Below are 72,089 nucleotides of genomic sequence, written 5' to 3' on the forward strand. Positions count from 1 at the left end.
TTAGCATATTGTATAGATGAGGCCGTAGGAACAAAGAACATGCAGATAATCTATCAAATTTAGTCTGATTTTGAATTTTTATCTCATACTTTAGGGCTGAATTTCTTCTTGCAACTATGTTCAACTGCATTGTATTATTACTTCAGTCAGAAGCAACAAATGAAATTACATTTTATCTAAGCCAACAATCATATTTGGAAAGTAGATTCAGAGATGATTGAAATCACCACTGAATCACTAAAATGAATCTTTGTGCACAAAGGATATTGTGTGAATTCAGCAGCTGTTTTCATATCAAAGCCCCTTCATTGGTATATGAAATATATACATACAGTGTGTGTGTGTGTTTGTGTGTGTAGAGAGAGAGAGAGAATAGAGAGATAGAGAGAGAGAGAGGGAGCAATAGTATAGTGTGTGAGAGAGAGGGAGTCACTTTTAGTTTTCTTTCTTCAGACCTATATCATCCTCTGAAATGTTTAGTTAGAAAAATACTACTCCCCTACCTTTTCTTCTTCACACCTCTAAATGCCAGCTCATGTTCAAGTCTCACCTCAGATTTTTCTTTGATAAGAACTTATTGGCAACAATCTGAAAAATAGGACACAGAGGAACAACTATGGTCAATTTAGCTCATTACTGAATTAAAGTATTATTACAGAATCTCCATGCACAGAGATTGGATATATTCCAAGGCCCGGAGAAGTATTTAAGGCAAAGAATCACAATGCCACAAAGTGCAGTGGGTTCTTAGTACTGGATTCACACAGCAAGCATAACTGGTTACTTAATTAACTTGTTTTGGGGGTTCACAATACACTGAGTCATCAAGAAACAAACTGCCTGGGATCTGCACAATATCCAAAATATGAGGTGTATGGGGTATACATGTAATTGACCTGATTTAATTTGCTGTGCAAATTCAGCTAGTGTGTCTGAATTTGACACAACATAAATAAAATCAATTAATGATATCTTTGGCTAATTCTGTAATGGTTTCAGTTGCTAGTCATTGTAATAGAGTCTTGTACAGACTATGAGCTAATACAGGGGTAGGCAAAGTTGGCTCTTCTATGACATGTGGACTTCAACTCCCAGAATTCCTGAGCTAGCATGATTGGCTAAGGAATTCTGGGAGTTGAAGTCCACAAGTCATAGAAGAGCCTCTACCTGAGCTAATAGACCAAAAATTAGTGGAGTTTGGTCTATGAGAAGATTAAAAGAGAAACATCTTGTTTCAGAACCTTGGACAGTTCCAGCTAGGTAATTTGACTTGAGAAGGACTTCAGTTGTGTCCTTTAATTTATTTGTAAATTTCAATGACATTCATGCTACAATTGCAGTTAGATTATCCCTTTTGATCCAGAAAATAAAGTGGGTGGGTGTGTCCAAATGCATAGTTAAGCAGAAATGAAATGAAATATCCTCCAGGTGTTATTAAATCATCTCCCAACAGCAGCAGCCAATATAACCAATTTTGAAGAGTCTGAAAGATTTATTTCAAACACTCCAAGTGGATCATTGTGTCTCCATTTTTCTAATTCCACTTATTTGAACATAACTTTTTTGAGCCGCCCGGAGTCTGCGGGGCGGCATACAAATAATAATAATAATAATAATAATAATAATAATAATAATAACAACAACAACAACAACAACAACAACAACAACAACAACAACTTGGGGTTTCAGTGGAAAAAATGGCAATTCTATGTAGTTAAAGTTTATACACCTCAAATCCAAGGAATCCATTGACAGAAAATAAAATAAAACCCTCATTGAATCAGAATAGGAGATATATATTTTTTCCATTTCTTATATTAGATATTACCTAGTGAAAATAATAAGGATTTATGGTGAATTACTTGCTTGTAAAAAAATAAAATAGCTTGTGGAATTTATTGCTACAAAAATGGTGATACTTAACTAGTTCAACTGGTATTTAGAAAAGTTATAGATATTGACTTTTAAGACTTATTTTTCTGCGTGAAGATCAAGCTTACTTGCCCTCATATGAGCAAGGTGGAGACAGAATAGGCAGAAAACACTTCCAATAATCTCAGCAAGGCAGTAAGGTGACCTAAAACCACATTTTCTTGGTTTCCTTGATTCTCAGGGGACTAAAGGAACATTTTTCCTCAGAGTTCATCCAACTGCAATTTATTTTTATATGCTACTTAATTGCAAGTTTGTGGATATATATATATATATAGAGAGAAGCAAAATTATGAATAACCATAATCCCAGCAAGTCAATGTGTAGGGATTTTTGTGTTCTTTATTTCTAAATTTTGTGTAAGATTACAATTTCAACCAGACATTTTATTAAACTACAGCATATCTTATCATGCACAGTCCATTGTGTTGAATCCAATTTGAATAATATTAAGACCTATTCAAAATGTATGGATTAAGTCTATAGCCAGCCCATTTTCTGGATTTAAGAATTAGAAATTTAAAAATAAACTATAGCTTAGTCTTTTCCTTTGTCCTCCTAAAGACAGAATAGATTTTTTTTTAGTTTGTTTTCAGGATAAAAGATCTACCTGCCATAGATGTCTACAAATAAAGCAGATAAGTCCTGATTTTGTTTAATTTATAAAGCTGGGCTAAAATCTGTCTTACAGACTCTTGAGAAAATATTTATCTCCAATGTAGGAGCTTTTTAGGGCACTTAATTTTTGTTCAGATAAACAGTTAGGCTAGCAAAAGTTGCTTCTGGTGATTTTCTGTTCTACACCTATTCATTAGTCTGACATTTATCTGGATGCCAACACTTATCTACCTGAAGAAACCTAACAAACAATGTTGTCTCTAGGTAGATTTAATGGGAGTGTAAAAACAAAGGTGTCTCTAGACATGAAGACAGACAATTGTACAATGAAAGGTACAATATACCCTTGGCCACTTTGGGTAAAATAGAGGTACAATATACCCTTGGCCACTTTGTAAATAAATACCATAGCATCAATCACACATGAGAATTTCACCAAAATTCTTGTTTATATTGAAAGAAGTTTCAAAAAACAGTTTATCATAAAACAGAAAGATAACCTTCTAGCATGACACTAGAATTTATGCTTAAGAGTGCCATAGTCTTTGGTACATTTTGCTTGGCTATATTATAAGAAAGAGGAGCAGCTGCAGAAGCAGGAGGCATCATCTCAAGAAAAGGGTGAAGAATGTGTGGTTAACAACATGGACATCAATGAACCACAAAGCCTTTTAGCAGCCATTTGTCTGCAATGGATGCTGAGCCAACAAATATTATCATGTCAGACTTCCCCATTAAAATCCATTGGCTTCAGACCATTATCTCACAGACTTCGGTTTCTGAGGTATATCCACGCTTTCTAAACCTCCAAACCCATGTTGTCTTAACCCAAAAGCAAAAACGAAGGACAAGTGAAAACAACTGCTCTGAAGGCATGCTCAAGTTTGACTTTCTTCATCTGGAAGCAATATAGATGAGATCAATGTTGAGTGTCTGCAAAGTATTTTTTTTTAAAGATAATAGGTTTTCAAAGTGCATCTAAAGAAGATGGATAGATGGAGAAGGACTGGGGAGGTGGGGAGGTGATTAAAAAAAATGCCAGCAGCAGGCACCTCCCTCCGGCAAGATTGGCAAAGATGTTCCCAATGATGTCATTGAAATGCTGAAAGTGCAAGAAAGAGCTATGGACTTATTACCATCTTTGGTGGACATGCCCTAAAATCAAAACATTTTGGAATAAAATAAAATTGGTTGGAACAAATCATACAACAGGCAACTGAATTGAAGCCAGTTTGTTGGTTTTCTTTAGAGAAAAATTTAAAAAAGAGGACCGTTACTTAATACTTCATATAACTACTGCTGCTAGGATTGGTTACACCCAGAACTGGAAAAATGATACTGTCCCCATATCCTCAGTGGTCATTAGAAAAATCTTGGAATGCTTTGAGAAGTATAAATTAACAAAGGAGATAGTATATGAAAAGGAAGAGACAGAATTCTATGACGCTTGATATGTGGTTAAATCACAATAAAAACTCTTCAAATTTGGTTATAAAAGATGAACTGTAAAGAAACTGTAAATGTTCTTATTCTCATGTCCTATGTAAACAATTAGAGGTACATATAATTAAAATGGAAAAAAACATATATTCATTATATAGGAGACTCAACCCATTGAATATAGAACTGGATAAATAATAGTATGTTTAAGTTAAAATAATAATATTGTGAAGTGTAAATTTATTTGGAAATGAAATAGCTGCAAAAGTGATTAGCTTTTACTATGTTGTTTGTATTTTGTGTATATTGTATGTCTTGTTTATATGTTGTTTTTAACTAGAAAACTCAATAATGACTATTTTAAAAAAAAAAAATGCCAGCAGAGTTTGAAATACTTGGACTAATAATAGAATAGAATAGAATAGAATTTTTATTGGCCAAGTGTGATTGGACACACAAGAAATTTGTCTTGGTGCATATGCTCTCAACGTACATAAAATAAAATATACATTTGTCAAGAATCATGTGATACAACACTTAATGATTGTCATAGGGGTCAAATAAGCAATGAAGAAGCAATATTAATAAAAATCTTAGGATATACGCAACAAGTTACAGTCATACAGTCAACATGGGAGGAAATGGGTGATAGGAATGATGAGAAAAACTAGTAGAATAGAAGTGCAGATTTAGTAGAAAGTCTGACAGTTTTGAGGGAATTATTTGTTTAGTAGAGTGATGGCGTTCGGGAAAAAACTGTTCTTGTGTCTAGTTGTCTTGGTGTGCAGTACTCTGTAGCGACGTTTTGAGGGTAGGAGTTGAAACAATTTGTGTCCAGGATGCGAGGGGTCAGTAAATATTTTACCCGCCCTCTTTTTGACTTGTGCAGTATACAGGTCCTCAATGGAAGGCAGATTGGCAGCAATTGTTTTTTCTGCAATTCTGATTATCCTCTGAAGTCTGTGTCGGTCCTGTTGGGTTGCAGCACCAAACCAGACAATTGTTTCTTAGGGGACATCAAGGGCACAGACATGGAACAGATCTCTTGAAATAGCAGAAAATTGGCTCCATCATTGGAAGGAGAAATTCTTTGGGACCTTCCTGGATTTTATCTGTCTAAAACTAGAGCTTCATCATTGGTAGAAAACAAAAGTGAGAAGGATCCAGGGGTATTTTGTGGGTAAAATCTGGTTTGTGTGAATTCACAGAACCCAACACTGCCAATTTCAAAGTATTTTCTGCACAAGAGTACAGAGGGTAGAATTGCTTGGAATGATATAATTTCCATGCCTCTGGATCCAGTGGGAAGGAAATATTAATGAATTTTAAAAGCAAAAAAGGGGGAGATGTAAAATCATTGTCATTGTTCTTATCATCATCATCACCATCCAAAATTCTATATTGTGTCTCTCTTCCTTCCTTTACTGAACACTCAACTCCATCCGGCCTTTGCACAATGTTTGTTTGTTTCTCATTCTTTGAATCTTCCGATTTGACGGGGCTGATCTGTCTAATTTTGAAGGAGACATTTGGGAAAGATTTATTTTTAAATCAGATAAATGATATTCACATAGGGCATAATTGGGATTCATTGCTCAGTAATGAAGTATTACAGACACTGACTTATGTGACTTTTTAAGAAAGCAGACAGCTTCATGGAGGCTCAACTAGCAACTGCAATCAATCCAGATAGCTCAAAGCCTCAAAATTATATTTATGTGTACCCGATACTAATAATTCATTTAGAAATAGGTTCATTTGCTTCAATTTGCCCTTTGTTACTCTTTTTCTGTGCTTTTGCTCTGCTCTTTTTCCTCTATCACATTATATTAGAACATTATGGGGAAAACTGCAGAATGGCTGTATACACATTCTGTCACTCTGCCTATTGCCAATTGTGGGTCAGGAGTGTAGAAGTCACAATTCTTCAACTGGATGTGAAGTTGAATTGTTAATTATAGCAGATGTACAGTATAGGCCATGATGGCAAACCAATGGCACACTTGCCATAGGTGGCACGCAAAGCCATATCTGAGGGTATGGAAGGCATTGCTTTATGTCAGCTCCAGCATGCATGTATGTGCTGGCCAGCTGATTTTCAGCCTTCTGGAGGGTGGGGTGGAGGCCATTTTCACACACACAGAGATACACACACACCACAGGCTTTAGGAAAGCCTCCAGCACCTGTGGTTGGTTAAAAAGGGCAGAACGTGCCTACTGGAAGTTCAGAAATTAACTTCCAATAGGTTCGTTGGGTCATTTTTCACACTCCCCAGGCTTCAGGAAAGCTTCTTTTTTGGGGGAGGGGGGGTTTATAAATGTTTTATTGTTTTTCACACCTTACAAAGATTCCAATTTACATACTGTTGTGGTTAGCTCTGGCCCAGCTCCTGCCCCAAGGACTGTGGGTGTGGGGGAGACATCCACATGCTGCAGGCCTGTTTTGCCCCCGGTGGAATCTGATGATGAAGGCTCCTCTGACCAAGAAGACATGAGTGACAGGGAGGAGGAGAGTGTGGCAGACAGCTCAGAAGGAGATCAATTATCTAGCTCCTCCTTGGATTCAGAACAAGAGTTAATGATACAGCCACGCATGCGGAGAGCGATGCATAGGCAACAACAACTGAGAGATTATTATCAAAGAAAATGAGGCCACCTGTGGTTGGGTGGGGCTGTGGTAATTAGTGAGGCTGCTATAAATAGCAGCCTGTGGGTTTGACCATTGTGGAGGATTATCTGATCATTGTGTTTCGTGACTGTGTTACTGACTTTGCCTTTTTGTGTGCTGATTTTTCCCTGCTTTGAAACTAAACCAGGGCAAAGTGTGTTTCACTTTGTGAAAGAAGGACTTTGAATTGCCTCACAGCTGCAAGCTAAGTATCACAGGACTGATAAGGGACTTGTATAAATTACCAGTTTGTTTGGAGACTAGTGCTCTTTGCTATACCAAAAGAGGGTTTAGTTTAAGTGAATTTTCATTATAAAGAACATTGTTTTGAATTTTCAAACATATGTGTGTCTGAAATTTGTACCTGTGAATTTTTGGGAGGATTCTACCAGAGAGCCCGACAGAAAACATACCTCAAATTAAAATATAATACAATATAATATCAAATGCCAAATTCTTAGTCAAATTAATCAATTTTTTCTAATTATTTATCCAATTTATTCCGGTATATGTCATTCATCCTGTGCTACCTCCTTTCCAAACGCTATCATCTGGATTTTAGATATTGTTCTTCGCCTTCATTTGCATTTAAAGTGCTATAGCTACCTAGATTTCTCTTGGCTATTTGCTGTTTTTCATAACTATGCCACCGTGCTTCAGTCAATTTCTAGCATTCTTACTAAACTCATTCCTGCTTCCTGCCTCTTGAAGCCTGGAGAGGGTAAAAAACAGCCCAACAGACCTACCGAAAGTCCAGAGGTTTCAGTGAGTCCTGTATCTATGTGTGGGGGAGCAGCACCAGGCGTGCATGCGGGCACAGCACTATGGGTGTAGGCATGCGTGTACACGCTATTGCATGCACACGGATCCTTTTGGCACCCGAACAAAAAAAGGGGGGGGTTGCCATCACTGGTATAGGCTATGTACCTCGGATGATGCAGCTATTAAAAATTTCTAGATGGAACATTTTTCCTTTTTCACACGCGAGGCATAAAATTCCAAAGGCACCTTAGTTGCCCATTATTTCATAAAAACTTTGAAAAGCTAGACTAAATGATTTAAACCAATATCTAGCCAAAATGGGTAGCGAGTTCCATTTAGATGTTTGGCATTGCAGTGCTAAAAAAAAAAAAGTTAGATTTTAGCCAAGAAGCCTCCTTGCTTGTGAATTGTTGCCTGAGTACCTCTGCCCTGTTGTTCCCCGCCAGCTCTGCTTTATGCTGGCTTGTTTATTTCCAGCTTTAACAATGTGCTTTTTAAAATATTTTTATGGGTTGTATTGCATTTCTTGGTAAAGCACTTTAATCCATTTTAATGCCCCATCCTTCTCCTCAATGGCAATGCCGTGGTTAGTCTAATGCATCCCACTCACCTCAGGGTTACTAATGAGGTCACACAGCATATAATATCCAAACTGAATAATTCACTAATCAGATGCTGCCGACTCCAGTGGTAAAATTTATTTCTGACACCTAAACAGCAAATGGGTTTGTGGAAGCATATGCAAACATTCCAGGCCACTTTCCCCCCTTCAAATAGAGATCATTTGGGCAGAATTGATAGAACTCCATTTGGCTTAACAAAACTATTCTATCATCTTTACCGGAGCAAAGTTTTAGGCCAGAAATGTATTAAAAGGGTTGGGAAAGAAGCTAGAAACCTACGTAACCGTGGCTCCTTTATCTGTGTGACACATTTTTATCACTCCACACATATCTCTCTTCCTCCTCTTGCAGATCCTTGGTTGTGGAAGAGCAGATTTGAGAAAGAGGCCCAAGGCCTGAGGTAGAGGCCTGAGACCTGAGGCTTGAGGTAGAGGCCTGAGGCCTGAGGTAGAGGCCTGAGGCTTGAGGTAGAGGCCTGACACCTGAGGTAGAGGCCTGAGGCCTGAGGCTTGAGGTAGAGGCCTAGGGTAGAGGCCTGAGGCCTGAGGCTTGAGGTAGAGGCCTGAGGCCTGAGGTAGAGGTCTGAGGCCTATATTGCCTCTGATGCTACCAACATTTCTGCATTGGCTCATGAAGGCTAATTGTAAGGATAGGTACTAAAGCAGGGTGTCCAGGGGGAAAGCATTTTGATATTCCCTGACATTTCTCTGTAACTTGCAAGGTAGTTAAGACGTGGTCATAGATGATGTCATACCAAACGGCTAAGCCATGGAGAAATATCGGTAGCTGGAGAAGCTGACTCTGCTAGGCAGTGCGATACGGTTTTTAAATGATTTTATGATTTTATATGATTTTTTCCTGACTTTTAAACATTTTAATACAGTTTGTTTTTTTCATGAATTCACTGACAATTTCCTGATATTTCCCAAACTGCCGATTTCCCTGATAATTCTCTGATTTCCCTGTTTTCTAGGTTTGCTGGACACCCTGTAAAGAATCCATGTCTTTGGCCCAAGCAGAGGGATGAAAATTGGTGAAAATCTGCTTTTCTTACATCCATGGCTTTGGTTGAGGGTAGACCCAGTTTTTCAGTAGCGTGCTATGGCCTCAGTCTAAAGAGTAGGCAGAATCCAAGCAAAAATGAAAGCTTTTCGTATATATTTGATATATTTCTCTTCTATGACATTAAAAAGTATAATCAAATCTCACATTGAATGTTACACCTTTTTTAAGGATTCTGGGAGCATCTCTAAGTGTTTTGGTAGTCACATCCAGACTAAGGAATATAATGTTGAGCACCATCAACATTCTTCACTTAAAAACATCCTTATAGTCTAGACCCGGGGTAGGCAAAGTTGGCTCTTCTGTGACATGTGGACTTCAACTCCCAGAATTCCTGAGCTGGCATGATTAGCTCAGGAATTTGGGGAGTTGAAGTCCACAAGTCACAGAAGAGCCAACTTTGCCTACCCTGGGTCTAGGCCATAGTTGTCAAACTCAAGGCCCGTAGGGTGCTTAGATCTGGTGCATGGAGCTGCCATGGAAACACCAAAGGATCAGCCCGCAGTGCCTCTGCCAAAGAAATTGGAGCTTGGGAGGGCTGCAGGTGGCCTGAACTCTGTTTCTGCTAGCAGAGCGATGCAGGAAGCCATCAGAGCAGAAAAAGGAGCTTTACACTTGCAGAGTGCTTGGGTGACCACAGGTGCCCCAGCACAAGTGACATTGAGTTGGCCACACCCACCGTGACCACGGCCATCCCACTCCCTGAGGTCAAACACAACCCTGAACCACCCCTCAATAAATTTCCCTTGGTCTAGCTTCACCACATTCCATGCAGCTTGGAGAATGGCAGAAGTCCCGCCATTCTCTTAAATAACTATGGCAAGATCATTACCGGATCTGATGTTAGAAGTCACTGCTTATGCTTTTCCAAATCCTTTCGCTTCTAGTGAGGATGTAAGCCCATTAATTTAGGGAAGATTTGGTCCATTCATTTTTTCATTTAGTATACTGATGCCCTAATTAAACTGATGCCCTAATTAAAGCATGAGCCTTGAACCAAACTTCAAAAGAAATCCAGTATTTATTAGGAGCTTCATGTTGGTATGTTCCAAGTGACGCCAACTCTGACCCCTTGTAATTTACGTTCTAGCTCTCACCCTGTCCCCCCCCCAAGGTATGTTATTGTTAACATTCTCCAATGAAGCAGTTTTGCAAGTTCTAGATTTGTATAAGTTGTAACTCCCCTCCAGCCACTGTGGGTAACCCCAGAGATGGCCTTGAGAGAGATATTGTTGGAATGTGCTTTCATTTTGACTGACGTGATGCCTCGCCACAGCTGCAGAGTTCGTTTTCTCATCCCCCTCACCTATAGCAAATCGAGAGCAGGTCAGAGATACTTTGCGAGTTAACAATATGTCTACCAACTCACCAAGCCATACAATGCAATCCCTTTCCCAGATTTTGCATTGAGCAATGAATTAAATCTTGCAAAAGAAATCTTTTAATGATTATGCCAAGGGGATAACCATTGGATAGTACCAAGCACATGGAAAGGAACGTTGAGCTCAAGTATAAAGAGGGAAAAACATGTTTTGGTTTAGAGAGAGAAGGGGAGGAGGAGTAGCCATTTATGTTAAAGAAAGTCTAAAAACAATACTAATTCAAAATACATGTAAAGATCTGGAGACCCTCTGGATTTGCATGCAAAATAAAGACGGTTCTGTCATTAGAATTGGGGTGATCTATAGGCCTCCAGGGCAATCTGAGGAACATGACAACAAGATGGTGGATGAAATTACCCTAATGGCAGTAAAGGGAGATATTGTGGTTATGGGTGATTTCAACATGCCTGATGTTGACTGGAATATCCCCAGTGCCCTTACATGCAAAAGTAAGAATATAGTAGAGGCCTTTACAGGAACAGCTCTGGCACAGCTAGTTAAGACACCAACTAGAGGGGAGAATATTCTAGATTTAGTTTTTACAAATGGGAATTGGGTTTCAGAGGTCAAGGCGGGAGAAAATTTAGGTTGCAGTGACCATCTATGTTTGTGGTTTGATGTAAAAACTGATTGTAAGCAATCCTATACTGCAACCAAAATATTGGATTTCAGAAAAACAAATTTTAATGCAATGGGGGAATATTTAAATAATGAATTAAAGGGGAGAGATAAAATGGCAGGAGAGAGCACCCAGTGGACTGTATTTAAAAAGGCCATCTTAAAAGCCACAAGACTTTACGTAAAGCAAATAACTAAAGGTAAAAGGAAGAAGAAACCGCTATGGTTTAGCAATGATGTAAGGGCTATAGTCAATTAAAAAAAGGCTGCCTATAGGAGGTATAAAGAGTCTGGAAGTATAGCTGATAGAGAGGTGTATAAAATGAGTCAGAAGGAGGCGAAACAGATAATATATGCTGCTAAAGCCTCAAAAGAGGAAGAAATTGCAAAATCTGTAAAGAAGGGGGATAAAACCTTCTTCAGATATATTAGTGATAGGAAGAAGAAAAACTGCAGTACCGGGAATAATACATGCATTGATGGGAATAAGGAGATCACTGACCATTTCATTAGCTACTTCTGTTCAGTTTTCTCAAAAGACACCCTACAAAATAATACTATAGAGGGATACTATAGCATTGCTTCCAGCTGTATGGATTCAGCTCCAGTGATCTTAGAAGCCGATGTCTTAGAAGAACTTGAATGATTAAAGATAAATAAGGCAATAGGTCCAGATGGCATTCACCCCAGAGTTCTTAAAGAACTCAGATCTGTCATTGCTACCCCCCTGACTTATTTGTTTAACCAATCCCTGTTAACAGGAGATGTTCCTGAGGATTGGAGAATGGCCAGTGTTGTGCCTATCCACAAGAAGGGCAGTAGAGAAGAAGCTGGTAACTACAGGCCAGTTAGCTTGACATCAGTTGTAGTTAAAATGATGGAGACTCTACTCAAAAGAGGATAAATCAGCACCTAAAAAACAATAACTTATTGGACCCAAATCAGCATGGCTTTACTGAAGGCAAATCATGTCAGACTAATCTCATTGATTTCTTTGACTATGTCACAAAGGTGTTGGATCAAGGTGGTGCCGTGGATATTGCCTATCTGGACTTCAGCAAAGCCTTTGATACGGTTCCACATAAAGAGCTGATAGATAAATTAGTGAAGATTGGACTTAATCCCTGGATAGTTCAGTGGATTTCAAGCTGGCTGAAGCATAGACATCAGAGAGTTATTGTTAATGGCGAGTATTCTGAACAGAGACAGGTTACAAGCAGTATGCCACAAGGGTCTGTTCTGGGTCCTATTCTTTTTAATATGTTTGTGAGTGACATAGGGGAAGGTCTGGTAGGAAAGGTTTGCCTATTTGCCGATGACTCTAAAGTGTGCAATAGGGTTGATATTCCTGGAGGGGTCTGTAATATGGTAAATGATTTAGCTTTACTAGATAAATGGTCAAAGCAATGGAAACTGCAGTATAATGTTTCCAAATGTAAAATAATGCACTTGGGGAAAAGGAATCCTCAATCTGAGTATTGCATTTGCAGTTCTGTGTTAGCAAAAACTTCAGAAGAGAAGGATTTAGGGGTAGTGATTTCTGACAGTCTCAAAATGGGTGAGCAGTGTGGTCGGGCGGTAGGAAAAGCAAGTAGGATGCTTGGCTGCATAGCTAGAGGTATAGCAAGCAGGAAGAGGGAGATTGTGATCCCCTTATATAGAGCGCTGGTGAGACCACATTTGGAGTACTGTGTTCAGTTCTGGAGACCTCACCTACAAAAAGATATTGACAAAATTGAACGGGTCCAAAGACGGGCTACAAGAATGGTGGAAGGTCTTAAGTATAAAACGTATCAGGAAAGACTTAATGAACTCAATCTGTATAGTCTGGAAGACAGAAGGAAAAGGGGGGACATGATCGAAACATTTAAATATGTTAAAGGGTTAAATAGGGTTCAGGAGGGAAGTGTTTTTAATAGGAAAGTGAACACAAGAACAAGGGGACACAATCTGAAGTTAGTTGGGGGAAAGATCAAAGGCAACATGAGAAAATATTATTTTACTGAAAGAGTAGTAGATCCTTGGAACAAACTTCCAGCAGACGTGGTTGGTAAATCCACAGTAACTGAATTTAAACATGCCTGGGATAAACATATATCCATCCTAAGATAAAATACAGAAAATAGTATAAGGGCAGACTAGATGGACCATGAGGTCTTTTTCTGCCGTCAGTCTTCTATGTTTCTATGTTTCTAGATGGTCCCATCAACCGTTGCCTAACTAGAAAAGAGCATACTAAATTAAAATTGCCGCACCTCTGAGATTTTTAATAGCTGCTAATTTTCTGATCCTAAAGGCATCTCTTATGCCGACTCCTCTCCTCTCAACCTTCCATTCACAAGCCCTACTTTGTTTTGCTTTATTAGCTTCCATTCATACTTCTTTCTTTCCTCTTCCCATTCTAAGGCATTGTCAGAATACTTTAATGAGCACCCCAGAGGAAAGGGGAACAGTACACAGATCTAATTAATTAGCAATGTTACCATCACTCCAAAGCCCTTCTGTGACATTCCTAATAATAACAACAGCAATAACAACTCATGTCTTTGGTGGGGTGGGGAGGGGGAGGAAAGAAGAGCACAAATGTGGGCAGCTTTGGGAAAACACTACTATCTCAAACAGATGTCACTAATCCTGACAACAGGTGGTTGCTGCAGAAACTACGTCTGCTAAAGACTTTCCTACGCTGCGTACCTCACTAATGCCATGCACTTGGCTTGGATACTAAGATGGAAAATGCTTTGTTCCTTGGTGTCACTAGACTGATTCATTTCATAGTTTGCAGGATTGAACAATGGCTGGAGAAGTCTTCAATAACAGTTGGCAATATTAAAAGATCTGCCAACCTAGCAGTTCAAAAGTTTGCAAATGCAAGTAACAGAGTAACGGAGTTGGAAGGGACTTTGGAGGTCTTCTAATCCAACCCACTGCTCAATCAGGAGACCCTACCCCATTCCAGACAACTGATGGTCCAATTCTTCTTAAAACTTGCAGATGGAGTATCCACAACTTCTAAAGGCAAGCCTAAGAGGTCAGTAAGGGGCAAGTACAAGTGCACTAGAGTGCCTTCCGTTCCCTGTCCTATTGCTCTCCTATATCTCCTATACCTTTCTTCTATTCCTATATCTCTTCTTCTATTATTTCATTGATATGTTCTATTACTATATCTTCTTTTCTATTCCTTCATAGATTTATTTTACTATGAGTATCTCCTCTATAACCTTCATCATGTATTTTACTGTGTGTGTGTGTGTGTGTGTGTGTGTGTGTATATATTATATATATATATATATATATATATATATATATATATATATATATATATACCCACTAAATATATAATTATATATATATATATATATACCCACTAAAACTCTCAGTGTGTATTGGACAAAATAAATAAATAAATAAAATAAACATAAATAAAAGCTATTCCATCGATTAAACAAGTCCACTGATTAAAGTATATAAATAGTTCGACTACTGTAACGCTCTCTACATGGGTCTCTACATACTTTGAAGAGTGTTCGCAAACTTCAGATCATGCAGAATGCAGCTGCGAGAGCAATCATGGGCTTCCCCAGGTATGCCCATGTCACATCAACACTCCGCAGTCTGCATTGGTTGCCGATCAGTTTCCGGTCACAATTCAGAATGTTGGTTATGAAGCCCTTCATGGCATCGGACCAGAATACCTTCCGGACCGCCCTCTGCCGCACAAATCCCAGCGACTGATTAGGTCCCACAGAGTAGGCCTTCTCCGGGTCCCATCGACAAAACAATGCCATCTGGCGGGACCCAGGGGAAGAGCCTTCTCTGTGGCAGCCCTGACCCTCTGGAATCAACTCCCCCCGGAGATTAGAACAGCCCCCACTCTCTTTGCCTTTTGTAAACTCCTAAAAACCCACCTTTGCCGCCAGGCATGGGGAAATCGATTCCCTTCGGTGGCTCCATTTTATGTATGGTTTGGGGTTTGAGTGTTTTTAAATCAAGGGTTTTTTACTGTTTGCCTGTTTTAATCATTGGATTTGTATTTTGTATTCTTGTTGTGAGCTGCTCTGAGTCTTCGGAGAGGGGCGGCATACAAATCTAATAAACAAACAAATGCATAAATGCATAAATTTATTTTATTTATTTATTCAATTTTTATGCCGCCCTTCTCCTTAGACTCAGGGCGGCTTACAACATGTTAGCAACAGCACTTTTTAACAGAGCCAGTGTATTGCCCCCACAATCCGGGTCCTTATTTTACCCACCTTGGAAGGATGGAAGGCTGAGTCAACCTTGAGCCGGTGATGAGATTTGAACCGCTGACCTTCAGATCTACAGTCAGCTTCAGTGGCCTGCAGTACAGCACTCTACCTGCTGCGCCACCCCGACTCAGTAAATACATACCTACATACCTACATACATAGATACACAAACAAACAAACAAATAGGTACCACTTTGGTGGGAAGGTAACAATGTTCCATGTGCCTCGATGTGAAGCCATGTGGCCACATTACTACAGATGTGTCTTTGGGCAATGCTGATTCTCTTGGCTAAGAAGGAGAAATGATCACTGCCCCGTATAGTCCGACAACCCTATTTTTTATCTTTTTCAAGCTTAAAAATAAATAAATATGAGGTATTCTGGGAGCTGTCTGACCGAAGGAAGGAAGCTCCTGTTTAAGGACGGAAGCTATTAGACTAGGTCCAGATATCACAGGAAAACACAATATGGTTTGTTTGTTACATAAATCCAATTATTTGGCTTATTCACCAAGTTTTGATTTTCTTTTTTTTAAAATCCTGCTTTGGTATGATCTATTGTATCATTCTATCTATTTTTATTTATTCAATTTTCCTCTCATTACAGTTATGCAACTGTCAGTGATCCCTATTATATAACGCTCAATCTTATCCATTCCCAACCTCACGAACAGACAGGAGTGAGATTGCAACTCTCATAGTAATCAGACACGCTCACTCTCCCCATGTTCTCTGTTCAGTAGGAAGCAGTTTGTGAATTTCAATGTGTGCTCAATTGTGGAGATAAATTTGGGGGGTAGATCAGTAGTGAGTCTAAAACCTGTTGCTATCGGTTCGTGTACGTGCTGAAGCATCCTGAATGGGTGGGAGGAGCATCACAGGTGGATGAGCGGAGTCTCCCACCACCAGAACCGGGCCAAACCGGGAGCAACACACCGCTGGGGTAGATGATAAGAATCTTATATGGAAGTTGCAAGATTTTACAACCCTTAGAAATCTAGCTTCTGTCCAACAAAAAGAGATGGAGAATGGAGATAATTTTCTGGTTAATTCTTCAATGTGCTTGTTGCATTTTGGGTTTCATGTAGCCATTGTCCTGTTGATAATGGAAGGAATTTATAATGGAATAAATCCAGCATGGAAGGTCCAAAAGGACCTTTGATGGCAGATCTTTCAAAATGTATCTATCCCAAAAGAAAAGGCAAAGAAAATTCTCTATCCATGATTCAAGATGTACCCAACTCTGTTGACCTTTCTAAGTCTTGGGGCCCTGAGTGTATGTAAGGATCTCCTTCTTGGAATTTAGTCTTATGAAGGGAAGCTCTTCATTGGATCAAATGAGCTCCAAAGAAGATGTCCATACATGCAAGATGTGCCGCTTGTGTCTAGCTCAATGCCTAAGCCTGCCTACATCCAACTGCCAGGTGAGATTATGTGATAAATGATTGCATTATCTGAGACAGCTTTTCATTTTCATTCAATCTGGCCTGTCTGCCCTTTCAGCCTGGAACTGTTGATAGGATTTCTTCCTTCACCAACTTCACTCCTTCTACCCACTTGTCAAGCTGTCACTGTGAAGAAAAAGAGGAGCCATTTTCGAGGTGGCTACAGTTTCTATGTTGACTGAAAAATCTGAGTATACACAATATACATATCCCTGAACTCCACTCTCTGTTCCAAAAGGCTCACATGTCTAAATGGGTGATAATATTTCCAAACTGAACATCCCTTCCTTGACTCTCAAGGCTTGCTGGAGTCGGATTCAGATCTGACAGTTGTAGCTTCTTTTCTGAAAGTAATTTCCATGGCCTTTCTCCAGCAACAGGTTGAGTTAGAACCTTCTAGGAAAATAAATTAGAAGCAACTAATTTATTTTCTTCTGCAAATACTCTATTCATGGTTTCAAACAGCAAGAGGTAATCAAACAGTTCACGGTCAAAAATCAACGTCAAGTAGTTATTGCACAATTACAGTAAAATTCTAATTCAGGAGTTCCGAACATTTCAATGCCAACCATCAAAACATAGGAGATGGAACAAGAAAATACTGTCATGTCAAGGGGAAAATTTCGACTGGGAGTCACTGCTCACAGTCACTCATGCCCTTATCACCTCGAGGCTTGACTACTGTAATGCTTTCTACATGGGGCTACCTTTGAAAAGTGTTTGGAAACTTCAGATTGTGCAGAATGCAGCTGCGAGAGCAATCACGGGCTTTCCCAAATATGCCCATGTTACACCAACACTCCACAGTCTGCATTGGTTTCTGATCAGTTTCTGGTCACAATTCAAAATGTTGGTTATGACCTATAAAGCCCTTCATGGCTCTGGACCAGATTATCTCAGGGACCGCCTTCTGCTGCACGAATCCCAGCGACCAGTTAGGTCCCACAGAGTGGGTCTTCTGCGGGTCCCGTCAACTAAACAATGTCGTTTGGCGGGACCCAGGGGAAGAGCCTTCTCTGTGGCGGCCCCGGCCCTCTGGAACCAACTCCCCCCAGAGATTAGAATTGCCCCCACCCTCCTTGCCTTTCGTAAGCTGCCTAAAACCCACCTCTGCTGCCAGGCATGGGGGAATTGAGATACTCTTTCCCCCTAGGCCTTTACAATTTTATGCATGGTATGTCTGTACGTATGTTTGGTTTTTATAATAATGGGTTTTTAACTGTTTTTAGTATTGGATTATTATTATATGCTGCTTTATTATTGCTGTTAGCCGCCCCGGGTCTCCGGAGAGGGACGGCATACAAATCCAATAAATAATAATAATAATAATAATAATAATAATAATAATAATAATAATAAATGGAAATTTCAAGAAATCAAAAAAAGTGTAGAATCAAGGCACAAGTCTGGCTAGTATGGAACCTGTTCCAGGGTTGAACGGTTCACATGCAAGGACTTGTATATGGAAATTACAAGCCATGACCTGCTATCAGAATCATAAATTGCATCTTAGTAGAATAGAATAGAACAGAATTTTATTGGCCAAGTGTGATTGGACACACAAGGAATTTGTCTTGGTGCATATGCTCTCAACGTACATAAAATAAAATATACATTTGTCAAGAATCATGTGGTACAACACTTAATGATTGTCATAGGGGTCAAATAAGCAATGAAGAAGCAATATTAATAAAAATCTTAGGATATACGCAACAAGTTATAGTCATACAGTCAACATGGGAGGAAATGGGTGATAGGAATGATGAGAAAAACTAGTAGAATAGAAGTGCAGATTTAGTAGAAAGTCTGACAGTTTTGAGGGAATTATTTGTTTAGTAGAGTAATGGCGTTCGGGGAAAAAACTGTTCTTGTGTCTAGTTGTAGACCATCTATTCCAAGTTGTTTGAAAAGAGTTGTTTCTGTGAAGGACTATAGTGTCAGCGACAGCAAAGAGGAGTTTCAACCAGAACCATTGTGTTGGTTGTGGGACATTATATGTAGCTCTTCTTCTTGGTCTTCTCCCTCAAAAGATTACCTGTCTGAGCAGGTCATGAGGAGTTTAGATGATATTATTATTATTATGATTATTATTATGATTATTATTATTATTATTTATTAGATTTGTATGCCGCCCCTCTCCGTAGACTCGGGGTGGCAGATACCCACATGAAGATTGAGATGAGTGGATCAAGACGTCCTGCTCTACTTAATTGCACCACTTTGAGGCAGATTTCTAGCCCTAGTATCTGTTACTGCTGACTTTTCAATTTTTAAAAATATATGATCACATTGGATCAAGGAGATGACCAAAACCATCTTTATTTTTAAAAAAAGCCCAGAAGTTTTGCAGTAGAATCAGTTTCACTGAAGAATAAAGATTTGCTCTGCAGTAATGCACTTGGGGAAAAGGAATCCTCAATCTGAGTATTATATTGGCAGTTCTGTTTTAGCAAAAACTTCAGAAAAGAAGGACTTAGGGGCAGTGATTTCTGACAGTCTCAAAATGGGTGAACAATGCGGTCAGGCAGTAGGAAAAGAAAGTAGAATGCTTGGCTGCATAACTAGAGGTATAACATAGAAACATAGAAACACAGAAGACTGACGGCAGAAAAAGACCTCATGGTCCATCTAGTCTGCCCTTATACAATTTCCTGTATTTCATCTTACAATGGATATATGTTTATCCCAGGCATGTTTAAATTCAGTTACTGTGGATTTACCAACCACGTCTGCTGGAAGTTTGTTCCACGGATCTACCACTCTTTCAGTGAAATAATATTTTCTCACGCTGCTTTTGATCTTTCCCCCAACTAACTTCAGATTGTGTCCCCTTGTTCTTGTGTTCACTTTCCTATTAAAAACACTTCCCTCCTGAACCTTATTTAACCCTTTAACATATTTAAATGTTTTGATCATGTCCCCCCTTTCCCCCCTTTTAACAAGCAGGAAGAGGGAGATTGTGATCCCGCTGTATAGAGCACTGGTGAGACCACATTTGGAATACTGTGTTCAGCTCTGGAGACCTCACCTACAAAAAGATATTGATAAAATCGAACGGGTCCAAAGACGGGCTACAAGAATGGTGGAAGGTTTTAAGCATAAAACATATCAGGAAAGACTTAATGAACTCAATCTGTATAGTCTGGAGGACAGAAGGAAAAGGGGGGGGACATGATTGAAACGTTTAAATATGTTAAAGGGTTAAATAAGGTCCAGGAGGAAAGTGTTTTTAATAGGAAAGTGAACACAAGAACAAGGGGGCACAGTCTGAGGTCAGTTGGGGGAAAGATCAGAAGCAACATGAGAAAATATTTTTTAACTGAAAGAGTAGTAGATCCTTGGAACAAACGTCCAGCAGACATGGTTGGTAAATCCACAGTAACTGAATTTAAACATGCCTATGCCATGTAGGGCTTTATAGGTCATAACCAACACTTTGAATTGTGCCCTGAAACAGATCGGTAGCCAATGCAGTCCATGGAGTGATGGCGAGATGTGGGCATTTCTTGGAAGGCCCAAGACTGCTTGTGCGGCTGCATTTTGGATGAGTTGAAGTAGCTAATAGGAAAGTGAACAAAAGAACAAGGGGACACAATCTGAAGTTAGTTGGGGGAAAGATCAAAAGCAATGTGAGAAAATATTATTTCACTGAAAGAGTAGTGGATCCTTGGAACAAACTTCCAGCAGACATGGTTGGTAAATCCACAGTCACAGAATTTAAAGATGCCTGGGATAAATATATAGCCATCCTAAGATAAAATACAGGAAATAGTATAAGGGCAGACTAGATGGACCATGAGGTCTTTTTCTGCCTTCAATCTTCTGTTTCTATGTTTCTATTTCTTGAAAGGGCTATGTAGCCATACAACACCTCTTCCATCTTGCTTTTCATTTTTAAGAGAGAGAGGGGAAGTGATAAATCCTAGTTATTTCTACTAATAAGGATTCCACAGGGGGAGTGGACCTCAAGCCAAACATCCAAATTTGCTCCAGATGAATCTCAGCTGGGATGTTTTGTTTTTTGAAACCCAGAAACATGCTCCTTGGTCTCCTTGTGTCCATAAAGCGCAAAAACATTGGGAGAAACCACACTTCAACATTTTCTCCTCCTTTAGAAAGTAAAAGAAAAAATACTTTCCTTTTCAGTGGAACTTTTTCATGCCTCACTGATCCTGACATCCCATGGGACTTGGCTAATGAATCCCACACATACCATATTATTCTTGGATGAGCTGAAAAACATCCCCCATGAGAAAGCAGAAATTGGAATAATGCTCACTCACTGGAAACTAAGAATCACAGGGATGGCTTCTGCAATCAAATTGTTCTCTGGCTTCCAAGCTAATATATGCACCCACTAACTCTCCACGTTCCACCTTTAACGTAAGAAAGAAAAGGTGAAGAAAAATATGAATGTTAAAAGAGAGGCCCTGGAATCTCCATACTTCAAGTTCTGGAGTATCAATTTTTTTAAATTTTTTTGCGTGCTCTTACAAACCTTACCAGTTATTTGTAATCACATTAGAGAAACTGTTAAATTCTAAAGAAGGCTGTTTGTCCGACTCATTTCTTTTGACTGCGTTACAATGAGGAGATCAAAGAAAATCAGCTTCAACAGGGCGATTATAACCAAGGCAGAGAGAAATCGTTGGCTGGGCGTGCGAGAAAAGAGGCAGTTACATTCTCTTCTGACAACGAAAATCTTTGCAAACTTAATTAATTGATGGCTGAATTAGAAAGCCAGATAGCCAAGCATTGAGCAGGCAAAAAAAATGAAACCAGAAGCTGGCTGACGAAAGAAGTGAGGCATATCTGTAGTATCTTTAAATATATCAGACTGAAAGTTGCTCATAGGAGGACAAATTGTAAGGAGATAACCTTGTCAATTGCTTTTCAGCTCATAGGACTTGTAAATGTCAACAGGTTCATGGAGAGATTCTGGCCACCAGCTGCTTCCTAAATCCTTGCCATTCTTGGCTAATTAAATCAGTCAAGTTGGGATTGGCTTCATGGTTAAGAGGGGTAACTAACAACTCCTTCGAGCACTGGATGTTACTGCTTAATAAAATACAGTTTACAAAACTGCTATTGGAAAACCGTCCCTTGATCCCGAAGAACTGGTAATTAGAGGTCAACTTCAAATATTCTACTCTTGGGTAAAGGGATTGACAAAGTGAATAACCTCACTATTCCAGATGCATCTGGATCTGATTTTTACAAACTTATTTTAGTTGGGCTTTCGTCTAAAATATAGTACTTAATCTGCATTGGTCACCTACCTAGGCTTATCGTATAAACCTAGATGACATATGGCAGAACCTAGATGGAGAAGTGTGACCCTGTTCTGTTGAAATTTTCATTAGCTTTCAGTACAGGTAGTCTACAACGTACGACCACAATTGAGCCCACGACATATGTTGCTCAGTGAGAAATTTGTTAAGTGAGTTTCACCACCATCTTATGACTTTTCTCATCACATTTGTTAGGTGGACCCACTGTTGTGAGTGCTCCTTGTCCACCTCAGGTCATGTCATATTCTGAGGAGGATGAACCAAGCCCCTATGGATACCCTGGGCCGGGGGGTTGCCAGCTGAAGCAAAGAACGAGAATGAAGGAGAAAGCAACCTGAGTGAGCCTGAGGAACCACTAGAGGGGGCTGATATGACAATGGGGGAGTGGTCCCAGCCGGAGGATGAGGAAGACATTCGAGTAGAAAGTCAGTGGATAGACCCGCGCTATAGAAGATTGCTCAGAAGGCAAGAGGAGTTGCATAGTAAAAGTATAGTGTAGTTGACTGAGCCTCTTTGTGGTGTGATGTCACTTCCAGGAGTATAAAGGCAACAGATCTTGGGAAATTGGGTGTGGGGATTCAACGTCGTTCAAGGGAATAATAATAATAATAATTTATTTAATTTGTATGCCGCCCCTCTCCGAAGCCTCGGGGCAACTCACAACACAATACACAATGTAGAAATCCAATATTTTTTTAAAAAAAGATATGAGACTGGGGGTGTGATTGAACAAAGCTTTAAAACCATGATTTCTGCCACAATAAAGCTCATTTCTCTGTTGGATGCTTGTTGCCAGGACTATGGTGAGCAAAATTATATGCTTAAATGATAAAAGGACTGTATTATCTTGGAATGCTGAATTAGGTCGGGTTTGACACCTTTTCCACTCTAAAGAGAAAATTCTCCCTTCTTCTTGGCTGTTTAAAACTGCTTTCATTATGTGTGCTTATATCAATAAAAAGTTGGATTTATTTATAAAATTAAGGATTTTTGAGTCGGGGTTTTTGATCCGAGGGCTGTGCACAGAACACCCCCTGAAGCTGTTAAATTAGCAACAAAGTTGTTAAGTGAATGTGGCTTCCCCATTGACTTTGCTTATCAGAAGGTCTCCGGGTCCTGTCGACCAAACAATGTCGTTTGGCGGGTCCCAGCGGAAGAGCCTTCTCTGTGGCGGCCCCGGCCCTCTGGAACCAACTCCCCCCGGAGATTAGAACTGCCCCCACCCTCTCTGTCTTTCGTAAACTACTCAAGACTCACTTATACCGCCAGGCATGGGGGAGTTCAGATATTCCTTCCTTCTAGGCCATTACAATTTATGCATGGTATGTTTGTGTGTATGTTTGGTTTTATAATAAGGGTTTTTAGTTGTTTTAGTATTGGATTGTTACATGCTGTTTTTGTCATTGTTGTTAGCCGCCCCGAGTCTACGGAGCGGGGTGGCATACAAATCCAATTAATAATAATAATAATAATAATAATAATAATAATAATAATAATAATAATAATATGAATCCAGGACACTGCAACCATCATAAATAAGAGCCATGTGTCCAACATCCGAATGTAAATCACAGGACCAAGGAGACCCTGCAACAGTTGTGTGAAAAATGGTCATAAATTCATTTTTTTTCCAGTGCCACTGTAACTTTGAACAGTCACTAAGTGAATTGTTGTAAGGATTACCTGTATTATTGGATGTTAACGCAGGCAGTTGGGTGCATGATCCAGGGATTAACTAGATGGTGGCAAAGTGAATTGCAAATAGACATACTGTACAAGAGATGAGGAATATAGTGGAGAATATAAGGAAAACTAAGAATACGAAAATTAGAGAAATGAGGAGAAAAATTTTACATAAGTGGTATCATAGACCTGCACAACTTGCGTATATTTATCGGAATGTTGGCATGGATGCCAGGAAAGAGGGGTATTTGTGCACGTTTTGGGAGTGTTTGGGAGTGCAAAAATTGTGGAAAGAGGTGCAAGAGGAAATTAATAGGATATTAAATATAAAATGGGTGATTACAAAGGAGATGACATTATTAGCCGAGGTGGCACAGTAGGTAGAGTGCGGTATTGCAGGGCACTAAATCTGACTGCTGGATCTGCAGGTCAGCGGTTCAAATCTCACCACTGGCTCAAGGTTGACTCAACCTTCCATCCTTCCAAGGTGGGTAAAATGAGGATCCAGATTGTGGGGGCAGTAGGCTGGCTCTGTTAAAAAGTGCTATTGCTAACATGTTGTAAGCCACCTTGAGTCTAAGGAGAAGGGCAGCATAAAAAAATCAAATAGATAGACAGACAGACAGACAGACAGACAGACAGACAGACAGACAAAAAGGAGTGGTATGGGTTAATTCAGAGAAATTAAAGAAGCAGCTGTAGAAAGTGCCCAAGCAGTAATAGGTTTAGGTTAGAAGGATGCAACAAAATGGACAATACAAAATTGGTACCGGTACATGGTGGAACACATTCAGTTTGAAATTATGGATATAAAGATGAATATAAAAAATAAACTGGAATCACTATAATTTTTAAATATTGTAATGTTCTTGGTTTAAAAGGATGTAAAAAAGGTACACTCTTATTTTGGGGTCTGAATGAATGATGTTGGGTGGTGGGAGCATGCATCATCGTGCACTTGTCTTTTATGGAGTGTGTATTTGTTATTATTTTAAAAATCATAAAAATTATTTTAAAAAATTATTTTTAAAGAGGATTACCTGTATCATCAACATGGTATCTTTTTAAGCCACCTGGCTACACTGGGTACTGGAAATCTGCTTTACTGTGGTTCCAGCCCTTTCATCCAGCCCTTTCCTGCTAGATTTGGAGTAATACTATTTATTCCTCAAAGTATTCTCCAGGGTTCTAATTCTCCTTTGATGTTTTAACCATTACAAAAGGTCCTGGAGTTTGGGGTTGGGTGGGAGGCCAACTCTGCTGCTTCCATCCTTCTGAGTAAAATGAAACAAGTGATAGCCTTGAATGCTGTCTAATCTGCAAAAAAAAAAAAAAAGGCTGGAAGAAGTTAAACTTAAATGCAGACAAGACTGAGATGCTATTACTGGGAAAAAGAGGTGCACTCCAGATCTGATGTGAAAATTGTTCTCTGTAGGTTAGCATTCTCTCCAAAAGAACACATTCAATTTGCAAATACTCGTTGACTTGCCCCTGTCATATTTTAGGGGCTTAATGATTAGTTTAAAAGCTAATTTTAATATAAGGTTTTTTTTAATTTCAGTGGTATTAATTTCACTTTGATGTATCATTTGCACTGCATTGCAAGACACCTGGAGTATTAGAACAAACATAAAAGAGAGGTATAGGTGGAGAATTAATTAAATGCTAATCAGAAAAAGGCATGGAGCAGACTCTATAGTGGTTGTAGGAAGGGCATCACAAATGAAATAGAAGCAGTCTTCCATTAGGCCTCAAACTTTGGTCTGTCTTAAATTAGTCACTGGTTTGGTTCTGCAACCCAACAAGACAGACACAGACTTCAGAGGATAATAAAAAATGCAGAAAAAATAATTACTGCCAACCTGCCTTCTATTGTATACTCAAGTATACTGCTTGAGTCAAAAAGAGGGCTCTGAAAATATTTACTAACCCCTCACATCCTGAACACAACTCCTACCCTCAAAACAATGCACACCAAGACAACTAGACAAGAGAACAGTTTTCCCCCGAACACCATTGCTCTGCTAAACAAATAATTCCCTCAACACTGTCAAACTATTTACAAAGTCTGCACTACTATTTGTCTTGTTCCCATCATCCATCTCCTCCCACAAATGACTGTATGACTGTAACTTTGTTGCTTGTATCCTTACAGTTTATATTGACTGGGACTTAATATGATTGGATTGCTTACTTGTATCCTATGACTATCATTAAGTGTTGTACCTTATGATTCTCGATAAACTTATATTTTCTTTTACGTACACTGATAGCTTGTGCACCAAGACAAATTACTTGTGGGTCCAATCACACTTGGCCAATAAAGAATTCTATTCTATTCTGTTCTGTTCTACTCTACTCTACTCTACTCCACTCCATCCAATCCAATCCAATCCAATCCAATCCAATCCAATCCAATCCAATCCAATCCACTCCACTCCATTCCACTCCACTCCATTCTATTCTATTCATTCTTCTCTACTCTACTCTACCCTACCCTACCCTACCCTACCCTACTCTATCCTACCCTACCCTATTCTATTCTATTCCATTCTATTTTTGAAGAAAAATCTCCAAATACTTCATACACTGTCTCTAATACCAAGCGATCCTTGGTGCACGGGTGATGTTAGCTAGTTTGGGAAATGAAAAGTTGGCAAGAAAACAGTCAAGCTCAAACAGCACCAAGGACCCTTCGTTTCAACCCTGAGCTACAAAATTGGCCCTTTATCTGATTCTAACATTATTAGTATTACCATTGCAAATGTTATCAGCAGCAATTGGGCTGGCATCCAAGTCAGGATTTTTTGCAGCCTTTGCAATGTCTCTGATCTAGTTAGTATGCTTTGTGATGTGATCAGAGTTTCATAAGGTAGTACACAATGTGGCTGGTTTGGTTTTGGGAAAGCACATTGTGTAATGTACTTACAGTAGATGAAATGCAGAAATTACACCTCAGTTCGGTGAGGTTTTTTTTTAACAAGCTATATTCAAGCTTAAGGTGAAAATTCAGTATGTAGGTAAATGTGGTAATCAAATAATGAAAATAATAATGGTCTCCAATAGAATAGAACAAAACAGAACAGAATGTTTTATTGGCCAAATATGGACACACTATCAGTGTATATAAAAGAAAATGTACATTTATCAAGAATCACGAGGTACAAATACTCAACCTTCTGGAAAACAAATGTCTAATGATGAGGGAATGGGTATTCTTGAACAAGAAAAGGATTTTTTGTTTAAGGCTGGTTTCCAAATCTCTGGTAGGCGGGACGTGTCATCGCGTTTGTTCATGCTGAAGGGGTGTTTCTCTATCTCTATAGCTTCCATAGTAATTCTTCTGTATAAATTTTCTGTTTTGGAAAGTAATTTAGTTTTTTCAAAGTCAATTTCGTGCCCTGTTTTTTTAATATGCTGGAAAAGGGAGGAAGTCTTTTCTTCTTTTTTAACTGCATTCTTATGTTCTGCAATGCGTGCGCTCACTCTTCGATTGGTTTGTCCAATGTATGTGGCTGCACATGTTTTGCAAGGGATTTCATAGATTCATATATACTTCAGAATACTTCAGAATTTTCTATCTGGCTCCAATTAGAGCAATAAAAGCTCTGGTTGAGTGTCTTCAGAGACAAATAGACCAGCAGAGAGCAAAAGATCAGAACGAAGTTCATCAAAACAGAACTTCTTCAGACAACTTATAGGGTTTTTTTAATGAAATACAGATACATTCATTAGGAAAAAAAGAGGAAAGAAGGGGGGGAAAGGAAGGAAGGAAAATAATTATGTCACTGTCACTTTCAATGTCCAAGACCTCACTTCCAAAAAAAGTGACAGGGAATTATTTTTTATTCCCGCCTGAGGAATTCTGGAAAATTATGCCTCAATTCCTCTAATCGCCAAACAGGGATTTTGAGAGACCTGTCATATTTCTTGAGAATCTTATATATATATTTTTGAGAATGCCTTCTCTTGCTCTCTCGCTCTCTTCCAAGGCTCCTAGAAAGTTTCTTCCTCTTACCTTTTCTTTCTAGGCTAATTTACTATTCTTGTCTTATTTCAGAAACAGATGCACCACTAGAAACAATTAAGAACTTTTCTGCTTGACCCTCAAAAATGGCTCCTTCAGTGAAGGGCTGCGAAAAAGTTTACTACCACACTGTGGGCGTGGCTTATTTTTTGGATGTGGCTTGCTGGCCATATGATCAGGTGGGAGTGGCTTGACGATCATGTGACTGGGAGTGACTTAAAGGTCCTGTGACTGGCTTAAAGGTGGCCAACTTGACATCACTCACGTCAAGGGTTTAGGTTAGGGTTAGGGTGCCTGGCCTCTCCTCGCCTCAAAGAGATACAATTTCTCTTACTATTACTGAACATCCAAAATATACTATTTATTTCTAGGTATATATGCCATATGCGTACATACATATTATACAAAGGCACACAAAAATATACATCATCTACTATATAAAGAATACATACACATGCACGCAAAGCTCTTCTAAAATTATACACACTCAACCTCATTTACTCTAATAGGAAAAACATACCCAAAGCCCTGAAAGGAAAAAAAAAATTCAAAATTTTTCTACTGGTTCTATGTACCTGACTGTACTCGTAGGAGCCCATCACTGGCCTTCTTCCATCAAAAATGGATCCATAGCCATGATAAATTAGATTATATGATAAAGACACCCTGTTCTGCCGGGCTCTCTGGTAGGAGCCTCCTGAAAATTCAAGGGTACAAATTTCAGACACACACATGTTTAAAAATTCAAAACAATGTTCTTTATCACAAAATTCAAAATAAACTAAGCACTCTTTTTGTATTGCAAAGAGCACTCGTCCCAAAACAACTGGGTAGTCTGTACAATTTCCCTTAAGTAGTCATTAAGTACTTAGCTAGCAGCTGTGAAGAAACTTCACACCCCTTCTTCTTCCAACGAAGTGAGACACACACACACGTTGCTCTGCTTTGGTTTCAAAGGCGTGAAACGAAGTCCAGAAAACAGCAACACAGGATTCCTGAAGAACTGTGATCAAATACTCTTTCACAACGGCCAAACCCACACGCTGCTCTGGGGTGCTGTAGGGTTTCCTGCTCAGGCAGGGGGTTGGACTCGATGACCTAATGGTCCCTTTCAACTCTATTAATAAAATAAAATAAAATAGCAGCAGCCCTAATTACAGCAGCCCCACCCAATCACAGGTGGCCACATTTTCTCCTATGTTGTTGTCTCCTATGCCTCACTCTACGCAGGGCCACCATCAGGAAATTTGGGGCCCCATACAGCCTAAGTGTCTGGCCACCCCAGCCATTTTAAAACTACTGCCCCCCAAATCCCGTGCCATGCCCACCATGGCCACACACCCTGGGCAAGCCCTCCCCCGGCCCTCTAAGGTCAAACACAGCCCTGATGTGGCCCTCAATGAAATTGAGTTTGACACCCCTGGCCTAGAGGCTAAATCCTATGAACAAGGGCTAAGAGAATGAGTATGTTTAACTCAATAAGCAGGGAGATGGAGAGAGCGCGCGTCAGCCCGCACGCCCGACATTGAAAATTGCCTTCGCCGGCCGGCGGCCCCCACTGTGAGAATGCCTGCAGAGAAGAAAGAGAGGCAGAGCGGGCGGGCGGGCGAGGGCAGCGGCGAGTAGCCACGGGGGCACGAGGGGGCTAGAGGCGCGGGGGGCGGGGGCGGGGCGGCGGCTTCGTGCGCACCCTTGGAAAAGGGTGTGTGTGGGGGCCTTTTGGGGGATGCTGGCGCACGCGTGCAAAACCTACAACTTGCGCTTGTGTTAAATTTTGTTTCTTTCCTAAGCAGCCTTCTGTATAAAAAAATCCATTTGGGAATGACTCGTTCCCAAATGGATTTTTTTACACAGAAGGCTGCTTAGGAAAGAAACAAAATTTAACACAAGCGCAACTAACACAAGCGCAACCGCCACCCCGAAGGGGCTCCTACCTTCGCCGCACGCTTTATTCTGGGACTGGAATACCGCGCTGCCAAAGGCTCTGTCGGGGCTTCGAGTCCTGCCTCGTGAGGGCCAGAGGGCCCGCCTTTTTCGTTGGTGAGGCAGGCGGCCGGCAAGAGAGGGCCGGTACTGCGCATGTGCGAGGAGCTGCTCACTGGGCACAAATTACTGTAGGTGCCAGGAGGCCGGCGGGCAAAATCGGCCCCCCCTCATTGTTCAATTTGGCCGGGCCCGTGACACCACTCCCAGTAGTACCGCCCTATCGGCGGCCCTGACTCTACGCATGCATGGATGTGTCATTAATTTTTGTTCAGAATCCAAGGATGATACATATGATTGATCTCCTCCTGGGTTGTCTGCCAAACTCCCCTCTTCCCTGTCACTCACGCTACCTTGGTCAGAGGAGGCTTCATCGTCAGATTCCATTGGGAGCAAAACAGGCCTGTGGCATGTGGATGTCTCCCCCACATTCACCTCCACACTCCTTGGGACAGGAGCTGGGCCAAAGCTAACCACAACACACCCCAAGCTCTTTGAAAGTGTATGTCCGTATAAAAAAATCTCACAATTCCCAGGGCCCAACTTACACTTGGTTAATTAAACCATCAAAAAAAAAATGGAAAAGTATTTATCAGTCGTTCATTTCAGGCATAGACAAACTGTCAGCCGGCAAATAGATAGCTAATCAGTTACTGTAATTGCTTCTGTTTCTTTCCCCAGCTTCTTGCCCGTCTCCCACTGCTTTTTTGCAGTACTTCTGTTCAGTGGTGGGATTCAATTTTTTTTTACTGCCGGTTTTGTGGGTGTCCTTGGTGGGCGTGATATGGCTTGGTGGGCGTGGCAGTTCAGAGATCGGCAGTTCCGAACGACTCAAAATTTCTGCTACCAGTTCTCCAGAACTGGTCAGGACCTGCTGAATCCCACCTCTGCTTCTGTTCCACAGTTTTTATCCTAAACTAGCTAACATTCAAACTGAACTCAGTAGTTCTTAGGACAAAAACGAGGCTCCTATTTCTCACGTGCATATTCTTACCTTGGTTTTTGTCTCTCCCTTTCCACCAAATGTCTACAGAGAAAAGAAAGTTTCATTTCCCAACAGTTTTTCAGATGTGAAGCCCACCATTAAAGCCTTTCTCTCTGCTGAATCAACCATGGGAAGCCTGTGCTCTTTTTCAGATATTGCTGAACTATAACTATAACTATATAAAGAGGCGAGTACAAGTGCACTAGAGTGCCTTCCGTCCCCTGTCCTATTGCTCTCCTATATCTCCTATACCTTTCTTCTATTCCTATATCTCTTCTTCTATTCTTTCATTGATATGTTCTATTACTATATCTTCTTTTCTATTATTTCTTAGATATATTTTACTATGAGTATCTCCTCTATAACCTTCATCATGTATTTTACTATGTGTATATAGATATATACCCACCAAAACCCTCATTGTGTATTGGACAAAAATAAAATAAAATAAAATAAAATAAAATAAAATAAACTCAAAGTACACATGGAAGACAAGATCAATAACCAAGGATACATCCAGAGATGGGCTCCAAACTTTTTAGCAAGGGGTTTTCTGCCTGGTTGCTGGGTGGGCGTGGCCTAGTCAGCCTTCTGCATCATGGCCAGGGGGCATTTTTGCCCTCCCCAGGCTCCAGAGGCTATCTTCGAGCCTCTCCGAGGGCAAAAACGGCCTCACCAAAACGGAGGCTCCAGAGGCCCTCTGGCTTTACCAAACTTGTGTTAGGCCTGTTTTTCATCCTCCTGAGCCTCCAAACTTTGGATGCACTTACCTCATCCAAAACGGGCCACATGGGGTCTCTTTTAAAAAAAAACAACTTTATTGATTTTCCATAAAAATTGACGAACATAAAAACAAACATTTAACATGAAGTAGGGGTTACAATCCCCCTCTTGTCATAGAAGTCAAATTTCTTTACAGAAAAAGAATACATTATTAATACTTTAAGTCAACATATTAATTTAAATGAAAAGAAGAGATTTCATTCAACCTTATAATGAAAAAAAACTTCATATAAAGAAAAGGAAATCATTGTAACATATCTATAATTCTCACGTAGGTTTACCATTTAATTTTTCTTCTTATTTATCCATATATACACCTTATTCCATATAACATAAAATTCTGATTCCTCTTGGTTATTTAACCGTCTTGTCATCATATCCATTTCAGCGCAGTCTAATATTTTCTTAATTACCTCTTCTTCTTTGGGAGTATTTTCCCCTTTCCAATTTTGCACATACACTATCCTGGCCGCGGTCAGAATATGAATAACTAAAAAGAGAATGTCTTTCTTATATTTCTGTTTTCTTATACCCAGTAAGTAGAATTCCGGGTTTTTTTCTATCTTTTGCAATTCTATTTCTTTTATTATTTTTTCTATCATTTTCCAATATAACTTAACTTTGCTACAAAATCCACCATTGATGATAATATGAACCTATTTCTTCCTTACATTTCCAACATAGTGGGGATATATTTGGGAACATTTTGGCAATTCTATTTGGCGGAAGATGCCACCTATAAAACATCTTGATTTGGTTTTCTTTTAGTGAAACTGATTTTGTCATTTTCCAATTTGTAATCCAAACATTTTCCCATGGGGTCTCATGGGAGGGATGAGGTGGGGTGAGCCAGGAGTGGGATTTGGGGGTTCACCGATCTGCACAGAATTTTAGCTAGAGGTTGTCCCGAATGCTTGCAAACTCCCAGCAGCCTACCCCTGGATACATCTGGTCAATCACATATTCACTCAGTGTTCAAGACTTAACACAGGTCCTGAAAGTAGGACCTGAAGCAGATGCATCCAACTTGCGGCCTAAGGGGCATATACGGTTCTGGACTGCTTGAAATGCATCCCTAGAAGAGCATAAACTTAACATCATTATGCATATTTCTTTATATTAACTTTATTAGATATTTTATTAAAAAAACTTTATTAGATATTTTAGATGCAACCAAAGAAAATTCTTCTTGGACAGGCATTTAAACTAGGTAAAGGGGACAGAGATGTAACTGATGTGGGTGATTTCTGTCCCCGACCAATGAGGATAAAGCAGTTTTTGGAAGCTTATGAAAAGGGAGCTACAAATGAAATAGATGTAGTTGTTGATGATAAGGGGCAAACTAATAATGAAAATAATGTTCTTCGGGTAATGTGCACGAATGCTCGAAGCTTGAGCAACAAGCTCTGTGAATTAATGGCCATAATATATAGAGATAATTTGGACCTGGTTGCCATAACTGAGACATGGTTTAAGGATTCTAATGAATGGGAAATATCCATACCAGGATATACACTGTATAGGAAGGATAGAATAGAGAGAAGGGGAGGTGGAGTAGCCATTTATGTTAAAGAAAGTCTAAAAACAACACTAATTCAAAATACATGTCAAGATCTGGAGACTCTCTGGATTTGCATGCAAAATAAAGAAGGTTCTGTCATTAGAATTGGGGTGATCTATAGGCCTCCAGGGCAATCTGAGGAATATGACAACAAGATGGTGGATGAAATTACCCAAATGGCACTAAAGGGAGATATTGTGGTTATGGGTGATTTCAACATGCCTGATGTTGACTGGAATATCCCCAGTGCCCTTACATGCAAAAGTAAGAATATAGTAGAGGCCTTTACAGGAGCAGCTCTGGCACAGCTGGTTAAGACACCAACTAGAGGGGAGAATATTCTAGATTTAGTTTTTACTAATGGGAATTGGGTTTCAGAGGTCAAGGTGGGAGAAAATTTAGGTTGCAGTGACCATCTATGTTTGTGGTTTGATGTAAAAACTCATTGTGAGCAATCCTATAATGCAACCAAAGTATTGGATTTCAGAAAAACAAATTTTAATGCAATGGGGGAATATTTAGATAATGAATTAAAGGGGAGGGATAAATTGGCAGGAGTGAGCACCCAGTGGACTGTATTAAAAAAGGCCATCTTAAAAGCCACTGGACTGTATGTAAGACAAATAACTAAAGGTAAAAGGAAGAAGAAACCGCTATGGTTTAGCAATGATGTAAGGGCTATAGTCAATGAAAAAAAGGCTGCCTATAGGAGGTATAAAGAGTCTGGAAGTATAGCTGATAGGGAGGTGTATAAAATGAGACAGAAGGATAATATATTCTGCTAAAGCCTCAAAAGAGGAAGAAATTGCCAAATCAGTAAAGAAGGGGGATAAAACCTTCTTCAGATATATTAGTGATAAGAAGAAGAAAAACTGCGGCATCACGAAGCTTAGTACAGGGAATAATACATGCATTAATGGGAATAAGGAGATCGCTGACCATTTCAATAGCTACTTCTGTTCAGTTTTCTCAAAAGACACCTTACAAAATAATACTATGGAGGGATATAGCATTGCTTCCAGCTGTACGGATTCAGCTCCAGTGATCTTAGAAGCCGATGTCTTAGAAGAACTTGAACGATTAAAGATAAATAAGGCAATGGGTCCAGATGGCATCCACCCCAGAGTTCTTAAAGAACTCAGATCTGTCATTGCTACCCCCCTGACTGATTTGTTTAACCAATCCTTGTTAACAGGAGAAGTTCCTGAGGATTGGAGAATGGCCAGTGTTGTGCCTATCCAGAAGAAGGGCAGTAGAGAAGAAGCTGGTAACTACAGGCCAGTTAGCTTGACATCAGTGGTAGTTAAAATGATGGAGACTGTACTCAAAAAGAGGATAAATCAGCACCTAAAAAACAATAACTTATTGGACCCAAATCAGCATGGCTTTACTGAAGGCAAATCATGTCAGACTAATCTCATTGATTTCTTTGACTATGTCACAAAGGTGTTGGATGAAGGTGGTGCCGTGGATATTGCCTACCTGGACTTCAGCAAAGCCTTTGATACGGTTCCACATAAAGAGCTGATAGATAAATTAGTGAAGATTGGACTTAATCCCTGGATAGTTCAATGGATTTGCAGCTGGCTGAAGAGTAGACATCAGAGAGTTATTGTTAACGGCGAGTATTCTGAGCAGAGTCAGGTTACAAGCGGTGTGCCACAAGGGTCTGTTCTGGGTCCTATTCTTTTTAATATGTTTGTGAGTGACATAGGGGAAGGTTTGGTAGGGAAGGTTTGCCTATTTGCCGATGACTCTAAAGTGTGCAATAGGGTTGATATTCCTGGAGGCGTCTATAATATGGTAAATGGTTTAGCTTTACTAGATAAATGGTCAAAGCAATGGAAACTGCAGTTTAATGTTTCCAAATGTAAAATAATGCACTTGGGGAAAAAGAATCCTCAATCTGAGTATTGTATTGGCAGTTCTGTGTTAGCAAATACTTCAAAAGAAAAGGATTTAGGGGTAGTGATTTCTGACAGTCTCAAAAGGGGTGAACAGTGCAGTCAGGCGATAGGGAAAGCAAGTAGGATGCTTGGCTGCATAGCTAGAGGTATAATAAGCAGGAAGAGGGAGATTATGATCCCGCTATACAGAATGCTGGTGAGACCACATTTGGAATACTGTGTTCAGTTCTGGAGACCTCACCTACAAAAAGATATTGACAAAATTGAACGGGTCCAAAGACGGGCTACAAGAATGGTGGAAGGTCTTAAGCATAAAATGTATCAGGAAAGACTTAATGAACTCAATCTGTATAGTCTGGAGGACAGAAGGAAAAGGGGGGACATGATCGAAACATTTAAATATATTAAAGGGTTAAACAAGGTCCAGGAGGGAAGTGTTTTTAAAAGGAAAGTGAACACAAGAACAAGGGGACACAATCTGAAGTTAGTTGGGGGAAAGATCAAAAGCAACATGAGAAAATATTATTTTACTGAAAGAGTAGTAGATCCTTGGAACAAACTTCCAGCAGACGTTGTAGATAAATCCACAGTAACTGAATTTAAACATGCCTGGGATAAACATATATCCATCCTAAGATAAAATACAGAAAATAGTATAAGGGCAGACTAGATGGACCAGGAGGTCTTTTTCTGCCGTCAGACTTCTATGTTTCTATGTTTCTATGTTTCTTCACCCAATATGGGCCTACAAGCCCAAAGGTTGCACATGTCTGATCTAAAGGATGTACTACTCATGTACCTCAATGTAAGATCTAAACCAGTGGGTATTTGTTGGTATTTACAGAGAAACTCAATCAGGCACCAATATGGCAACTCCAAAATGAATTGAAACAGAGAACAGGAAAGGCCAGCTAAGCTAAAATCCTACCCCCCCCCCCTAAACTTTCCCTTAAACTATCCACTGTTGACTTCTCCCGAGGTCAGTAAGGGACGTGCATAAGTGCACCAGAATGCCTTCCGTCCCCTGTCCGAATGTTTGTCTTTTACTAGTACAGTGGCACCTCTACCTAAGAACGCCTTCACTTACAAACTTTTCTAGATTAGAACGGGGTGTTCAATTTTTTTTTGCTTCTTCTCACGAACCATTTTCCACTTACAAACCCAAGCCTCCGAAACTGTAACCGGGAAAGGCAGGGAGAAGCCTCCGTGGGGCCTCTCTAGGAATCTCTTGGGAGGAAAAAGAGCCGGAAAAGGTGGGGAGAAACCTCCATGGGGCCTCTCTAGGAATCTCCTGAGAGGAAACGGGGCCTCCATCCTCCCTGTGGTTTCCCCAATTGCACACATTATTTACTTTTACATTGATTCCTATGGGAAAAATTGCTTCTTCTTACAAACTTTTCTACCTAAGAACCTGGTCATGGAATGAATTAAGTTCGTAAGTAGAGGTACCACTGTATCATGTCTATAAATATTATTAGATCTTAATACACCACCAATATGTACTGGACAAAATAAATAAATAAATAAAATAAAAATAAATAAATGTTAGAATAGGTTATTCACTTAGCAATCAGCTTCTTAAAAATGAGTAGGGTTTAGAGCCCTGTCTGAAACTCATCTGCAAACCATCAGAGGTTTACTTTCTAATATCTTCTCATGAGTAGTCCCTTAATCATGAGATATTGGACGTCCTTAATAAAGCCATCAGTTAAGCTCATACCATGTGCTGCTCTTTTGCTGTGGAATTGGTCTTGGATTTCTTTTTTCTGAGACAGCAAAGAGCGCTTTCTGTATTCCAAGGGGGCATTTGCAAAGAATAGCTTTTCCAATGTGTTTTGTGGCTGGTAGTTTTCTAGCTTTGCCTCTGGGGAATTATTATCATGGATGGGTTATTATACTCACACCTCCCTCTGGGTTTAAAATAAGTGGGCTAGGCTGTAATCCTTTTGTCAACATTGGGAAACTTCACTTTCCCCAAAAACTCTATATGTGCAACTCTGCAGTGTACAGACCTCAATCTCTTTTCTTTTTTCTTTTTTTAAATTAATGGTCTAGTTGTGGAGCAAATCGACAAAAAAAATTAGGTTGTGCTTAAGTTAAAGGGAAGACGTTCTTAGATGCTTTAAAAAAACTTTTTCATGCTTTAAGTGCCTCTCTCTGGAATGATGTCTGCAGTCATTCTAGTGGGAATGTTTGATCTGCATTTAGACTGCATTGGCAAGATACAGGATGCAGCGGACCATGTAAGTATCAATTTTCCATAGTGGGCACAATGTGTGTAATTATAGACTATTCTGGGGTTTACAGCCATGAAGAATCTTTGCAACCAGCATTAAATGCTTATGGAACTGTTTTGAAATGTTTCCAGCAATGTGGGGTTTTTTTGAGGAAAGGGTGACCTCTTTCCCCTCTCTCTCATAAATGATCCCTCTTTTTTTAAAGATGTACAATGTCTCATGAGTAATGCTAGATGCAGGGAATGTCCTCTGAGGTGTCCTTACTGCTTTCACTAGAATGACAAAAGCAGAGTTACAGTGTGCTACAAGCTCTGGCCATTTTGTATGTGTGTGCCACATCATTTTGCCCCTGTGGTACAATGTACTCCAGATTCCCAGGAGGAAAGGAGTGCGTTCCAGAGGAGCAAAAGACAGTGAAGTTTAATAGTTTGGGCAGAAGAAACGGAGAAATAAGATTCTCCACCCTGATAGTTCTCAGAGTAGAGTAGAGTAGAGTAAGGTAGGGTAGGGTAGAATAGAATAGAATAGAATAGAATAGAATAGAATTTTTTATTGGCCAAGTGTGATTGGACACACAAGGAATTTGTCTTTGGTGCATATGCTCTCACAGTGGACATAAAAGAAAAGTTATGTTCATCGAGAATCATAAAGTACAACAGCTAATGATAGTCCAGGTACAAATAAGCAATCCAAACATATTAGGAACCAGTCAATATAAATCGTAAGGATACAAGCAACAAAGTTACAGTCATACAATCATGAGTGGGAAACAATGAGGAGATTAATAGTAATAGTAATGCAGACTTAGTAAATAGTTTGACAGTGTTGAGTGGATTATTTCTTTAGCAGAGTGATGGCATTCAGGAAAAAACTGTTGTTCTGGTGTGCAGTGCTCTCTAACGTCATTTTGAGGATCGAAACAATTTATGTCCAGGATGCGACGGGTTTGTAAATATGTTCACAGCCCTCTTTTGTAATTGTTTTTTTTCTGCAGTTCTAATTATCCTCTGAAATCTGTGTCTGTCCTGTTGGGTTGCAGAACCCAACCAGACAGTTATAGAGATGCAGACAACAGACTCAATAATTCCTCTGTCCTCCCTGGACAGTTTGAGCTTCCTGAGTTGGCATAGAAAGAACATTTTTTCCTATATGTTTGATAGTGCATACAGTCTGTTTTATTTTGGCAAGATTCTGTCTATAGGCAAGGAACAATAAATGAAATTACTTGGAAGAACCTCAACATGTCTTTCTTAATTTTTGGAGCCTGATAGCCCCCCACCTCATCCTATTACCCAGATAAGCAAATATTTTCATATCTCACCTAGCTGGTTTTCAAGAAGATGTAAATAGATTGTGTACTTTATAAATACTGAAGGTATCAGCAAAAGAGAGAGAGAGAATAAGTGTTGAGTTCATAGTTCTGGATTCTTAAGTACTAGAAAAGAGCAGAGAACAGAAAAGCTTATGCAATTGAGGCAAGGGAAGAAGCAAGATTCCATTTTAGTGCCTAAGCATCTATTATTTAACCTTCTACATTCAGCCTGAATTCTGTGAGAATAGAAAGGCTGAAGGTGGAAGTAACATTTGCAACAACTGTCTCAGTGGATTATTCATGGGTGGTTCAGTTTAGTTTTGCTTTTTTCCATCCAAAAGAACATACATGCAAATGAACTTTCAAATACCCAAGGAAGGAGGAGGGGGAGAGAGCGGTGAGAAGAAGTTGGGAAAGAAGAGGAGAAAGGAAGAGGAAGGAAGAAGAGGGAAGGAAGAAGAAGGGAGAGAAGGAGAAAGAAGATAGAGAAAAGAGAGGGAGGTAAGAGAATGGGGAATGACATGATATGGTATGGGGAAAACAGACGAGCAAACTTGGCAATGATATATACAAGATTATTGTTTATATAATGTATAAATGTATGACAGTAGCTGATAAGATGTTAGGGTATATGTATTGATGTATATATGTAGAGAGTGAAAAAGTTAAAAATTGTACAAATATATATATATAAAAACATTTTATGTCTGCGGAGAGGGGCGGCATACAAATCCAATAAATAATAATAATAATAATAATAATAATAATAATAATTTGCTTATCATGGGTTTTACCCATGCGGTATCCAGGCAATGTTCCATACCATGAAGCACTCCGCATGTGCCAATATCTACAAATGTCCTTTATTCCTCTTATTTGGTGCTTACTTGGACTTGTGAATATGGATTTATAAATTTGCTCTAAAGATTGGAAATCAGGCCAGAAGAGCTAACCCAATGTTATATATAAAAATGAGCTTTCCTCGTATATTTTTAAAAACATTCTCAAGTTCCATGCAATACATCACATTTGTTTTGGGAGCACTCATTCTGGAATGAAAGGATTAGTTTGGAATTCCTTTCATGGAAGGAGTTGGAGCAAAAGATGGGAGCTCACCCCTGCCCCAGAGCGGCATTCAGTCTTCAACACAAGCTTACTAACCTCCAACCCAGCATCTTAACCATATAAGACATCATGCTGCTTACCAAATTTCATGAATATTAACATATATAAATGATTTTTAAAAATGCTTCCAAAACCTCCCCCAGAATTTAGCCATTACAGAAGTCCCCTCCAAGTCTTCCTTGGGTTTGTGATGGACAATGGGGAACAGAAGTCACTCATGGATCCAATACACATCAGTAGTTTTGAAGCAGCAAATGAGTGCCCCACATGGTAGAATAAAGTAATATATGACAGGAGATTGCCCCTATGATAAGATGTTAATACTAGACAGATTACTGTTAGAAGGTGCAAAAAAGGGCAACAAGAACGATCAAGGAAATGGAGCACCTCCCTTATGAAACCAGGTTGCAACGCCTTGGTCTCTTCAGCCTTGAAAGACAGCGTTTAAGAGGTGACTTGATCGAAGGGTATAAAATCATGCATGGGATAGAAAAGGTGGATAGAGAAAAATTATTTTCTCTATCACACAATACTAGGACGAGGGGGCCCTCCCTAAAGCTCATAGGTAAGAAAGTGAGGACAAATAAAGGAAATATTTCTTCACCCAGAAGATCATTGGTTTATGGAATTCCCTTCCAGACGAGGTCATGACAGCTGTCAGCCTGGATAGCTTCAAGGCAGAATTAGATAGTTTCTTGGATGCCAAGTGTATTGGTGGTTATTGAAATGGATGTCCAAGTGCCGCCTCTATGTTGGCTGAGGGAGGCAGGATTCCCTTGGGTCCCATTTCAAGGGAAAGGGAGGGTTTTGCCTTCTCTTTCTGCTCAAGATCCCCATGGACAATCAGTGGGCCACTGTGTGACACAGAATGCTGGGCTTGCTGGGCTTTGGCCTGATTCAGCATGGCTCTTCTTATGTTCTTAAGATGCTGCCTAGATCTCACCAGTTTCCCTGGGTTTCAGCGCACGTAGAAAACTTCTGAAATTTTATAAAGGTCATGTGATCTTCAGTAGCTATTAGAGATCCACTGAGCTCTACTGCTTGAGCATGTAGAAAATGAGATATGAGACTTGCTGATGAAAGCCATGTTCTCTGGAATGAATGGTGCAAAAATAGTAGCCAATAATTCATGAGAGATAGCCATCAATCATCAAAGATTATCAAGAAAAACATAGATAACAAGGAAGATTATGAGCGATAAAGAATAGGATCTGCCTCTCACTACACAGACTTGGCTCCGTTTTTCTAAACTATGCTGCTGACAAAATGAAGTCATCTTCAAGGTTCCTTAACAAAATCCTCTTGGTTAACATCCTTCACAAAAATAATTTAATGATGAATTAGAGAAATTGAATGAATCTATGGTCCATGGTTCTGTCTAACTTTGGGGTCTTTTGTAACGCCACTAATTAGGTCACTATGGGAGGGAGGGAGAGAGGGAGGGAGAGAGAGGGAGGGAAGGAGGAGGGGAGAGAGAGAGATTTGTCAAAGCAAGACGCCTGAGAAGAAGCTCTTAAAGCAACCGTTTAATAACCCAGCAGCAAAACAGTACAATGTGATATGAAATAATGGGCTCTAGCTGAATCTTTTCTGTGTCTGGACTGTTCTTGCTACAAAAATCCACTCCAGGTTTTTTTCAGGATCCACCTAGGGTAGAACTGAGCGGACATAAACACCCTGTTTACTTGGACAACAAAGCTATAGGCAGAAGCATTTCCATCTTGGCAAAGTGTAATACGCTTAAAGTAATTTAATCCACAAGACAGACATGTAAAAGATTCCTGTTTTAATTAAAGATCCATTGAACATTTGCTATCTTATCTGTAGGTCAGAGTGCTTTCCTGATTCCCAGTTCAAAGTCAAGAGTGGGCCACAGTTCATTTCTAACAGTGACCTTGAGCTATTCCACTGCATAATTTCTGGTACAACATACAGTAAAGTACATTGACCGGATCAGTGTTTATCAACTAACAACACTATCTAACTAACTACACGAGCACGTAGTAGATTTAAACTAAATATCAACTGCTCCAAAGTAGACTGCAAAAAATACAACTTCAGCAACAGAATAATCAATGCCTGCAATGTACTATTTGACTCATTGGTTTCTAACCCCAAAACCTTTAAACTTAGATTATCTACAATTGACTTCTCCCCCTTTCTAAGAGGTCTCTAAGGGGCGTGCATAAGCACACCATTGTGCCTACCGTCCCTGTCCTATTGTCTTCCATCATTACTTTTTATCATTACATTTCTAATGTTTTTATTTATACAAATTACCATCCTATAACTGTTTTACAAATATATAAATAAAGAATAAACAAACCAACAAACCAACAACCTGCAGTCTGAAACTTTCTTAGCAAATAGTACTCTCCGTGGTGCTGATTGTCATTCTGCTTGAGCTGTAAATGACTATCCTGATAGGTTGGAAGTTGAATTTAAGATACTTCTAGAGCCCACACAGAAAACAGGTATTTGCATATGTTGTGATTCCGTCTGAGGCCCCTCAGGGAACGGCTGATCCTCTGCCGGCTTCCTGCTCAGAGGGGGAGGATGAGGAACAGGAGGTTCAGGCAGACGGGGAGGAGGAATCTCAGGCTGAGGGAGAGGGAGGACAGCCAGAGTCCCCCGAGAGGGAGCTCTCCCCAGCAAGCAGCCTGGATTCCTTAGATGAAAATGCACAAGCAATCATCGATCTCCGGCAGAGAAGAGCAACACAACGAAGGGGGACAATTAGCCAGGTACTTTCAGCACTAAAGAGGCAACAGCTGGGTTTGGGTGTGGTGCTCTCTGGAAAGGCTGAAAAGGCAGACCCACCCTTCCTGGCTTGTGGAGTATTATCTTTGGGAGTCCTGGGACCTGGCTGTGATCTTTGGCGTCTTGGAATTCTGGTTTGTGACTTTGAATACTGAAACCTTGGGGGGAAAAGGTGTGGGTCTTATTCTCTACAGTGGTGGGTGTGCCAGCAAGAAGTCTGCTGTATTGTCTGGCCACAGGACTCTGCTGTGAAGTCTCATAGCCTGCCTGTTGGGAAGAACATGTTTTTCTCTGTGTTTATTTTTCAAACTATAAAGTGCTTTTGCTTTTACCAGCGTGTCTGGCTGCTTTTTCCAGTTAGTGTTGAAGTCTGGGGGCACCCAGACAGAACAGCATATATATATATATTAGCAATAGCAATAGCATTTAGACTTATATACTGCTTCACAGTGCTTTACAGCACAGTTTAAGCAGTCTACAGGATCAGCCTATTTCTCCCAACAATCTGGGCCCCCATTTTAACAACCTCGGAAGGATGGAAAGCTGATTCAACCTTGAGCCGATCATATTCGATCTCATGGCAGTTGGCAGCCAGTAGAATTAGACTGCAATGCTGCATTTTAACCACTGCGCCACCAAACATACTTATAAGTTTCTTGGAAAATATGATCAACGAAATGTGGCTAATCACCTAACATACAATTAAATCTGATGCTGGAAAGTTAGACTTTGATATCAGTAATGAAATATTGTAATGCTCACTGTACCCTTTCCCTCCCCTTAATTTCTGAATGTAAAGACCCTCAGTCAGTTTACTGGGCATTACTGAATTAGCCCACAAGAATACCATTGCTGCAGAATGATGCAGTATTTGGTCTAGTGGTTAAGGCACCAAGGTAGAAAGAAAAGTCGGCTAGGTGATTTTGGACCAATTGCTCTTTCTTAACCCAACTTGCCTCAAAGGGTTGCTGTTGTTGGGGAAAATATAAGGAAAAAGAGGTACAGTACTAGATATGTTAACTATTTGAATCTTTTACCAGAATAATAAAGGCAGTAAGACTCGCTCTGAGTCTTCGGAGAGGGGCGGCATACAAATTTAATAAATAAATAAATGATAGGTAGGTAGGTAGGTAGGTAGATAGATAGATAGATAGATAGATAGATAGATAGGAGAGAGAGAGAAAGAGAGAGAGGGAGGGAGGAGGGAGGGAAGGAAGGAAGGAAAGAGAAAGAAAGAAAGAAAGAAAGAAAGAAAGAAAGAAAGAAAGAAAGAAAGAAAGAAAGAGATAGCTTCTGTTTTTAAACGGATATCTTAATTGGCAGTTTTGATTAGATGAAGTTTTGGGATTCTTTGCATTAAATCTCTAAGTGTAGTATGGCACTGGGACAGCTTTTAATGCTCTTTCTCATTCCTTTTCTGTTTTATTATTTCTACTGAAAATCAACATTTTTTGCTTAGACTGCCCTGCCTCTAAATCTCATTCGCTGGCAAGTAGTCAAAATTTATTTACAGGTGGACGAGGCTATGACTCGAACACTTCAACTTCTGCTGTTTTCCCACTCTGGCCTTCTGGGAATTATCTCAACCCTTGGTTATAAAATTTACCTTATATCTGTATTTTTATTTTGGATTATAACGTCATATATCTTGTTTCTAACACGGAACAAATGTGTTTGGGTTCTTTTTGTTTGGAGCAATATCTTACAATTACTGTTAGTGTAAAATTTCCTATTCTGATTGATTATTTTCAGTTCCATCCTTCCTCTCTGTATGGATTATGGATGTGTAATATCATATTGATTACATGCCACAAGGAAGATATATTTAGTGCAATTTTGCCTCTGATTCTATTATCTTTGTGCTGTGTTTTACCAAAGTAAAACTGGATTTCATGTTTGCCCATCTCAACCTTGGATTGTCAGATTTGAAGTCAGTAAAATGGTTCCCCCCCCCTTTTTTTTTACTAGCTGTCTTAAATCCATCATTCAGGCTTGGTTCAAAAATAGCATAGTTAAAATTCAAGCGTTCAGCATGACAACTCAGTGGAATTCCTACTCCTTTCATATAAAAATTCATGTTTGGTCACCAGAAGCTTCCTTCATTTTACAGATGTTCCTCACTATTGCTCAGGAACCGTTCAAATCTACAAGGTGCGGTTACGTCCAGTCCTCATACTTATGGCCATTGCAGCATCCCATCATCCTGGGCAGTGTTTACAAATTGCAACTTTCTATTTCTAGCAGGACTGCCAGATTCCATAACAGCTTTGTTCCCGATGCCATCCATCTGGTAAACTTTTGCAAGATTCGTTTTTCTCACCATGTGCATCTGAACTAGACTGTGTCATATAATACAATGGGTATATACAAGATTTTGTATGTATGTTTGTATTTATTTATTTATTTATTTATTTATTTATTTATTTATTTATTTATTGTCATACTTATGTAGTGTATATTGGAGTTGGAGACCATTTGAGAGCTGGAGGGAATGGAATTTCATTTCAATGTATGTCAATTAGTGTACATTCAAAGTGACAATAAAGTTATTCTAAGTCTAACTTTCCCTAGACTACTTCTAACAACAATGTCAATGGGGAATAGAATAGAATAACAGCATTGAAATGGACCTTGGAGGTCTTCTAGTCCAACCCCCTGCTTAGGCAGAAAACCCTACACCACTTCAGACAAATGGTTATCCAACTTCCTCTTAAAAACTTCCAGTGTTGGAGCATCCACAATTTCTGGAGGCAAATTGTTCCACTGGTTAATTATTCTCACTGTCAGGAAATTTCTCCTTAGTTCTAGGTTGCTTCTTTCCTTGATTAATTTCCATCCATTGCTTCTTGTCCTATTATCAGGAGCTTTGGAGGATGGCCTGTGCCCCTATTCTTTGTGGCAATCCCCAAGATATTGGAACACTGTTATCATGTCACCCCTAGGAAATTGGCAGGAAGTCTCATGTCATGGCCATATGAGGCCCTTACCTATAGATGGCAACCAAAACAGGTAGAACTGCCATCCCTAACCGGCACGATCAGATACATATATATTTTTACTTACAACTGCATTGTTTAATGACAGAGTTTCCAGACTCAAATATCATGGTTAATTGAGGACACCCTGTGGTTATATAAAGTTGAATAAGGTTCAGTCATTTCGTTGATGCCACTATTAAACAATTAAATATAACTTTAGTTTGTTTGTGCAAATCGGTTAAAATTATTTCTGCCAACAGCATAGTTTAATACTGCTCAATACATATCGGGATGCAGCCATACAGACAATCCCAACAGAATTCATTGGGGGGGGGGGAGTTGTATTTTTATAAATTGTGGGAACAAATTGGTAATCAACCCTGACCATCCTGAAGCATGCCTTCATTTTGTTAATCCGGTTGATTGCAATATGTTCCGTATTTGGAAAGCACAAACAGTCTGGAATGAAAGCAGAGAGATACCGTGTGCGCTCATTAAACAAATCCACATAATCTGTCTTGCAAGGAATGTACTTCCTGGGCACAATTCAGAGTGACAAAGATGACCTTTAACATTCAAAATAACATGTGTCCAGAATTTCCCTTCGTCTAAACTCCAGAGGCAAAGTGACAGGAGGTGGAGGAAAAGATGGGACCCGTGTGTCTTTTTTCCTGTTTTGATAATTGTGAAATCTTATGGGGAAATTGTGAGGTGGAGAAGCTTTCCCATTGCCCAAGTATATAGATGATTCAGCTACATAGAAGCCAGAAAGATAGATCTGGCTGGATTGTACACTTGGTTTGATGTTTTGGAGGCAAAGTATTTAACTAGATCTGTGATGTACCTGGCATTTTACTTTTTATAACAATAGTCCATTTCATCTGTGCATCTATTTTTTTCTTGTATTTTAATTTGATAGCTTAGTTATTTTTATCAGCCATGTAATTCGTGGTGTCATGGTATCTGAAGAACTCTAGGAAAATGAGAAGGGGATGAAATAAAAGAAAATAGTGTGGGAAGGTGGGAAATGTAAACAGGTAGAAGGAAATATAATCTGTTGGTAAACTATGCACAGCAGGGTTATACAAATATTTTTATACCTTGTGAAAGGTGAGATTTAAAACAAAGTGGTCCCAGCTTGCCTTCTCTTTTTCAGGCAGAGATAGTAGCACCGCAGATAGTAGCAGCCGGAGTAAGTTTTTAAATGGTAGAAACTGAAGTTCATCAAAGAAATCACAAAAATAGATGTGATAGACGTGTGTGCATGTGAGAGAGAGAGAATGGGTGAGTGGGGGGTGGGTAGGCTGTGTGTGTGTGTGTAAAGAAATAAACAGACATTCTGGGAACTCCGGAACTAAAATAATTAAAATTTTATTTTATTTTATTCTACTAAACTTTCATCATCTTAGTAGAATACAATTTTAATTATTTTAGTTCTGGAGTTCGCAGAATGTCTGTTTCTTTCTTTACAAATATACCATGAACTGGTATTTTTAGAATACTTTGTTATACACACACACACACACAAACATAGAGACAAACAGATAGACAGACAGACAGACAGACATGATAGAGATAGGTAGATGATAGATGATAGATAGATAGATGGATAGATGGATGGATGGATAGAGAGATAGAGGCAGGGGTGGACAGCAGGCAGGACAGTGGAAATGAAGATGCGTGCGCAGCTCCAGCTGATCGGCGGCTGTCACTTCCTGGATTACTGGTCTCGGCTCGGCTCTCCTTTTTTCCCCTGCTGCTGCTGTTGTTTTTATCCTCTTTCCTCCTTCCTGACCTCGGATGAGCTTCCCTCTCTCCTGCCTGGCTCCCCTCCAGCCTCACGTGGCCACCTCCAGAAGGCATGGGTGGAAGCGGCGCTGGCAGCATTTATGCTTCTGGCAGCACCTGTTCGTCTAGCTACCCAGCCTGATGCAGGGGGGTCAACCCAGGAAGGAGAGAGCGGGAAACACGAAGCAAATTGTCACCCCAGCGAGCGACACTCGTAAGGTTGTAAGTCGAGGACTTAACAGTTCACTTGAACGATGATGATCGTTCAAGCCACTCCCACCTGGTCACATGGCCGGCAAGCCACTCCTACCCAGTCACATGACTATTAAGCCACACCCACAAAATAAACCACACCCACAGTGTGGCAGTAAAATTTTTGGCTGCCCATTATTGGATAGAGGGATAGATGATAGATGGATGGATGGATGGATAGAAAGAAAGATAGTTAGATGGTTAGTTAGTTAGGTAGGTAGGTAGGTAGGTAGGTAGATAATAGATAGATAGATAGATGGATGGATGGATGGATGGATGGATAGAAAGAAAGAAAGATAATTAGATGGTTATTTAGTTAGTTATTTAGTTATTTAGTTAGTTAGTTAGTTAGTTAGGTAGGTAGGTAGGTAGGTAGGTAGGTAGGTAGATGATAGATAGATAGATAGATAGATAGATAGATAGATAGATAGGTGGGTGGGTGGGTGGGTGGGTGGGTGGGTGGGTGGGTGGGTGGGTGGGTGGATGGGTGGATGGATGCATGGATGGATAGATAGATAGATCTTTTCTTTTCTTTCTCCAACAAAGCAAGTGTCTCGGTCAAATGATAATGGGAAAAAAATTTCCGCAGGGTGCCAAAGCACGAAGTCATAATTTCTTAGCATTCCAGAAATGTTAACAAAGAATGGGGGTTGAATAAGAATAAAGAACGGCTCCTACCACTAGCTTCATAGAGTGGGGCCAGGTGGGTGAGAGATCATAACAACTAAATAAAGAACAACCTGCTTACTGCTGGGCAAAATTGCCAGAGCTAGTGCCATTTCATTTGTACTGTCTGATCGTCTCAGCATCCACGTATTTTATTTAAAAATAAATCCTTGCTAGGAAAGAAGAAGTACCGGGACAGAAAGACAACGCATATATATTCATAGAAGTCAAGCTGCCTTTATGGCCTCAATTTTATGTGAAAGAAACAAGTTGTCCTGGTTTGCAAGGCAATTTTGAATCCTTGCAAGAAGCAAAAATAGCAAGAAAAAGAAGACAAAGGAGGCACAAAAGTTCCTTGATGTTCCTGGAGAGACTGTTTAAAAAATATAACATATAGTTCAGGGGTGAAATTCAAAAATTTCCCTACTGGCTCTGTGAGCGTGGCTTGGTGGGCATGGCTTGGCGGGTGTGGTTTGGTGGTCATGTGATTGGGTGGGTGGGCGTGGCCAAGTTGACATCACTCCTTTGCCCTATTGACCTACAAAATGACGATATACCAATTATTATACATAAAACAATAAAAGTGAGCCGCCCCGAGTCTGCGGAGAGGGGCGGCATACAAATCTAAATAATAAATAAATAAATGAATGAATGAATAAATAAATAAAAAGAGGTACACAAATACTTACATAAGAGCAATGACTTATTATTGCTCTTATGTAAGTATTTGTGTACCTCTTTTATTGTTTTTTGTATAATAATTGGCATAACTTCTTTTTGAATTTCACGCCTGATCTATCTACTTGCTTTCCCCAATCTGGTGCTTTCCCGTTTGTTATTAAACTACATGTCCCAGCATCCTCATTACCTCGGGGTTAATGGGAGTTTCCATGTGCCTAATAAATTAGACAAGAGCTGCCTACTTTATTAAGAGATGAGTGGTGACTTGGTGAGAGTGCGTAAACGCATGGGTGAGGCCAATCAGGGGATTTTTATCACCTCTGTGAACCGATTCAAATCATCCCTACCACCTCTCCCAAGTCGGGCCGAGGTGGTTGAATTTCATTCCTGGTATCGTTCTACTAGATATCAACAAAGTTTGTAGTGTGGGGTACATGAAATCCCAACATCTTAGAAAAGTGTTTTATAAATAAACTCTGAAAAAATGGGCACTGGTGAAAGTCTAGATAGTTTTAAAATGCAATTGGGGATAATTTTGAAATACATACATTTTGTAGGGTTGCATTCCTTAGGGAGGTGTTTCGCTTTGGCAATCTGCTAAATGATTATCAATAGAATAGAATAGAATAATAATTCTTTCTACTCTATTCTAGAACAAAACAGAACAGAATAGAATTCTTTATTGGTCAAGTGTAATTGGACACACAAAGAATTTGACATTGGTGCATATGCTCTCAGTGTACATAAAAGAAAAGATACATTTGTCAAGAATCATGAGGTACAACACTTAATGATTGTCATAGGGGTCAATTAAGCAATCAGGAAACAATCAATATTAATAAAAATCTTAGGATACAAGTAACAAATTACAGTCATAAAGACATAAATGGAAGATGGAAAATTGTTGGGTTTCTACAACTTGTGTATAATAAGTTAATATAATACCTAGTTACAGTAATTAATTGTACCTAAAATCAGTCAAATTCTGTGTTTGCTATGAGTAACTTGAATAGGTGAGTCACCATAATCTTCCTGATGTTATCATATCCTTCAAATTAAAAATTTGGGGCCATAGCCTAAAAGGCTCTGTCTTTGGGCTCATGAAACTCATTTTTCAGAGACTGCATTCCAAGCTCACGCATATGTCCTTCTGTAAGTCTGCTCTCAAACCATTTAGAGATGGAACAGAAAGTCTTTGCGAACTGAATAGCTCCATCTGTACCTTCAGAGCTCTGGAGCCGTTGAAAATGACTAGATTGGGGTATTTGTATCTCAACCATCTGTCCTCTTTTGGCATAATTATAGTTTTATCAGTGTCTTCGCTGTGATCCCTGCAAAAGGTGTGAGCAGCCAACGATTAGATGTGAGCATGACACTGATTACTACTTAATTAGCAAGGCGAGTAAACTTCCATTTAGTTTGGGGAAAATAATACAGTACTTCTTCCAAGAATGTTGTTTCAAAACAAAGAGTCGTGAGTCTTTGGTATGTGAAGTCTACACATAGCCAGGGTATTTTTCAGAGAACAGGAAAAAACTGCATTCTTATATCCTACTGCTTTAGGCCAGAAGAGATAACAGAATATCAGAATAGAAACATAGAAGATTGACAGCAGAAAAAGACCTCACGGTCCATCTAGTCTGCCCTTATACTATTTCCTGTATTTTATGTTAAGATGGATATATGTTTATCCCAGGTATCTCCGAGTCTGCAGAGAGGGATGGCATACAAATCTAATAAATATTAATAATAATGTTTAAATTCAGTTATTGTGGATTCACCAACCATGTCTGCTGGAAGTTTGTTCCAAGCATCTACTACTCTTATAACAGTAGAATAACAGAGTTGGAAGGGACCTTGGAGTTCTAGATCCCCTGGTCAAACAGGAGGCCCTGTATCAGTGATGGTGAACCTATAGCACGCATGCCACAGGGGATGGCGAAAAACAGGACAACCGGAAGTTCACTTGTGTGTGTCACCCTCAGCCTCCTTTTCACTGACAGAGACCTTCAGGAACTTCTTTGGCTTTGGACGGTTGCAGCCAAGCCTCACGTACTTTGGCCCATTTCTTCTGCAGCCAGCAAGGCTTTCCTGAAGGCCTCTGCAGCCGATAACGATATTGGCTAGAGAGGTCTTCAGGAAAGGCCTTTAGGAAAGGTCTCTGCAGGTGATATCAGAGTTCCAGATTGATCCGGACCTCTGTTATCAGCTACAGAAGCTTTCAGGAAAGTCTTGTCAGCTGCAGAAGAAATGGGTCGAGGTATGCAAGGCCCGATTGCAACTATCTGAAGGGAAGCAATAGGGCAGCTCCACTTCTGTTTTGTTTCCGAACTTTCGTTTGGGCTATTTTTTGCCATCCACCGGCTTCAGGAGGCTTTCATACACCCTCGAGAGAGCGGAAAACAGACCAACAGGCCTACTGGAAGTCCAGAGGGCTTAGTGAGACCTGTGCACATGTGCAGGGGTGCAGCGCAAGGGGTTGTGCACATGCATGAGGGGAGGGCATGGCATTATGGGTTTCGGCATGTGCATGCACGCTATCGCACATGCGCACACCCTTTTGGCCCCCGAGCCATCACCACCCTATAACATTCTAGATAAGTGGCTGTCTGGTCTTAAAAGCCTCCAGGGATGGAGTACCCACAACTTCTGAAGTCAAGCCACTAGTTTAATTGCTTAATTGTTCTCACTGTTGAGAAATTTCTCCTTAATTCTAAATTGCTTCTCTTCTTGCTTAGTTTTGATTAGGTAGTAAACTTTAGGCATGAGCAATTCAACTTCATGTAGGTAGTCCGTAGGACCTCAATTGCACCCAAAATTTATGTGGTAAGAGAGTTGTGAATAGATAGGATAGGATAGGATAGGATGGGATGGGATGGGATGGAACGGAATAGAATAGAATAGAATAGAATAGAATAGTGTGATTGGACACACAAGGAATTTATCTTTGGTGCAGATACTCTCAGTATACATAAAAGAAAATAAGTGAGTTTTGCCCCATTTTACACCCTTTCTTGCCACAATTGTTAAGTTCATCCCTGCAGTTGTTCAGTTAGTAACATGGTCGGTAAGTGAATCTGGCTTCCCCATGGACTTTACTTGTCAGAAAATCACAAAAGAGGATCACATGACCTTGGGACCCTGTGCCCATCATAAATTTTCAAGCAATGGGAAATGGACTACTTCTGGCTTCGAGAATAGCAAACACCTACTCAACATTTACACAAGGGTTCTTGTTTAGCTACATTGTGTGGGGCCGTCAAGTTTTAAGAAAGCTTGACGATGGTTTATAAGACTTTTATAGATGTGCCTGTTGTGCAGTCAAATAGCAGTTTAACAGAGTTGTTCAACAAGTATTGCTTTTGATAAGATTTATGATTATGATAGGAGTTTGGGACACTTATTTCATCTGTTTTGGATTCTTCTGCCTTCTTCTCTTTGAGGTTGCTCCTTATTTGCATGGTAATATTCTAGCTGAAAGTATTAACTTTAAGAACAACAGCAACAAAATCAAGGCAATGAGTTTTGTCTATGATTGGAGGGAAAATGGAACAAGGAAGATATTCAGTGTTATTGCCGAGGTGGCGTAAGTAGCTTTCCTTTTTAATATATTTTTTTTGTTCAGTTGAAGATATATGTGTCTAGCTTTGGTATAAAAATAAAACTATTGCTACCTCGTTCCTGACTAGCGTCTTCATAATGACACTTAATATTATATTTTCATCTTGATGGGTAAGGAGTCTGGACTTAGTCAATGCTATAAAGGTTTTATTTTGCATTTGTGATCTATTGTGACTGGATGATAATGAATTCAATGCACAGTCCTAAAGAAACAGGCATATTTTTTTAAAAAAATATCACCCTAGAAAGGCATTTTATTTATTGAAGTGCTTTTATCTAGTATTGACAAGAGATTAATCCTTTTATGGCTCAAGATTCATTAAAATGTTGCTGGAGAGAAAAGAACTAATATAATTCTGGACCAAGGTAATACCGAGGCTGTCTCAGTAAAATACGGGGAAGGATTATTCTTTCATAAGGCCACTGAAATACAGGTTGAAATGTTTCTTGTTATCCTCTAAATGCAATATGAAGAAACTTAGAAGTGTCTAAGACAGAAATTGTAGGGTCTGTTAAGTACTCTATGATGGATTAGGTTGAATGTGGATGATTGTTTGGTTAGGGATTTTATTATGTTATTAATGTTTTTAAATTGACTTAATTTTTCTACTATTGGATTTGTAATGTATTGTATCACTGTTATGTTGTGAGCCGCCCTGAGTATTTGGAGAGGGGCGGCATACAAATCTAATAAACTATAACTCTGCCAAGACCTTTATTGTATTATAGAAAGCAACGGTAAAAGTTTCCCCTCATGTCCAGTCATGTCTGACTCTAGGAACGGTGCCCATCTCTGTTTCCTAGCCAAGGCAGCCAACAATGTCTAAAAATATTTCCGTGGTCCTGTGGCCAACATGACTATATAGTGGTGCTTCTCAAAAAGTGGGAGGGGGAAGGTTTTCCCTGGAGGGGTGCGGAGTAATGCCAAGGGAGGCATGTGTGACTCCAGGGAACATGTGTGGTTCCTCTAAATTGATTCCCCTGGATGGGGAGTGTTTTTCCAGTTGCACATACCACATCTCGGACATCAACACCCTAGAAAATGTCCAAAGATACTTCACCAGAAGAGCCCTTCACTCCTCCACTCAAAACAGAATACCCTACAAAAGCAGACTATCAATCCTAGATTTAGAAAGCTTAGAACTACGATGCCTAAAACACAATCTAAGTATTGCCCACAAAATCATATGCTGCAACGTCCTACCTGTCAATGACTACTTCAGCTTCAACCGCAATAACACAAGAGCACGCAACAAATTCAAACTTAATATTAATCGCTCCAAGGTTGACTGTAAAAAATATGACTTTAGCAATCGAGTTGTCAAAGCATGGAACTCATTACCGGACTCAGTAGTGTCAACCCCTAACCCCCAACATTTCTATCCATGATTGACCTCTCCAGGTTCCTAAGAGGTCAGTAAGGGGCCTACATAAGTGCACTAGCCTGCCTTTCATCCCCTGTCCAATTGTCTCTCCTTATCTCATATCTCATATATCTCTTCTTCCTTTCATATATCTTCTCCTCTATTTTTATATCTTTTCTTTATATATAATATTTCATGTCTATTCTCTTCAATATGTATTGTGTATTGGATTAGATAGATAGATAGATAGATAGATAGATAGATAGATAGATAGATAGATAGATAGATAGATAGATAAATTAAAAAAAAAATAACATTGCTCTGAGTCCAGAAGAGAAGGTGGCTGGGTGGGTTGGGATGGCTGGGTGGTTTCTTGTTGTTCTTGGCAGGTGTTGTGGTAGCCATGAACTGTGTGGAGAATCAGCAGCTGGACAAGTAGGAGCATCCTATGCAGCTGGGCGAAAGGTTTGAATGGTACCCTAAAGTCTCCATCCGCACCATTCGCTGTGAGTGCCTGGCAGAGGCGGGTCAGGCCAGCAACCCCAAAACATCAGCTGGACTAAGCTGGCCCCAGGTCAAAACAGGGCCCTAACCAGGGTAGCCTATGCCTGCCTAACCAAAACCAGGTTCCACTGATTTCAGTAAGATTTACTCCCAGGTAAGTGGGTAGAGATTTTGGAGTGTCCTCCTCCTAGAGTGGGGAGGGAATGGGGATTTTGCAATATCCTTTCCCTGCCACGCCCATCAAGCCACGCCCACAGAATCGGTAGTAAAAATAAATGGATTTCACCACCGTTATGAAGTTATACGTGTGGGGAGAAAGCAAAATAGAGTCTATCTTGAACTGGAGTGGATATTATCGCCCCATGATCCGCAGTCATTTTTACTTCCCATACTTCAATTAAAGCCTAACAGAAGAAATAGATTAGGCAAAATCTCCCATCCATCTTTTTCAAATAGGGAAGGGACAGCAGTTGAGGAGGCAGCTGATCAGGGGAGACATATGTCATTGAAATAAAATATCATGCAGCACCCATAGATGCCACTACTGTCTTATGCTGAAAACAAGACCAAAGGACATACTAAAGAATCTATAGGGTCTTGAGAATGACTCAAGTAAAGCAGATGCTTCTTTCAATGAAGTGGGGAGAACGGCAAGTGGAGGGTTTTCATCAAAGGGAAGGAGAGATTTCCACCCTGCCTGCCTAGATCTCCAGAGAAGGGCTCCCTACAGTTCTGCATTCATTTTTCAAACATTACCTATTGTAGTTAACAATGAGAAGGAGAAGGAGCGGGGAGGGGAGGGGAGAAAGACAGGGAGAGGGTTGGGAGACGGGGGTGGGAGAGAGTGGGATTAGAGGGAGGCAAAGAAGGAGGGGAAAGGGGAGAAAGAGGGAGAAATGGGTGGAAGGAAAGGGGAGAAGGACAGGGAGAGGGGGGGAGGGAGGAACAAGAGAAGGGAAAGAAAGGGAGAGGGAGGGGAGGGGAAGGGAGAGGGAGGGGAAGGAAAGGGAAAGGGAAGGGAGGGGAGAGGAGGGGAGGAGAAGAGGAGAGGAGGGGAGGAGAAGAGAAATTGAATAGGGAGAGGGGGGGAGGGGGGAGGAGAGAAAGAAGAGAAGAGAAGAGAGGAGAGGAGAACAAAAGAGAAGAGAAGAGAAAGAGGGGAGGACCAGTGACTGGGCATTGTCTATGTAGGCATTGTCCAATAACATAACAAAGGTTAACAAGTCACACAAATTCTTACTCTAATAAGCTGGATAACCCATTATGCATCACTTCCTGGTCTTTTGACTGAGATCAAATGTTCTGTGCATGTGGGACATATTACGTAACAACAAATCTCAGTCACTTTTTAAATCTTGAGAAATACTACTCTGCCTCCCTGATGAAATTTAGTCCCACTGTTTTGCAGAGAAAATTGGAAAATCTTTTTTTTAAACTTTCCTTTCAAGGATGTCCCTTTGAGATCAATGGAGAATTGAAAAGACTCCCAGTAGCTTTTGGATATTACTATTTCTCAAGTCCAATTTATATCCGTGTAGTTCTTTCGCACAGAGGTGAGCTGGATTATTGAATGAGAAGAGTAATGAGGAATAGCTCAAGGAGAATGGTCTTTATCAACACCACTTAGATTTAGATGTCATTGTTCATTGTGCGGGTTCTTCACTGTGGGTGGAAAATCCAAGACAATTGCCTTGAAAGTTTAACATCTCTATCTACTCTTTTATCTGTTCAGAGTTGAATCTGCTTTCTCCCACTGAAGTGGCTACAACTCCCTGTGATGGATTATTCTCTGTTTCCCACAAATAGGAAAGCAATAACATAATGAGAGACACTAAACACCACAATTAAACAGGTCATAAGGATCAAAAAGGAGTCTCTTGTTAGTGAGAGATTGGCCACATGAACGCTTAATTAACATATAAATAAAATAAAATAAAAACATTACTTGCAACAGTAGCTATTACACTTTCAAAGGAAACACAGAATTCCATCTCTTGTCAAATAGCAGAAATTGTGTGGGAGGAGATTATTTATTTATTTGTTTGTTTGTTTGTTTGTTTGTTTATTTACTTACTTACTTACTTACTTACTTACTTACTTACTTACTTACTTACTTACTTACTTACTTACTTACTTATTTATTAGTCTTACTTATATGCCGCCCAACTCCCGAAGGACTCGGTGGCTTCCAGCAAGGAAAAAACCCACAATTTTAAAAAACAGTTTAAAATAATTAATTAAAAACCCTACTAACATTTATTATTTGTTTGTTTGTTTGTTTGTTCATTCGTTCGTTCATTCATTCAAGGATTCAGGGCAGCTTACAATAATAATATAAGTACAAATACAAATAGATACAGAACAGTAAGAAGAAGTCGAATATAATACTGTATCTAAAACTATAAAAGCCCGTATTAAAAAGAACCCATTAATTATAAAACAGTCCTAATCACATGCATACATACCGTTCATGCAGTTTGGCCTTGTCATTTGTTAGTTCCTGGTCCCCCAGGCCTGCCGGCAAAGCCAGGTTTTCGTGGCTTTACGGAAGGCCAGTAGGGTGGGAGCAGGACAGATATCAGAGGGTAGTTGGTTCCATAGAGCCGGGGCGGCCACAGAGAAGGCCCTCCGCCACGGACCTGCCAGCCTGCATTGCTTAGTCGATGGGACCCGGAGGAGGCCAACACTGTGCAATCTTATTGGTCTCTGGGAGATATGTGGCAAGAGGTGGTTCCGTAAACATAACTCTCACTCAGGCGTGAAAAATCAACAAACAAAGTGCGGAAAGCAGCAAGGCACGGTCTTGAAGAACTGCGATCAGATAATCTTCCACAACAGCCAAACCAACATGCTGCTATTTGTATCAGCAGCTCTAATTACTAGAGCCCCACCCAAACACAGGTGGCCTCACTTATCTCCTGTAATATGTCCTCAATTGGTCTCTTCTATGCATAACTCTGCGCCTGCATGGGTCCAAGACTTCCGCATCCGAATCGACCGAAGATAATGGAGATTGGCTTCCTGGGCTGTGTGCCAAGCCCCCCTCTTCCAAGTCACTCCCACCTTCTTCTTCGTCCGAGGAAACTGCACTACCTGACTCTGTCAGCAATAAAACAGGCCTATGACATGTTGATGTTTCCCCTGCATCCACCTCCACATTCCTTGGGGCAGGAGCTGGGCCAGAGCCAACCACAACACTATGGATAGCGAAAAACGGGCTCAACGGGACTACTGGAAGTTTGTTTCTGAATTTCTGGTAGGCCCATTGGGCTTCTTTTCCGCCATCCACAGAGTCCAGCGGCTTCAGTGAGGCGCGGGGGAGAGGATGGGGGGATTGTGTGCGCATGCACAGGTGGAGGGCATTGCATTATGGGTGTGGACACATGCCCATACACACCCTTTTGGCACCTGAGCAAACAAAGGTGCACCATCACTAGACTAAATCATCTAATAGGGCTCTATTGTGGGGAAATAAATTAAAAAGTACAGTGTTAATGTTTGTCTTACAATTTCACTCCCCCCCAAAAAAAGGAGCAGGATAAATAACCCCATTAGAATTATTTCAGTCTGGTTTTGTAATTGTTGGATGCAAAGTTTTGCTCAAGGCAAAAATATCACACAGAATGTCATATTAGGATCTTAGGCACTGATAGGCAATACAGACATTACAGCAATATGATTAGTGACCATTCCAAGCTCAATAGCACTGGAAAAAAATCGTGCATCCCAGTGGTCACATGATCAGAATTCAGATGCTTGGCAACTGACTTGTCTACGGAGAGGGGCGGCATACAAATCTAATAAATAAATAAATAAAATATATAATGCTTGCAGTATCCTGAGGTCACGGGATCCCCTTTTGCGACTGTCTGACAATCAAAACCAATGGGGAATTATTTGGGACTACCTGTAATAAGTTACGATTTGGGGCGAGGAGTAGAGAATTGCCCAATGGAACCTGACAGACTCCCAAAAATGTGCTTAGAAGAACAGATGGGCACACCCAAACCCACTACATGGGTCAACCAGCTCTCTCAAAGCACCCTATATCTCGGTTTCTCAATGCAACACCTGCTTTCAGCTGGACATCAGGCCAAGGAAATATTTAAACAAAGAGTTTTAGATGTTAATGCACAAATTGATATGGAGGTACTTTCTAAGTGCAGGTCACTGAAATGGTTAGCCAAGAACAAAAGAGCCTTTCAACTAGAAAAATATCTGACAATGGGTCTGACCCAATACCATAGAACAGCACTCACTAGAGCAAGATTTGAGCAGTTAGATTCTATGGTTAGATACGGACGATTCCACCAAGTACCATATTTTGAGAGAACATGCATTTGCGGTGCACCAGAAATAGAAGACATTGCACATGTGCTACTCAATTGTAAACTATACTCTTCAGTAAGACCTCAGTATTTACAGCCCCTACTTGACAAAATCATACACTGGGACTGTAATAAACAATTATCATTTTTTCTTCAGGGTACAAATATATATGTAGTTTCTAGAACCGCTAAGTTTATAGTCAGGGCTGTACAGATGAGAATACGTTTTATAGAACATATTGGGGTGGCATGCAAAGGAGATGAACTTACTTAAGAATATTTTATATCAGTATCTTAGTTTTGTTTAATATAATCCTTTGCACGAGTTATATTCTCATGTTTTACTACTCAATTTTAGCTTATTATACTGCATTTTAACTTATTATTTATTCAAATTCCCTCTATTTTAGCCAATTTTACTGTATTTTATAAAATAGAGTTTATTGAATATATATACAAAACTATATACAAAAACAATACAAACAGTATGGACAGGACAGGGTGTTCTTATCATATGTATCTAATTGTTATTCTCATTAAGGTCGAACAAACCATATCTAACACTAACAAAAAAAAACAAAAAACAAACGTAGGACGCCCCTTCCCCCCCCCCTCTGCCAACCTGCAGTTATATTTATATTTCATTTTTCCGGTTATATTTTCAGTGGTATCCTGTTTCTTAAAATTTGTTTGATCTTTTAGTCTAGTGTTTCCTTTTCTAGGTGTTGCGTTTAAAATTCTAATTGTTATGTTTCTGGTATATTCCTTCATATTGAATAAATAAATAAAAGAATAGAATATCGGCGAGCAATCAAATAAGTTGTTTTGTCTTGTTCCTCTCCTCCCTTCTCTTCATTCCTGATCTCTTTGTAATTTGTTCTAGTTTCTTCTCGTTTCTGTCTCTCTCTCCCTCTCCTCAATCCAGTTGTAGAATTTATCCCATGTGGTTATATTTTCTGTTTCTTTATTATCTTTCAATTTTTGTGTTAGGGAATCATATTCGGCGCAGTCAAATATTTTTTTAATTATTTCTCTGTCTGATGGTACCTCCTCCCTTTTCCAGTTTTGAGCTATTGATATTCTGCTTGCTGTTATAATGTGTTGAATTATATGATAATCTGTTTTCCTTATTTTTATGCCTATTATTCCCAATAGGAAGATCTCTGGCTTGAGAGGTAGGTTTGTGCCCGTAATCTCAAATATCCAATGTTTTATTTTAGACCATAATTTTTTTATCTTTGGACAGCTCCACCAAATATGGAAAAAGGTTCCCGACGGATTTGAACACCTCCAGCAATTTGGTCTGGTTTTGGGAAAGATCTGTGCTAGTCTTGATGGTGACATATGCCACCTATAGAACATTTTTATGCTGTTTTCTTTGAATGATACTGACTTCGTAATTTTGTAATTTTTATTCCAAATTGTCTCCCATTGATCTATATGGATGTTATAGCCAAAGTTCTTTGCCCAGCTGGTCATTGGGTCTTTAGATATTTCCGTTTCCATTTCATACATTATTAAATAACTATATATTCTTGTAATAAAATGTTTATCACTTCCTAATATAAGTTTATCCAGGGGAGTGTTGTGTGTTGCTATTCCTTCTTCTTTAGTGTCTTTTTGCCATTTTGAAAATATTAGCCTATATGGCCACCAGTTCAAGATTATGTTCTGCTCTGCTAGCTCTTCTTTCGTTTTTAAATTTCCTTCTGTATTTAATAAGTGGTTATAAGTTATCATATTTTTTAATTCAATAGTGTTCGGGTGAGTAAGAGCTTCCAGACTGGAATACCATCTAGGTATTTTTGTATAATGGTCCTTTTTTAATTTAAGCCATGTTGTTATTAAAACGTCTCTGATCATGTGGTTTTTAAAGTAAGTCGGAATCTTTTGGTGCTGATTCCATAGCATATTGTGCCAACCAGAGAGTAAGTCATGGCCTTCTAGAGCTAATGTTCTCTCTGCTTTAAGCTCTATCCAGTCTTTTATCCATAGCAAATTACAAGATAAGTGGTAAATCTTAAAGTCCGGTAATCCTAGACCCCCTTGTTTAGTTCTATCTTGTAGCCATTTTAATCTGATCCTGGGCCTTTTGTTGTTCCATATGAATTTAGAAGTGATTTTATTCAATCTGTTGAAGAAGTCGTTGTTTAATTTTGTTGGGATTGTTTGAAAGAGGTACAAGAATTTCGGCAGTACTGACATTTTGATTGTCGCTATTCTACCTAGTAATGAAATTTGCAACTTGTCCCAGTCTTTTAATTGTTTCTCAGTTGTCTTTAATAATTTTTCGTAGTTATCTTCTTTAATAGTACTACATTTTTTTGTAAGTAAAATCCCTAAGTATTTAACTGTTTTGACTATTTTAATTTTCAAAATTTCTTCCAAATCATTTTCCTGCTCCTTTGTCATATTTTTGGTTATAATTTTGGTTTTTTGCATATTTATTTTTAAACCTGCTACCTCGCCGAAATCCTCCACCTCTTTCATAGTAAATTTCCCCGATTCCAGTGGATTTTCTAGTATCAGGGCCAGATCATCCGCGTATGCCTGTAATTTAAACTCTTGTCTTTTAGTTTTTAATCCTCTTATTTTAGAGTTGGCTCTAATTTGTCTTAGCATAGTTTCTGTAGTGAGAATATATAGTAATGGGGAAAGTGGGCAGCCTTGCCGAACTCCTTTTTCAATCTGGATTCTATCGGTTAAATCTCCATTTATTGCTATTCTTGTGTGTTGTTTGTGGTAAATTGTCTCGATCATTCTTATAAATTTGGCACCAAATTTCATATGTTTTATTACTTCTATCATAAATCCCCAATTTAGATTGTCGAAAGCCTTCTGGGCATCTAGGAAAATAAGAGCTAATTGTTTGTCTGAGTGTTTTTCATAAAATTCTAATACGTCTAATATTATCCTCGTGTTATTCCTTATATGCCTGCCGGGTAGAAAGCCGTTTTGGTCAGAATGTATCTTATTATTTAAAACTGTTTTTAGTCTGTTTGCCATTAAACACATAAAAATTTTATAATCCACATTTAGCAGGGAGATAGGTCTATAATTTTGGATTCTATGCTTCTCTTCTTCATTTTTAGGAATCAGACTTGTAAATGCCTCCATCCATGAGTTGGGCATTAGGCCTTTTTCTAGGACTTCATTATAGAGTGTTAGTAGGAGATCTCCTAACTCAGTGGAGAATTCTTTATAGAATTCAGAAATAATGCCATCTGGGCCTGGGGCTTTATTGTTTTTTAGATTTTTAATTGTTTCCTCCAATTCCGTTATCGTAATTTCTTTGTTTAATCTTTCCCTTTCGTTGTCTGTCAATTCTCCCGGTTCCGATTTTGTTATATACAATTTTTGTTTCTCTGGGGTTTTTATTTCCCTTTTATATAATTCTATATAATAATCAGTAGCAATTTGTTTTTTCCTTTCTAGAGTGGATTGTCTTTCTCCCCTATTATCTTCTAACGACTGAATATATCGTTCCTTTTCTTCTTTTTTTAGTTTGTGGGCAAGCCATCTGCCCGGCTTGTTTGCATTTTCTAAGTAGTCTAATTTAGCTCTTTTTATTTTCCCTGCTAACTCCTCCTGAGCCATTAGATTGATTTGGTGAGTTAATTTATCCTTTTCCTCTGTGAGTTTCTCATTCGAGAGATCTTGTTGTATTGCCATTTCTAATTGTTTAATTCTAACTAGATAATCTTTAATCTTTTGATTTTTAATTTTCTTTACTCTAGAGGAGTATGATATAGTGATTCCTCTTAGATATGCCTTTAAGGTGTCCCATAGATTTTGTACAGAAGTATCGTCATTCCAGTTATCTTTTAGAAATAGAATTAGTTCTTTTTTAACCTGGTCAGTGTAATTTTTTTCTTTAAGTAATAATTGGTTCAAAGACCACTTTTGAAAGTTTTTCCTTGGTTCTTTTATCATGATTGTGATTGGGTGGTGATCTGCCCAAATATTGGGACCAATCTCCACTTGTTCTGTATATTTATCCATGTTCAGGTCACCCCAGGCCATATCTATTCTTGACCAGGATTGATGTGGGTTAGAAAAAAAGGTGTATTCACTATTCCCCTGGTGTCTTTCTCTCCATAGATCCAAAAGATTAAATTCTCTTGTTAGTTCAAAAAATTTGTTAGGTAGGATTTTCCTATCCTGAATTTTTTTTTTAGATGTTTTGTAGTCTTTTTTTTTATCAGTGATCGCGTTGAAGTCTCCTAATATACACACATTCTTCGCTTCTAATTGTATTAATTGATCCTTTATTTTTTGGTAAAATTCTGATTGATTTGAGTTTGGGGCATATATCACCATCAAGACTACAAGACTTTGACCAATTTTGATTTTCAAATTGAGTATTCTTCCGTCGGGATCAGCAAAAATTAGCTCTGGTTGTAGCCTCTCTTTTACATACACTGCTATGCCTCTTTTCTTTGTTTCTGCTAGCGCCGTAAACAGTTTCCCTAATTTTTTATTCTTAAGTAGGTTTTGATCTTGCGATCTAATGTGCGTTTCTTGTAAGCAGATTATGTCTGCTTCTTCCTTCTTCAATTTAATCATCGTTTGTTTTCTTTTTATAATTGAGTTTAGTCCGTTTATATTAACTGAGAAAATTTTTAATAATTTCATATTTATTTATAAAGGATACGGGGAGTGAGAGAGAGAGAGAAAAAGAAAGAGGGAGGGAGTAGAAATAATTTGCTTGCTCGCCGATGGACTCCCCTGTTGTGTGTTATTTATCTAAATGTATGGTCTGTTATGGTTGATATTGTGTATTTTCCTTTCTACTTCCTCTTTGCTGTTGCTCTTGTTGTTACTCTGTTTTCTTCTCTAAAACTAAGATCCTTCTCGCTTTCTGCACTTTGTTGTCCTTGCTCGTTTTCTTCTGGTCTGGTCTGAGGGACTCCTTCAGGGCCAAGTGTGTTTTCTCCTTCTAGATTTTGTATAATAAAGTTGTCTGCTTTTTCGAAAGAATCGATCTTATATTTTCTTCCTTTCCATGTCACCAACAAGCCTTCTGGGATCAGCCATCTATATGAGATTCCCCTTCTCATCAGTTTAGCGGTCAAGAAGTGAAACTCCCTTCGTCCCTCTCTAATTCTCTTGGGTACCTGCTTTAGTATAGTTATTTCTCTGTCGTTAAACAGAATTTGCTCGTTTCTTGTGTTTCTATAGATCGCATCCCTTGCGGGTTTTTTTGTGAAACGGATATGTACCTCTCTTGGGACTTTGTTTTTTTTGGCATAGTTTGTCTGGATCCTGAAGACCTCGTCTATATGATTTTTTACTTCTTCTTCGTCTATCTGCAGATTTTCTGATAGGATTTTTACCATTTTGGAAGTCAGATCTTCGTCCGCTTGCTCGGGGACGTTTTGAAAACGGAGATAATAGGAGGCTTTCTCCATCTCTAGGACCGCCACAGCCCCTTCCAACTCCTTATTTTCCGCCCTTAATCTTCCCTCGACAAGAACGGTGTTTTTGTCTGCTTTTATTATGTTTTCTTCCATGTTTCTGATTTTCAACTCATGGTTATTGACCGTTTCCTGGATTGATCCCATTTTTGCCTCTAGGCCTTCGATTTTATCAGCCATCTTCTCAAAATTTTTATTGATTTCTTCTTGGTTTTTGACCATCGTTTCTTGTGTTGCAATGGAGGTCTCTTGGCTTCTAGCCATAAATTCTTGGATCAAATCCAGAGAGGCTTGGATTGACTGTAATGTTGGTAATTGATTTTGTTTTTCTGTCAAGGCCATCTCTGTAGTCTGTTTCAAGTTGAGGGTGTTCGGGCTTCCTGTAATGTTTGTTTTCTTGGCTGTTTTGGTAAAGGTGGTTGACATGTTTGGAGGGAAATTACTTATAAAATTAATAGTACAAGGTTTGTTGTTAAATAATGCCGTTTTCTAACAGTGTTTAGTTGATAGTTAGTCTGCTTCTTTTTCTCTTAAGCGGGTTTACAAATTTAAGCCACTTCTTCTTTTGCCCTCAGACCATCTACCTAAGCTTTCTTTTTTTTTTATTTCATCGTAAATTGTCTAAAATGTTTAAATATCTTACTGCTAAAAAAACCTAAATCTGTTTCTTATTGAATTTACTAAATGAATGGTTTTATGTGTAGTGTGTCTTAACACTGTTTAAATGTTTTGGTTCAATCAATAAATAAGTCTTCCTCTGCTTTCCACTAGACCACAACTCCCAGTCACTTCTATCTTTTCAAGTCTTTTCGTTATACAACGTATATTATAAACAGGTTGATTACATAAAAACAATTAATTAGATTTCAGCTGAAGTACCAAATATTATAGATTGTAAAAGACTTGTATAACACTTTGTATGGCCCTTTTTAGCGTTAAAGATAATTTTGTAGGGTTAAAAATTCTATTAGTGCTAATATATTTAGTATACTTATGTTAATATATTTAATAAACTTATATAATTGATCTTCAATAAATATTAAATATTAAATATTAAATATTAAATACTATGTTTTAAATATTAACTCTTAAATATCAACCATTAAATGCTAAACATAAAATTCTACCAAATACCAATACAATTCATTGAGTCTCTCAGGTCTCTTAAGTCTGTTTAGTCTACCGATAATTAATAATCAATATTAAATAGTTAATAGTAATCACAGTTAAATCACAGTTAATGGTATGGGGATAGGGTTCAGAAGCTTTATACTCTACAATATTTGAAATATATTTAAACTATGAAATAGATGCATGCAAAATAGATAGATTATTTAAAATGTACTATGAAATAATTAATTAGGCAAGTTTATTGTATGCAGGTTTTGATAGTAATTAAGGGATAGGAACAACAAAAGGGAGAAAAAGGATGATAGGAGAGGAGGAAAAGAAAAGTTACTAACTAAAAAAAAAAAACTAGTTTGGAGTAAAGGTTACAAACTAAAGAGCTAGCTTAAAGTAATCTAAGGTAATTTAAAATAGTTTACAAAAGTCCACTTTCCGGGTTGCGTTAAGGTGTTAGCCTTCCTTTTTCCGTGTCTTCGTCTCACTTTGTTCTTCGGCGTCTGGTGTCGGCTCTCGTTCCCTCTGCGTCACTTCTAACTTCTTTCGCTGCACAACCAGTTTACCACCCCCCGATTGCTCTCCCAACCTCAAACGAGGCAGAATGACAACTCAAGTAAATCAGCAAATCGGCAAACCGGCAGGTCTTCTTCTGCTTTATCCACACCGCTCCTCTCTCCTTTCTCCTTCTGTCTCACGCTGTCTCACGCTGATGTTCGACCACCTCTCCGCCACTCCGCTGCTCCGCCGCTCCGCCGCAATGTCTCTTTCGTTTTTCTCCTTCCACCACGCCTTTCTCCTCTTCTGTGTAGCTTTGTTTCGCCGCTCTTTCTTCCAAGCCTACGCTGCAAACAATACTCCTCCGTTCTGTTCTTCGGCTTGTTGAATCAGTTCTCAGTTCTCAGTTGTCAGCAAAACGCACAGAAGTCAAGTCTGGCCGTATCTTCTCACTCTTCCTCACTTCCTTCACTTCCGTTCCTCCGCCATTCACTTCCTTCCCCACACTCCGACTTACTTTGCTTTCTTAAACTTATGCTCCGCACACAACGATTGCCGCTATATCGCACTCCAGGAGACACACAACTCTTGATGTAAAGGTAAACTCAACACCTGATTAACTATTAGAAATTAACTAAATTCTCACTGAATAAACCGCCTGTAGTTTCGACTCCCTGGTGGTAATCTGCCGCGGGCCCTTCGGCCTTTGGGATGAGGTAAACCACAACTTTTTTTTCCGCCCACTCACGGGGATTTGTCTCTATTTCCAGGGGGTTTTGCGAGACCCCCTTTCTCTAGGACTTCCCCTTTCTTTAGCACCCTCGACCATGAGAGACTATCTCCGTTATCACGGCTAATGAGCGAAAACTTCGACTACAAACCTGGAGCCCCAAGTTTGCACGTCGCACCGGCCCAGCCCCGCCCCGGAAGTCCAATTTTACTGTATTTTAACCAGTCACAGTTTTATGATGACCGATGTGGTCCTTTTTCTTGCTTTGATATGGTCGATTGACTAATCAAATAAAGTTGATATTGATATTGAGTAGAGAATTGTAGTGATCAGTGCAGAGAGAGGTTAAGAATAACTTTTTTGTGTTTGTTTTCTCAAAGTTTATAGACCTTACTCCTCCAGACTTCAAATACTATGGTTAGACAATTTACAACTAAGTCGCCTCTGAACTGATTTAACTGCTGTTCATAAGATCATACACCATAAAGTCCTTCCTGTTAGTGACTATTTCACCTTCAACAACAACAACATAAGAACACGAAATAGATACAAACTAAATGTAAATCGCTCCAAACTTGACTGCAGAAAATACGACTTCAGCAACAGAGTGATCAATGCCTGGCACTCACTACCTGACTCTGGTTTCTTCCCCAAACCCCAAAATCTTCAACCTTAAATTATCTACTGTTGCCCTCTCCCCTTTTCTAAGAGGTCTGTAAGTGGCGTGCATAAGTGCACTATTGTGCACTATTGTGCCTACCGTCTGTTGTGGTTAGCTCTGGCCCAGTTCCTGCCCCAAGGACTGTGGATGTGGGGGAGACATCCACATGCCGCAGGCCTGTTTTGCTCCTGGTGAAATCTGCTGATGAAGGCTCCTCTGACCAAGAAGTCATGAGTGACAGGGAGGAGGAGAGTGTGGCAGACAGCTCAGAAGGAGATCAATTATCTAGCTCCTCCTTGGATTCGTAACAAGAGTTAATGATATAGCCACGCATGTGAAGAGCGATGCATAGGCAGCAACAACTGAGATATTATTATCAAAGAAAATGAGGCCACCTTTGGTTGGGTGGGGCTGTGGTAATTAGTGAGGCTGCTATAAATAGCAGCCTGTGGGTTTGGCCATTGTGGAGGATTATCTGATCATTGTGTTTCATGCCTGTCTTGCTGACTTCGACCTTTGTGTGCTGATTTTTCCCCCCTTTGAAACTAAACCAGAGCAAAGTGTGTTTCACTTTGTGGAAGAAGAAGGACTGTGAATTACCTCACAGCTGCAAGCTAAGTATCTCAGAACTGATAAGGGACTTGTACAAATTACCAGGTTGTTTGGAGACGAGTGCCCTTTGCTATACAAAAAGAGTGCTTAGTTTATTTGAATTTTCGGTATAAAGAACATTGTTTTGAATTTTCAAACGTGTGTGTGTCTGAAATTTGTATCTGTGAATTTTCCGGAGGATTCTACCAGAGAGCTCGACAGAACACCGTCCCTGTCCTTCTGCCCTATTATCCTGTTTATCACTTCTTTATACTTTGTTATGTTAATACAAACCATAATTCTATACTTGTTTGACAAATATAATAAATAAATGAATGAATAAAATAAATCATCTCCACCAAATACAAACACTATGGGCTAACATTTTTTCTTGATTAAATGAAGGAGAATTTTTTTCAAAACCTCTCTAGTTGTTGACCATATGTTTTCTCTGTTTTGCTTTGTTTTCTCAGAGCCGGTGGGAGGGGAGCATCATTTCATGGCATCTGTGGGGGAAGGTGTAATAATCTTGCTTTCCTACACAACGCTCCACAAACAAAGAAGTGTTCAAGACCCTCTCATAATCAGCGCATTCTGATTCTATTCCTCTATTTTCATTTATTTTTGGCTGGCTCCTTTATCCTAACTTATCTTTTTATTTATTTACTTTTCTCAAGCACATATAGGATTACAGTAAAAGTATAAACATGTATACAAGAGATGCTGATGAGTACATTGGGAACATTAGGACAGTGATGGTAGGCACATTGGTGTGCTTATGCACATCCCTTACAGACCTCTTGGGAATGGGGTGAGATTGACAGTAGACAGTCTAAGGGTAAAGTTTTGGGGATTTGGGGAAGAAACCACAGAGTCATGTAGTTCACTCCGGGCATTGACCACTCTGTTGCAGAAGTTATATTTTCTGCAGTCAAGTTTGGAGTAGTTTATCTTGAGTTTCTATCTATTTTTTTTTATAATAAGGGTTTTTTAGTTGTTTTTATTAATTGGATTGTTCATGTTGTTTTACCACTGCTGTTAGCCGCCCCGAGTCTGTGGAGAGGGGCGGCATACAAATCCAATAAATAATAATAATAAAAATAATATTGGGGTGCTCATGTATTATTGCGGTTGAAGCTGAAGCATTCATTGACGGGTAGGGCATTGTGGCAGATAATTTTATGTGCTACACTTAGGTCAGACCTAAGGCATCATAGTCCTAAATTGTCTAAGCTTCTGTGGGATGTGGTTTTATTTTCCTCTGTTGGCCTCAAGCCTCTTCCAACATAATGAATTGGGAAAATATAATGCAAAATCCAAACTCGGTGCCTTCAGTCTCAAACTTCTCTGCTTATTGGAAAGACCTGTAGTTGAGACTGATTGTATAGTGGTTAATAATAATAATAATAATAATAATAATAATAATAATAATAATAATAATAATAATTTATTAGATTTGTATGCCACCTCTCTCCAAAGACTCGGGGCGGCTCACAACAACGATAAAAACAATATTATAATGGCACAAATCTAATATTAAAAAACTAAAAACCCTATCATAATTAAAAACCAAACAGCACATACATACCAAACATAAATTATAATTAGCCTGAGGGAAAGATGTCTCAAATCCCCCATGCCTGGCGGTATAGGTGGATCTTAAGTAGTTTATGGAAGACAAGGAGGGTGGGAGCAGTTCTAATCTCTGGGGGAAGTTGATTCCAGAGGGCCGGGGCCGCCACAGAGAAGGCTCTTCCCCTGGGTCCCACCAGATGACATTGTTTAGTCAATGGGACCCGGAGAAGGCCAACTCTGTGGGACCTAATCAGCCGCTGGGATTCGTGTGGTAGCAGGCGGTTCCGGAGGTACTCTGGTCCAATGCCATATAAGGCTTTAAAGATCATGACCAAACTTTGAATTGTGACTGGAAACTGATCGGCAGCCAATGCAGGCCACGGAGTGTTGTAGATACGTGGGCGAATCTGAGGAGCCCCACGATGGCTCTCGCGGCCGCGTTCTGCACGATCTGGAGTTTCCGAACACTTTTCAAAGGTAGCCCCATGTAGAGAGTGTTAGTTGGTTACAATGTGCTGTAGATCTGACAATACAGGGAGATTAAGAGGAGACTGGATTCCCATTTCTCTGGAATGATATCGGGTTGGACTAGAACAGTGATGGTGAACCTATGGCACGGGTGCCACAAGTGGCACATGGAGCCATATCTGCTGGCAAGTGTACAATTGCCCTAGCTCAGCTCAAACGTGTATGTGTGTGCCGGCCAGCCAATTTTTGACTCACACAGAGGCTCTGGGAGGATGTTTTTGGCTTCCAGAGAACCTCCGGGAGGATGGGGGATGGCATTTTTACCCTCCCCCGGCTCCAGGGAAGCCTTTGGAACCTGGGGAGGGTGAAATGCAAGCCTACCGGGCCCACTAGAAGTTGGGAAACTGGCTGTTTCTGGCCTCCAGAGGGCCTTGGTGGGGAGCTGTTTCCACCCTCCCCAGGCATTGAATCATGGGTGTGGGCACTTGCGCATACACAACAGCATGCACTCATGCTCTTTCAGCATTCGAGGAGGAGGGGGGTGTCTCCCTGTGGCTTCCACAAACAGGTCTTAGATCTGATTCACATTGGTTCCAGCCTGAGTATCCAGTCAATTAAAACTTCATCAGAAATAAATTTGTAAGACTTAGCTAAGATGTACGCATAGATCAGTCCAAGCCAGCTGATTATTATGGTAATGAGATAGTCCATTGATTAATTTAATATCTAAATCCTAAAATGCAGTCTTGGAGAAATTGTCCTTAATTAGTTATCAAGATGAGTGACAACCATGGGAAATGAATGACAGGATCAGAACAAGTCTATCTCAACACCATTAAATGTGTAGGAGGAAGGAGTGACAATGGGACAGCTCAAATAAATTTGTGTGCGAAAGGAAAATATTTGGATTTCCATCTTTTTCAATTGAAAGTCATAACATGTATATACACAACTGTCCCTGAAACCTCCTATTTATTTACTAGCCTTCCTGCCCCAGGTTTTTGTTTCAAGGTTAAAGCTATTAATAAATAGGGAGCTGATACATTAAAAAACAAAATTCAAGCTACCAGTAATCTCTCTTCGCTCCCTTCTCCCCCCAAAATGCCACTGGGTTTTATAGGGAGGTGTAAATTCATAGAATATCAGTATGGCATGTGACAGTAACTTAGTGTGTGCTCGTTGCTTCAAAAATTAGGCAGAACTAGGCAAGACAATTCAAGCATCTTGGAGATATCAAAAAAGGAGAATATTTGTAGTTTATTTATTTTTATTTTATTTGTTTGTTTGTTTGTTTGTTTGTTTGTTTGTTTGATTGATTGAGTGAGTGAGTGATTTATATGCCACACCTCTCCCTCTCAAGTACGTCAAGTATGCGTTGGTAGTATACAAAGAAATAACATTATTTATGTACATGATATTGGTACTAAAAAGAGAGAAAATTAGGACAGAGATGGTAGGCATGCAGGTGCACCTTACTGACCTCTTAGGAATCAGGTGAGATCAACAATGGGTAGCCTAAGGGTAAAGTTTTGGGGTTTGGTGATGAAACAATAGAGGCTGATAGTGACAACCATTAACAACTCGGTTGCTGCAGTCAAATTTTCTACACTTGAGTTTGGAGCGGTTAACTCTGAGTTTGTATCTGTTATGTTCTTCTGTATTGTTGTGGATGAAGCTGAAGTAGCCGTTGACAGGAAGGATGTTGTAGCAGATGATTTTCTGGGCTATGCATAGGTCGTGTTTAAGGCAGCAAAGCTCCAAGCTTTCTAAGCCTAGGATTTTGAATCTGGTTGCATAGGGCAGTGTTTCCCAACCTTGGCCACTTGAAGATATTTGGACTTCAACTCCCAGAACTCTAGGAGTTGAAGTCTAGATATCTTCAAGTGGCCAAGGTTGGGAAACACTGGCATAGGGTATCCTGTTGCGTGTAGAGGAGTGGAGGACACTTCTCTTAAAGTATCTCTGGATGCTTTCTAATGTATGCATGTATGTATGTATGTACGTACGTACGTATTTACTTACTTACTTACTTACTTACTTACTTACTTACTTACTTACTTACTTACTTACTTATTTATTGTATTTATATGCCACTCATTCCAAACGGACTCGAGCGGCATATAAATTTATGTCTGAAATGTGGTGTGGATTCCAGACAGATGAGCTGTATTCAAGGATTACTCTGGCAAAAGTTTTGTACGTTTTGGTTAGTAGAGTGATATTACCAGAGAAGAAGCTACGTAGGTCCTTGGGGTTCTCTGAGCTTGGTTATTTTCTTGCAGATATTTCATTACTTGACTAGGCAACACCATCAGTGATAGAGCCACTGATGAGTTTACCTAATTTGGGCAATGACACATCTGTAAGGAAACAACCTGTCAGGGTTCCA

The sequence above is a fragment of the Erythrolamprus reginae genome, chromosome 10, assembly GCF_031021105.1.
Source record: "Erythrolamprus reginae isolate rEryReg1 chromosome 10, rEryReg1.hap1, whole genome shotgun sequence".
Lineage (NCBI taxonomy): Eukaryota > Metazoa > Chordata > Lepidosauria > Squamata > Dipsadidae > Erythrolamprus > Erythrolamprus reginae.